Source organism: Schistocerca gregaria, unplaced genomic scaffold (assembly GCF_023897955.1).
Source record: "Schistocerca gregaria isolate iqSchGreg1 unplaced genomic scaffold, iqSchGreg1.2 ptg000405l, whole genome shotgun sequence".
NCBI lineage: Eukaryota > Metazoa > Arthropoda > Insecta > Orthoptera > Acrididae > Schistocerca > Schistocerca gregaria.
The window spans coordinates 3,262,398-3,334,486 of NW_026061842.1; positions in this window are offsets into that span (position 1 = coordinate 3,262,398).

The window sequence follows — 72,089 nt, forward strand, 5'->3', positions numbered from 1 at the left end:
TCCGTTTTCGTTATTTGTTATCGAATCGATTTAAAGCCAGATCGACACATTGGCCGCTTTTCTCTCTGAGACGGTTACATTTATCGTCTGCAAAGCTATGTCGCGTGCTGCGGTATGCGGAGACACTAAAAGCACCATAGTAGAACACAGAAGAAGTTTCTAAGTTGAAGCAATAGCCAGTAAGAAATAGTACAATTCAAGTTTTAGTTGTCGATTATTCACTTTTTAGCCGGCTTTGGTGGCTTGGACATGACCTAGGACCTTAAGACTTTGCATGAAAGGAGGACTAGCAGCCGCGTTGCACGGAAGAATGTGAAAAGTGAGCATATGTAGTAAAAACCTGAGAAGTCCGTCTGTTTTCGTCTTTTGTTATAGAAGCTACTTAAAGCCAGATCCTCACATTGGCCGTTTAACTCTCTGAGACGGTTACATTTATCGTCTGCAAGGCTATGTCGCGTGCTGCGGTATGCGGAGACACTAAAAGCACCATAGTAGAACACAGAAGAAGTTTCTAAGTTGAAGCAATAGCCAGTAAGAAATAGTACAATTCAAGTTTTAGTTGTCGATTATTCACTTTTTAGCCGGCTTTGGTGGCTTGGACATGACCTAGGACCTTAAGACTTTGCATGAAAGGAGGACTAGCAGCCGCGTTGCACGGAAGAATGTGAAATGTGAGCATATGTAGTAAAAACCTGAGAAGTCCGTCTGTTTTCGTCATTTGTTATAGAAGCTACTTAAAGCCAGATTTTCACATTGGCCGTTTTTCTCTCTGAGACGGTTACATTTATCGTCTGCAAGGCTACGTCGCGTGCTGCGGTATGCGGAGACACTAAAAGCACCATAGTAGAACACAGAAGAAGCTTCTAAGTTGACGCAATAGCCAGTAAGAAGTAGTACAATTCAAGTTTTAGATGTCGATTATTCACTTTTTAGCTTGCTTTGGTGGCTTGGACATGACCTAGGAACTTAAGATTTTGCATGAAAGGAGGACTGGCAACCGTGTTGCACGGGAGAATGTGAAAAGTGTTCATATGTAGTAAAAACCTGAGAAATCCGTCCGTTTTCGTCATTTGTTATCGAATCGATTTAAAGCCAGATCGTCACATTGGCCGATTTTCTCTCTGAGACGGTTATATTTATCGTCCGCAAAGCTATGTCGCGTGCTGCGGTATGCGGAGACACTAAAAGCACCATAGTAGAACACAGAAGAAGCTTCTAAGTTGAAGCAATAGCCAGTAAGAAGTAGTACAATTCAAGTTTTAGTTGTCGATTATTCATTTTTTAGCCGGCTTTGGTGGCTTGGACATGACCTAGGACCTTAAGATTTTGCATGAAAGGTGGACTGGCAGCCGTGTTGCACGGGAGAATGTGAAAAGTGTTCATATGAAGTAAAAACCTGAGAAATCCGTCTGTTTTCGTCATTTGTTATCGAATCGTCTTAAAGCCAGATCGTCACATTGACCGCTTTTCTCTCTGAGACGGTTACATTTATCGTCTGCAAAGCTATGTCGCGTGCTGCGGTATGCGGAGACACTAAAAGCACCATAGTAGAACACATAAGAAGCTTCTAAGTTGAAGCAATAGCCAGTAAGAAGTAGTACAATTCAAATTTTAACTGTCGATTATTCACTTTTTAGCAGGCTTTGGTGGCTTGGACATGACCTAGGACCTTACGATTTTGCATTAAAGGAGATATAGCAGTCTCGTTGCACGGGAGAATGTGAAAAGTGTTCATATGTAGTAAAAACCTGAGAAATCCGTCCGTTTTCGTCATTTGTTATAGAAGCGACTTAAAGCCAGATCGTCACATTCGCCGCTTTTCTCTCTGAGACGGTTACATTTATCGTCTGCAAAGCTATGTCGCGTGCTGCGGTATGCGGAGACACTAAAAGCACCATAGTAGAACACAGAAGAAGCTTCTAAGTTGAAGCAATAGCCAGTAAGAAGTAGTACAATTCAAGTTTTAGTTGTCGATTATAAACTTTTTAGCCGGCTTTGGTGGCTTGGACATGACCTAGGACCTTAAGATTTTGCATGAAAGGTGGATTGGCAGCCGTGTTCCACGGGAGAATGTGAAAAGTGTTGATATGTAGTAAAAACCTGAGAAATCCGTCTGTTTTCGTCATTTGTTAACATATCGATTTAGAGCCATATCGTCACATTGGCCGCTCTTCTCTCTGAAACGGTACATTTATCGTCTGCAAATCTATGTCGCGTGCTGCGGTATTCGGAGACACGAAAAGCACCATAGTAGATCACAGAAGAAGCTTCTAAGTTGAAGCAATAGGCAGTAAGAAGTAGTACAATTCAAGTTTTAGTTCTCAATTATTCACTTTTTAGCCGGGTTTGGTGGCTTGGACATGACCTACGACCTTAAGACTTTGCATGAAAGGAGGACTAGCAGCCGCGTTGCACGGGAGAGTGTGAAAAGTGAGCATATGTAGTAAAAACCTGAGAAGTCCGTCTGTTTTCGTCATTTGTTATAGAAGCGACTTAAAGCCAGATCGTCACATTGGCCGTTTAACTCTCTGAGACGGTTACATTTATCGTCTGCAAGGCTATGTCGCGTGCTGCGGTATGCGGAGACACTAAAAGCACCATAGTAGAACACAGAAGAAGTTTCTAAGTTGAAGCAATAGCCAGTAAGAAATAGTACAATTCAAGTTTTAGTTGTCGATTATTCACTTTTTAGCCGGCTTTGGTGGCTTGGACATGACCTAGGACCTTAAGATTTTGCATGAAAGGAGGACTAGCAGCCGCGTTGCACGGGAGAATGTGAAAAGTGTTCATATGTAGTAAAAACCTGAGAAATCCGTCCGTTTTCGTCATTTGTTATCGAATCGACTTGAAGCCAGATCGTCACATTGGCCGCTTTTCTCTCTGAGACGGCTACATTTATCGTCTGCAAAGCTATGTCGCGTGCTGCGGTATGCAGAGACACTAAAAGCACAATAGTAGAACACAGAAGAAGCTTCTAAGTTGACGCAATAGCCAGTAAGAAGTAGTACAATTCAAGTTTTAGTTGTCGATTATTCACTTTGGTGGCTTGGACATGACCTAGGAATTTAAGATTTTGCATGAAAGGAGGACTGGCAGCCGTGTTGCACGGGAGAATGTGAAAAGTGTTCATATGTAGTAAAAACCTGAGAAATCCGTCCGTTTTCGTTATTTGTTATCGAATCGATTTAAAGCCAGATCGACACATTGGCCGCTTTTCTCTCTGAGACGGTTATATTTATCGTCTGCAAAGCTATGTCGCGTGCTGCGGTATGCGGAGACACTAAAAGCACCATAGTAGAACACAGAAGAAGCTTCTAAGTTGAAGCAATAGCCAGTAAGAAGTAGTACAATTCAAGTTTTAGTTGTCGATTATAAACTTTTTAGCCGGCTTTGGTGGCTTGGACATGACCTAGGACCTTAAGATTTTGCATGAAAGGTGGATTGGCAGCCGTGTTGCACGGGAGAATGTGAAAAGTGTTGATATGTAGTAAAAACCTGAGAAATCCGTCCGTTTTCGTCATTTGTTATCGAATCGACTTAAAGCCTGATCGTCACATTGGCCACTTTTCTCTCTGAGACGGTTACATTTATCGTCTGCAAAGCTATGTCGCGTGCTGCGGTATGCGGAGGCACTAAAAGCACCATAGTAGAAAACAGAAGAAGCTTCTAAGTTGAAGCAATAGCCAGTAAGAAGTAGTACAATTCAAGTTTTAGTTGTCGATTATTCACTTTTTAGCCGGCTTTGGTGGCTTCCACATGAAATAGGACCTTAAGATTTTGCATGAAAGGAGGAATAGCAGCCGCGTTGCACGGGAGAATGTGAAAAGAGTTCATATGTAGTAAAAGCCTGAGAAATCCGTCTGTTTTCGTCATTTATCATATCGAATTTGTGCCAGATCGTCACTTTGGCCGCTCTTGTCTCTGAAACGGTTACATTTATCGCCTGCAAAGCTATGTCGCGTGCTGCGGTATGCGGAGGCACTAAAAGCACCATAGTAGAAAACAGAAGAAGCTTCTAAGTTAGAGCAATAGCCAGTAGGAAGTAATACAATTCAAGTTTCAGTTCTCGATTATTCACTTTTTAGCCGGCTTTGGTGGCTTTGACATGAACTAGGACCTTAAGACTTTGCATGAAAGGAGGACTAGCAGCCGCGTTGCACCGGAGAATGTGAAAAGTGTTCATATGTAGTAAAAACCTGAGAAATCCGTCCGTTTTTGTCATTTGTTATCGAATCGACTTAAAGCCAGATCGTCACATTGGCCGCTTTTCTCTCTGAGACGGTTACATTTATCGTTTGCAAAGATATGTCGCGTGCTGCGGTATGCGGAGACACTAAAAGCACCATAGTAGAACACAGAAGAAGCTTCTAAGTTGACGCAATAGCCAGTAAGAAGTAGTACAATTCAAGTTTTAGTTGTCGATTATTCACTTTTTTGACGTCTTTGGTGGCTTGGACATGACCTAGGACCTTTAGATTTTACACGAAAGGAGGACTAGCAGCCGTGTTGCACGGGAGAATGTGAAAAGTGTTCATATGTAGTAAAAACCTGAGAAATCCACCTGTTTTCGTCATTTATCATATCGAATTATAGCCAGATTGTCACATTGGCCGCTCTTGTCTCTGAAACGGTTACATTTATCGCCTGCAAAGCTATGTCGCGTGCTGCGGTATGCGGAGGCACTAAAAGCACCATAGTAGAAAACAGAAGAAGCTTCTAAGATGAAGCAATAGCCAGTAAGAAGTAGTACAATTCAAGTTTCAGTTGTCGATTATTCACTTTTTAGCCGGCTTTGGTGGCTTTGACATGAACTAGGACCTTAAGACTTTGCATGAAAGGAGGACTAGCAGCCGCGTTGCACGGGAGAATGTGAAAAGTGTTCATATGTAGTAAAAACCTGAGAAATCCGTCCGTTTTCGTCATTTGTTATCGAATCGACTTAGAGCCATATCGTCACATTGGCCGCTCTTCTCTCTGAAACGGTTACATTTATCGTCTGCAAATCTATGTCGCGTGCTGCGGTATTCGGAGACACTAAAAGCACCATAGTAGAACACAGAAGAAGTTTCTAAGTTGAAGCAATAGCCAGTAAGAAGTAGTACAATTCAAGTTTTAGTTGTCGATTATTCACTTCTTAGCCGGCTTTGGTGTCTTGGACATGACCTAGGACCTTAAGATTTGGCATGAAAGGAGGACTAGCAGCCGCGTTGCACGGGAGAATGTGAAAAGTGTTTATTTGTAGTAAAAACCTGAGAAATCCGTCTGTTTCCGTCATTAGTTATCGAATCGACTTAAAGCCAGATCGTGATATTGGCCGCTTTTCTCTCTGAGACGGTTACATTTATCGTCTGCACAGCTATGTCGCGTGCTGCGGTATGCGGAGACACTAAAAGCACCATAGTAGAACACAGAATAAGTTTCTAAGTTGAAGCAATAGCCAGTAAGAAGTAGTACAATTCAAGTTTTAGTTGTCGATTATTCACTTTTTAGCCGGCTTTGGTGGCTTGGACATGACCTACGACCTTAAGATTTTGCATGAAAGGAGGACTAGTAGCCGCGTTGCACGGGAGAATGTGAAAAGTGTTCATATGTAGTAAAAACCTGAGAAATCCGTCTGTTTTCGTCATTTGTTATCGAATCGACTTAAAGCCAGATCCTGACATTGGCCGCTTTTCTCTCTGAGACGGTTACATTTATCGTCTGCAAAGCTATGTCGCGTGCTGCGGTATGCGGAGACACTAAAAGCAGTATAGTAGAACACAGAAGAAGCTTCTAAGTTGAAGCAATAGCCAGTAAGACGTAGTGCAATTCAAGGTTTAGTTGTCGATTATTCACTTTTTAGCCGGCTTTGGTGGCTTGCACATGACCTAGGACCTTAAGATTTTGCATGAAAGGAGGACTAGCAGCCGCATTGAACGGGAGAATGTGAAAAGTGTTCGTGTGTAGTAAAAACCTGAGAAATCAGTCCGTTTTCGTCATTTGTTATCGAATCGACTTAAAGACAGATCGTCACATTGGCCGCTTTTCTCTCTGAGACGGTTACATTTATCGTCTGCAAAGCTATGTCTCGTGCTGTGGTATGCGGAGACACTAAAAGCACCATAGCAGAACACAGAAGAAGCATCTAAGTTGAAGCAATAGCCAGTAAGAAGTAGTACAATTCAAGTTTTTGTTGTCGATTATTCATTTTTTAGCCGGCTTTGGTGGCTTGGACATTACCTAGGACCATAAGATTTGGCATGAAAGGAGGACTAGCAGCCGCGTTGCACGGGAGAATGTGAAAAGTGTTCATATGTAGTAAAAACCTGAGAAATCCGTCCGTTTTCGTCATTTCTTAACGAACCGACTTAAAGCCAGATCGTCACATTTGCCGCTTTTCTCTCTGAGACGGTTACATTTATCGTCTGCAAAGCTATGTCGCTTGCTGCGGTATGCGGAGACACTAAAAGCACCATAGTAGAACACAGAAGAAGCTTCTAAGTTGAAGCAATGCCAGTAAGTAGTAGTACAATTCAAGTTTAAGTTGTCGATTATTCACTTTTTAGCCGGCTTTGGTGGCTTGGACATGACCCAGGACGTTAAGATTTTGCATGAAATGAGGACTAGCAGCCGCGTTGCACGGGAGAACGCGAAAAGGGTTCATATGTAGTAAAAACCTGAGAAATCCGTCCGTTTTCGTCATTTCTTAACGAACCGACTTAAAGCCATATCGTCACATTGGCCGCTTTTCTCTCTGAGACGGTTACCTTTATCGTCTGCAAAGCTATGACGCGTGCTGCGGTATGCGGAGACACTAAAAGCACCATAGTAGAACACATAAGAAGCTTCTAAGTTGAAGCAATAGTCAGTAAGAAGCAGTACAATTCAAGTTTTGGTTATTGATTATTGATTTTTAGCCGGCTTTGGTGGCTTGGAAATGACCTAGGACCTTAAGATTTTGCATGAAAGGAGGACTAGCAGCCGCGTTGCACGGGAGAATGTGAAAAGTGTTCATATGTAGTAAAAACCTGAGAAATCCGTACGTTTTCCTCATTTGTTATCGAATCGACTTAAAGCCAGATCCTGACATTGGCCGCTTTTCTCTCTGAGTCGGTTACATTTATAGTCTGCAAAGCTATGTCGCGTGCTGCGGTATTCGGAGACACTAAAAGCACCATAGTAGAACACATAAGAAGCTTCTAAGTTGAAGCAATAGTCAGTAAGAAGCAGTACAATTCAAGTTTTGGTTATCGGTTATTGATTTTTAGCCTGCTTTCTTGCATTGGACATGAGGTGGAACCTTAAGATTTTGCATGAAAGGAGGACTAGCAGCCGCGTTGCACGGCAGAATGTGAAAAGGGTTCATATATAGTAAAAACCTGAGAAATCCGTCCGTTTTCGTCATTTCTTAACGAACCGACTTAAAGCCATATCGTCACATTGGCCGCTTTTCTCTCTGAGACGGTTACCTTTATCGTCTGCAAAGCTATGACGCGTGCTGCGGTATGCGGAGACACTAAAAGCACCATAGTAGAACACAGAAGAAGCTTCTAAGTTGAAGCAATAGCCAGTAAGAAGTAGTACAATTCAAGTTTTAGTTGTCGATTATTCACTTTTTAGCCGGCTTTGGTGGCTTGGGCAGGACCTAGGACCTTACGATTTTGCATGAAAGGAGGACTAGCAGCCGCGTTGCACGGGGGAATGTGAAAAGGTTTCATATGTAGTGAAAACCTGAGAAACCCGTCCGTTTTCGTCATTTGTTATCGAATCGACTTAAAGCCAGATCGTCACATTGGCCGCTCTTCTCCCTGAGACGGTTACATTTATCGTCTGCAAAGCTATGTCGCGTGCTGCGGTATGCGGAGACACTAAAAGCACCATAGTAGAACACAGAAGAAGCTTCTAAGTTGAAGCAATAGCCAGTAAGAAGTTGTACAATTCAAGTTTTAGTTGTCGATTATTCACTTTTTAGCCGGCTTTGGTGGCTTGGACATGACCTAGGACCTTAAGATTTTGCATGAAATGAGGACTAGCAGCCGCGTTGCACGGGAGAACGCGAAAAGGGTTCATATGTAGTAAAAACCTGAGAAATCCGTCCGTTTTCGTCATTTCTTAACGAACCGACTTAAAGCCATATCGTCACATTGGCCGCTTTTCTCTCTGAGACGGTTACCTTTATCGTCTGCAAAGCTATGACGCGTGCTGCGGTATGCGGAGACACTAAAAGCACCATAGTAGAACACATAAGAAGCTTCTAAGTTGAAGCAATAGTCAGTAAGAAGCAGTACAATTCAAGTTTTGGTTATCGATTATTGATTTTTAGCCGGCTTTGGTGGCTTGGAAATGACCTAGGACCTTAAGATTTTGCATGAAAGGAGAACTAGCAGCCACGCTGCACGGGAGAATGTGAAAAGTGTTCATATGTAGTAAAAACCTGAGAAATCCGTCCGTTTTCGGCATTTGTTATCGAATCAACTTAAAGCCAGATCGTCACATTGGCCGCTTTTCTCTCTGAGACGGTTACATTTATCGTCTGCAAAGCTATGTCGCGTGCTGCGGTATGCGGAGACACTAAAAGCACCATAGTAGAACACATAAGAAGCTTCTAAGTTGAAGCAATAGTCAGTAAGAAGCAGTACAATTCAAGTTTTGGTTATCGGTTATTGAATTTTAGCCTGCTTTCTTGCACTGGACATGAGGTGGAACCTTAAGATTTTGCATGAAAGGAGGACTACCAGCCGCGTTGCACGGCAGAATGTGAAAAGGGTTCATATATAGTAAAAACCTGAGAAATCCGTCCGTTTTCGTCATTTGTTATCGAATCGACTTAAAGCCAGATCGTCACATTGGCTGCTTTTCTTTCTGAGACGGTTACATTTATCGTCTGCAAAGCTATGTCGCGTGCTGCTGTATGCGGAGGCACTAAAAGCACCATAGTAGAACACAGAAGAAGCTTCTAAGTTGAAGTATTAGCCAGTAAGAAGTAGTACAATTCAAGTTTTAGTTGTCGATTATTCACTTTTTAGCCGGCTTTGGTGGCTTGGACATGACCTAGGACCTTACGATTTTGCATGAAAGGAGGACTAGCAGCCGCGTTGCATGGGGGAATGTGAAAACGTTTCATATGTAGTGAAAACCTGAGAAATCCGTCCGTTTTCGTCATTTGTTATCGAATCGACTTAAAGCCAGATCGTCACATTGGCCGCTCTTCTCTCTGAGACGGTTACATTTATCGTCTGCAAAGCTAAGTCGCGTGCTGCGGTATGCGGAGACGCTAAAAGCACCATAGTAGAACACAGAAGAAGCTTCTAAGTTGAAGCAATAGCCAGTAAGAAGTAGTACAATTCAAGTTTTAGTTGTCGATTATTCACTTTTTAGCCGGCTTTGGTGGCTTGGACATGACCTAGGACCTTAAGATTTTGCATGAAAGGAGGACTAGCAGCCGCGTTGCACGGGAGAATGTGAAAAGTGTTCATATGTAGTAAAAACCTGAGAAATCCGTCCGTTCTCGTCATTTGGTATCGAATCAACTTAAAGCCAGATCGTCACATTGGCCGCTTTTCTCTCTGAGACGGTTACATTTATCGTCTGCAAAGCTATGTCGCTTGCTGCGGTATGCGGAGACACTAAAAGCACCATAGTAGAACTCAGAAGAAGCTTCTAAGTTGAAGTAATAGCCAGTAAGATGTAGTACAATTCAGGTTTTAGTTGTCGATTATTCACTTTTCTAGCCGGCTTTGGTGGCTTGGACATGTTCTAGGACCTTAAGATTTTGCATGAAAGGAGGACATGCAGCCGCGTTGCACGGGAGAATGTGAAAAGTGTTCATATGTAGTAAAAACCTGAGAAATCCGTCCGTTTTCGTCATTTGTTATCGAATCGACTTAAAGCCAGATCGTCACATTTGCCGCTTTTCTCTCTGAGACGGTTACATTTATCGTCTGCAAAGCTATGTCGCTTGCTGCGGTATGCGGAAACACTAAAAGCACCATAGTAGAACACATTAGAAGCTTCTAAGTTGAAGCAATAGTCAGTAAGAAGCAGTACAATTCAAGTTTTGGTTATCGATTATTGATTTTTAGCCGGCTTTGATGCCTTGGACATGAGGAGGAACCTTAAGTTTTTGCATGAAAGGAGGACTAGCAGCCCCGTTGCACGGCAGAATGTGAAAAGGGTTCATATATAGTAAAAACCTGAGAAATCCGTCCGTTTTCGTCATTTGTTATCGAATCGACTTAAAGCCAGATCGTCACATTGGCTGCTTTTCTTTCTGAGACGGTTACATTTATCGTCTGCAAAGCTATGTCGCGTGCTGCGGTATGCGGAGACACTAAAAGCACCATAGTAGAACACAGAAGAAGCTTCTAAGTTGAAGTATTAGCCAGTAAGGAGTAGTACAATTCAAGTTTTAGTTGTCAATTATTCACTTTTTAGCCGGCTTTGGTGGCTTGGACATGACCTAGGACCTTACGATTTTGCATGAATGGAGGACTAGCAGCCGCGTTGCACGGGAGAATGTGAAAATGTTTCATATGTAGTGAAAACCTGAGAAATCCGTCCGATTTCGTCATTTGTTATCGAATCGACTTAAAGCCAGATCGTCACATTGGCTGCTTTTCTCTCTGAGACGGTTACATTTATCGTCTGCAAAGCTATGTCACGTGCTGCGGTATGCGGAGACACTAAAAGCACCATAGTAGAACACAGAAGAAGCTTCTAAGTTGAAGTATTAGCCATTAAGAAGTAGTACAATTCAAGTTTTAGTTGTCGATTATTCACTTTTTAGCCGTCTTTGGTGGCTTGGACATGACCTAGGACCTTACAATTTTGCATGAAAGGAGGACTAGCAGCCGCGTTGCACGGGAGAATGTGAAAAGGTTTCATATGTAGTGAAAACCTGAAAAATCCGTCCGTTTTCGTCATTTGTTATCGAATCGACTTAAAGCCAGATCGCCACATTGGCCGCTCTTCTCTCTGAGACGGTTACATTTATCGTCTGCAAAGCTATGTCGCGTGCTGCGGTATGCGGAGACACTAAAAGCACCATAGTCGAACACAGAAGAAGATTCTAAGTTGAAGTAATAGCCAGTAAGAAGTAGTACAATTCGAGTTTTAGTTGTCGATTATTCACTTCTTAGCCGGCCTTGGTGGCTTGGACATGACCTAGGACCTTAAGATTTTTCATGAAAGGAGGACTAGCAGCCCCGTTGCACGGGGGAATGTGAAAAGTGTTCATATATAGTAAAAACCTGAGGAATCCGTCCGTTTTCGTCATTTGTTATCGAATTGACTTAATGCCAGATCGTCACATTGGCCGCTTTTCTCTCTGAGACGGTTACATTTATCGTCTGCAAAGCTATGTCGCGTGCTGCGGTATGCGGAGACACTAAAAGCACCATACTAGAACACAGAAGAAGCTTCTAAGTTGATGCAATAGCCAGTAAGAAGTAGTACAATTCAAGTTTTGGTTATCGATTATTGATTTTTAGCCGGCTTTGGTGGCTTGGACATGAGGTGGAACCTTAAGATTTTGCATGAAAGGAGGACTAGCAGCCCCGTTGCACGGGAGAATGTGAAAAGTGTTCATATGTAGTAAAAACCTGAGAAATCCGTCCGTTCTCGTCATTTGGTATCGAATCAACTTAAAGCCAGATCGTCACATTGGCCGCTTTTCTCTCTGAGACGGTTACATTTATCGTCTGCAAAGCTATGTCGCTTGCTGCGGTATGCGGAGACACTAAAAGCACCATAGTAGAACCCAGAAGAAGCTTCTAAGTTGAAGTAATAGCCAGTAAGATGTAGTACAATTCAAGTTTTAGTTGTCGATTATTCACTTTTCTAGCCGGCTTTGGTGGCTTGGACATGATCTAGGACCTTAAGATTTTGCATGAACGGAGGACTAGAAGCCGCGTTGCACGGGAGAATGTGAAAAGTGTTCATATGTAGTAAAAACCTGAGAAATCCTTCCGTTTTCGTCATTTGTTATCTAATCTACTTAAAGCCAGATCGTCACATTGGCCGCTTTTCTCTCTGAGACGGTTACATTTATCGGCTGCAAAGCTATGTCGCGTGCTGCGGTATGCGGAGACACTAAAAGCACCATAGTAGAACACAGAAGAAGCTTCTAAGTTGAAGTAATAGCCAGTACGAAGTAGTACAATTCAAGTTTTAGTCGTCGATTATTCACTTTTTAGCCGGCTGTGGTCGCTTGGACATGACCTAGGACCTTAAGATTTTTCATGAAAGGAGGACTAGCAGCCCCGTTGCACGGGAGAATGTGAAAAGTGTTCATATATAGTAAAAACCAGAGGAATCCGTCCGTTTTAGTCATTTGTTATCGAATCGACTTAATGCCAGATCGCCACATTGGCCGCTTTTCTCTCTGAGACGGTTACATTTATCGTCTGCAAAGCTATGTCGCGTGCTGCGGTATGCGGAGACACTAAAAGCACCATACTAGAACACAGAAGAAGCTTCTAAGTTGATGCAATAGCCAGTAAGAAGTAGTACAATTCAAGTTTTGGTTATCGATTATTGATTTTTAGCCGGCTTTGGTGGCTTGGACATGACCTAGGACCTTAAGATTTCGCATGAAAGGAGGACTAGCAGCCGCGTTGCACGGGAGAATGAGAAAAGTGTTCATATGTAGTAAAAACCTGAGAAATCCGTCCGTTTTTGTCATTTGTTATCGAATCGACTTAAAGCCAGATCGTCACATTGGCCGCTCTTCTTACTGAATCGGTTACATTTATCGTCTGCAAAGCTATGTCGCGTTCTGCGGTATGCGGAGACACTAAAAGCACAATAGTAGAACACAGAAGAAGCTTCTAAGTTGAAGAAATAGCCAGTAAGAACTAGTACAATTCAAGTTTTAGTTGTCGATTATACAGATTTTAGAAGGCTTTGGTGGCTTGGACATGACCTAGGACCTTAAGATTTTGCATGAAAGGAGGACTAGCAGCCGCGTTGCACGGGAGAATGTGAAAAGTGTTCATATGTAATAAAAACCTGAGAAATCTGTCCGTTTTCGTCATTTGTTATCGATTCGACTTAAAACCAGATCGTCACATTGGCCGCTTTTCTCTCTGAGACGGTTACATTTATCGTGTGCAAAGCTATGTCGCGTGCTGCGGTATGCGGAGACACTAAAAGCACCATAGTAGAACACATAAGAAGCTTCTAAGTTGAAGCAATAGTCAGTAAGAAGCAGTACAATTCAAGTTTTGGTTATCGATTATTGATTTTTAGCCGGCTTTGGTGCCCTGGACATGAGGAGGAACCTTAAGTTTTTGCATGAAAGGAGGACTAGCAGCCCCGTTGCACGGCAGAATGTGAAAAGGGTTCATATATAGTAAAAACCTGAGATATCCGTCCGTTTTCGTCATTTGTTATCGAATCGACTTAAAGCCAGATCGTCACATTGGCTGCTTTTCTTTCTGAGACGGTTACATTTATCGTCTGCAAAGCTATGTCGCGTGCTGCGGTATGCGGAGACACTAAAAGCACCATAGTAGAAGACAGAAGAAGCTTCTAAGTTGAAGTATTAGCCAGTAAGGAGTAGTACAATTCAAGTTTTAGTTGTCGATTATTCACTTTTTAGCCGGCTTTGGTGGCTTGGACATGACCTACGACCTTACGATTTTGCATGAATGGAGGACTAGCAGCCGCGTTGCACGGGAGAATGTGAAAAGGTTTCATATGTAGTGAAAACCTGAGAAATCCGTCCGATTTCGTCATTTGTTATCGAATCGACTTAAAGCCAGATCGTCACATTGGCTGCTTTTCTCTCTGAGACGGTTACATTTATCGTCTGCAAAGCTATGTCACGTGCCGCGGTATGCGGAGACACTAAAAGCACCATAGTAGAACACAGAAGAAGCTTCTAAGTTGAAGTATTAGCCATTAAGAAGTAGTACAATTCAAGTTTTAGTTGTCGATTATTCACTTTTTAGCCGTCTTTGGTGGCTTGGACATGACCTAGGACCTTACAATTTTGCATGAAAGGAGGACTAGCAGCCGCGTTGCACGGGAGAATGTGAAAAGGTTTCATATGTAGTGAAAACCTGAGAAATCCGTCCGTTTTCGTCATTTGTTATCGAATCGACTTAAAGACAGATCGCCACATTGGCCGCTCTTCTCTCTGAGACGGTTACATTTATCGTCTGCAAAGCTATGTCGCGTGCTGCGGTATGCGGAGACACTAAAAGCACCATAGTCGAACACAGAAGAAGATTCTAAGTTGAAGTAATAGCCAGTAAGAAGTAGTACAATTCAAGTTTTAGTTGTCGATTATTCACTTCTTAGCCGGCCTTGGTGGCTTGGACATGACCTAGGACCTTAAGATTTCGCATGAAAGGAGGACTAGCAGCCGCGTTGCACGGCAGAATGTGAAAAGTGTTCATATGTAGCAAAAAATGAGAAATCCGTCCGTATTCGTCATTTGTTATCTAATCTACTTAAAGCCAGATCGTCACATTAGCCGCTTTTCTCTCTGAGACGTTTACATTTATCGGCTGCAAAGCTATGTCGCGAGCTGCGGTATGCAGAGACACTAAAAGCACCATAGTAGAACACAGAAGAAGCTTCTAAGTTGAAGTAATAGCCAGTAAGAAGTAGTACAATTCAAGTTTTAGTCGTCGATTATTCACTTTTTAGCCGGCTGTGGTGGCTTGGACATGACCTAGGACCTTAAGATTTTTCATGAAAGGAGGACTAGCAGCCCCGTTGCACGGGAGAATGTGAAAAGTGTTCATATATAGTAAAAACCTGAGGAATCCGTCCGTTTTCGTCATTTGTTATCGAATTGACTTAATGCCAGATCGTCACATTGGCCGCTTTTCTCTCTGAGACGGTTACATTTATCGTCTGCAAAGCTATGTCGCGTGCTGCGGTATGGGGAGACACTAAAAGCACCATACTAGAACACAGAAGAAGCTTCTAAGTTGATGCAATAGCCAGTAAGAAGTAGTTCAATTCAAGTTTTGGTTATCGATTATTGATTTTTAGCCGGCTTTGGTGGCTTGGACATGAGGTGGAACCTTAAGATTTGGCATGAAAGGAGGACTAGCAGCCCCGTTGCACGGGAGAATGTGAAAAGTGTTCATATATAGTAATAACCTGAGAAATCCGTCCGTTTTCGTCCTTTGTTATCGAATCGACTTAATGCCAGATCGTCACATTGGCCGCTTTTCTCTCTGAGACGGTTACATTTATCGTCTGCAAAGCTATGTCGCGTGCTGCGGTATGCGGAGACACTAAAAGCACCATAGTAGAACACAGAAGAAGATGCTAAGTTGAAGTAAGAGCCAGTAAGAAGTAGTACAATTCAAGTTTTAGTTGTCGATTATTCACTTCTTAGCCGGCCTTGGTGGCTTAGACATGACCTAGGACCTTACGATTTTGCATGAACGGAGGACTAGAAGCCGCGTTGCACGGGAGAATGTGAAAAGTGTTCATATGTAGTAAAAACCTGAGAAATCCTTCCGTTTTCGTCATTTGTTATCTAATCTACTTAAAGCCAGATCGTCACATTGGCCGATTTTCTCTCTGAGACGGTTACATTTATCGGCTGCAAAGCTATGTCGCGTGCTGCGGTATGCGGAGACACTAAAAGCACCATAGTAGAACACAGAAGAAGCTTCTAAGTTGAAGTAATAGCCAGTACGAAGTAGTACAATTCCAGTTTTAGTCGTCGATTATTCACTTTTTAGCCGGCTGTGGTGGCTTGGACATGACCTAGGACCTTAAGATTTTTCATGAAAGGAGGACTAGCAGCCCCGTTGCACGGGAGAATGTGAAAAGTGTTCATATATAGTAAAAACCAGAGGAATCCGTCCGTTTTAGTCATTTGTTATCGAATCGACTTAATGCCAGTTCGCCACATTGGCCGCTTTTCTCTCTGAGACGGTTACATTTATCGTCTGCAAAGCTATGTCGCGTGCTGCGGTATGCGGAGACACTAAAAGCACCATACTAGAACACAGAAGAAGCTTCTAAGTTGATGCAATAGCCAGTAAGAAGTAGTACAATTCAAGTTTTGGTTATCGATTATTGATTTTTAGCCGGCTTTGGTGGCTTGGACATGACCTAGGACCTTAAGATTTCGCATGAAAGGAGGACTAGCAGCCGCGTTGCACGGGAGAATGAGAAAAGTGTTCATATGTAGTAAAAACCTGAGAAATCCGTCCGTTTTTGTCATTTGTTATCGAATCGACTTAAAGCCAGATCGTCACATTGGCCGCTCTTCTTACTGAATCGGTTACATTTATCGTCTGCAAAGCTATGTCGCGTTCTGCGGTATGCGGAGACACTAAAAGCACAATAGTAGAACACAGAAGAAGCTTCTAAGTTGAAGAAATAGCCAGTAAGAACTAGTACAATTCAAGTTTTAGTTGTCGATTATACAGATTTTAGAAGGCTTTGGTGGCTTGGACATGACCTAGGACCTTAAGATTTTGCATGAAAGGAGGACTAGCAGCCGCGTTGCACGGGAGAATGTGAATAGTGTTCATATGTAATAAAAACCTGAGAAATCTGTCCGTTTTCGTCATTTGTTATCGAATCGACTTAAAACCAGATCGTCACATTGGCCGCTTTTCTCTCTGAGACGGTTACATTTATCGTGTGCAAAGCTATGTCGCGTGCTGCGGTATGCGGAGACACTAAAAGCACCATAGTAGAACACAGAAGAAGCTTCAAAGTTGAAGCAATAGCCAGTAAGAAGCAGTACAATTCGAGTTTTGGTTATCGATTATTGATTTTTAGGCGGCTTTGGTGGCTTGGACATGAGGTGGAACCTTAAGATTTTGCATGAAAGGAGGACTAGCAGCCGCGTTGCACGGGAGAATGAGAAAAGTGTTCATATGTAGTAAAAACCTGAGAAATCCGTCCGTTTTCGTCATTTGTTATCGAATCGACTTAAAGCCAGATCGTCACATTTGCCGCTTTTCTCTCTGAGACGGTTACATTTATCATCTGCAAAGCTATGTCGCTTGCTGCGGTATGCGGAAACACTAAAAGCACCATAGTAGAACACATAAGAAGCTTCTAAGTTGAAGCAATAGTCAGTAAGAAGCAGTACAATTCAAGTTTTGGTTATCGATTATTGATTTTTAGCCGGCTTTGGTGCCTTGGACATGAGGAGGAACCTTAAGTTTTTGCATGAAAGGAGGACTAGCAGCCCCGTTGCACGGCAGAATGTGAAAAGGGTTCATATATAGTAAAAACCTGAGAAATCCGTCCGTTTTCGTCATTTGTTATCGAATCGACCTAAAGCCAGATCGTCACATTGGCTGCTTTTCTTTCTGAGACGGTTACATTTATCGTCTGCAAAGCTATGTCACGTGCTGCGGTATGCGGAGACACTAAAAGCACCATAGTAGAACACAGAAGAAGCTTCTAAGTTGAAGTATTAGCCAGTAAGGTGTAGTACAATTTAAGTTTTAGTTGTCGATTATTCACTTTTTAGCCGGCTTTGGTGGCTTGGACATGACCTAGGACCTTACGATTTTGCATGAATGGAGGACTAGCAGCCGCGTTGCACGGGAGAATGTGAAAAGGTTTCATATGCAGTGAAAACCTGAGAAATCCGATTTCGTCATTTGTTATCGAATCGACTTAAAGCCAGATCGTCACATTGGCTGCTTTTCTCTCTGAGACGGTTACATTTATCGTCTGCAAAGCTATGTCACGTGCTGCGGTATGCGGAGACACTAAAAGCACCATAGTAGAACACAGAAGAAGCTTCTAAGTTGAAGTATTAGCCATTAAGAAGTAGTACAATTCAAGTTTTAGTTGTCGATTATTCACTTTTTAGCCGTCTTTTGTGGCTTGGACATGACCTAGGACCTTACAATTTTGCATGAAAGGAGGACTAGCAGCCGCGTTGCACGGGAGAATGTGAAAAGGTTTCATATGTAGTGAAAACCTGAGAAATCCGTCCGTTTTCGTCATTTGTTATCGAATCGACTTAAAGCCAGATCGCCACATTGGCCGCTCTTCTCTCTGAGACGGTTACATTTATCGTCTGCAAAGCTATGTCGCGTGCTGCGGTATGCGGAGACACTAAAAGCACCATAGTCGAACACAGAAGAAGATTCTAAGTTGAAGTAATAGCCAGTAAGAAGTAGTACAATTCAAGTTTTAGTTGTCGATTATTCACTTCTTAGCCGGCCTTGGTGGCTTGGACATGACCTAGGACCTTAAGATTTCGCATCAAAGGAGGACTAGCAGCCGCGTTGCACGGCAGAATGTGAAAAGTGTTCATATGTAGCAAAAAAATGAGAAATCCGTCCGTATTCGTCATTTGTTATCTAATCTACTTAAAGCCAGATCGTCACATTAGCCGCTTTTCTCTCTGAGACGTTTACATTTATCGGCTGCAAAGCTATGTCGCGAGCTGCGGTATGCAGAGACACTAAAAGCACCATAGTAGATCACAGAAGAAGCTTCTAAGTTGAAGTAATAGCCAGTAAGAAGTAGTACAATTCAAGTTTTAGTCGTCGATTATTCACTTTTTAGCCGGCTGTGGTGGCTTGGACATGACCTAGGACCTTAAGATTTTTCATGAAAGGAGGACTAGCAGCCCCGTTGCACGGGAGAATGTGAAAAGTGTTCATATATAGTAAAAACCTGCGGAATCCGTCCGTTTTCGTCATTTGTTATCGAATTGACTTAATGCCAGATCGTCACATTGGCCGCTTTTCTCTCTGAGACGGTTACATTTATCGTCTGCAAAGCTATGTCGCGTGCTGCGGTATGCGGAGACACTAAAAGCACCATACTAGAACACAGAAGAAGCTTCTAAGTTGATGCAATAGCCAGTAAGAAGTAGTACAATTCAAGTTTTGGTTATCGATTATTGATTTTTAGCCGGCTTTGGTGGCTTGGACATGAGGTGGAACCTTAAGATTTGGCATGAAAGGAGGACTAGCAGCCCCGTTGCACGGGAGAATGTGAAAAGTGTTCATATATAGTAATAACCTGAGAAATCCGTCCGTTTTCGTCCTTTGTTATCGAATCGACTTAATGCCAGATCGTCACATTGGCCGCTTTTCTCTCTGAGACGGTTACATTTATCGTCTGCAAAGCTATGTCGCGTGCTGCGGTATGCGGAGACACTAAAAGCACCATAGTAGAACACAGAAGAAGATGCTAAGTTGAAGTAAGAGCCAGTAAGAAGTAGTACAATTCAAGTTTTAGTTGTCGATTATTCACTTCTTAGCCGGCCTTGGTGGCTTAGACATGACCTAGGACCTTACGATTTTGCATGAACGGAGGACTAGCAGCCGCGTTGCACGGGAGAATGTGAAAAGTGTTCATATGTAGTAAAAACCTGAGAAATCCTTCCGTTTTCGTCATTTGTTATCTAATCTACTTAAAGCCAGATCGTCACATTGGCCGCTTTTCTCTCTGAGACGGTTACATTTATCGGCTGCAAAGCTATGTCGCGTGCTGCGGTATGCGGAGACACTAAAAGCACCATAGTAGAACACAGAAGAAGCTTCTAAGTTGATGCAATAGCCAGTAAGAAGTAGTACAATTCAAGTTTTGGTTATCGATTATTGATTTTTAGCCGGCTTTGGTGGCTTGGACATGACCTAGGACCTTAAGATTTCGCATGAAAGGAGGACTAGCAGCCGCGTTGCACGGGAGAATGAGAAAAGTGTTCATATGTAGTAAAAACCTGAGAAATCCGTCCGTTTCTGTCATTTGTTATCGAATCGACTTAAAGCCAGATCGTCACATTTGCCGCTCTTCTTACTGAATCGGTTACATTTATCGTCTGCAAAGCTATGTCGCGTTCTGCGGAATGCGGAGACACTAAAAGCACAATAGTAGAACACAGAAGAAGCTTCTAAGTTGAAGAAATAGCCAGTAAGAACTAGTACAATTCAAGTTTTAGTTGTCGATTATACAGATTTTAGAAGGCTTTGGTGGCTTGGACATGACCTAGGACCTTAAGATTTTGCATGAAAGGAGGACCAGCAGCCGCGTTGCACGGGAGAATGTGAAAAGTGTTCATATGTAATAAAAACCTGAGAAATCTGTTCGTTTTCGTCATTTGTTATCGAATCGACTTAAAACCAGATCGTCACATTGGCCGCTTTTCTCTCTGAGACGGTTACATTTATCGTGTGCAAAGCTATGTCGCGTGCTGCGGTATGCGGAGACACTAAAAGCACCATAGTAGAACACAGAAGAAGCTTCAAAGTTGAAGCAATAGCCAGTAAGAAGCAGTACAATTCGAGTTATGGTTATCGATTATTGATTTTTAGGCGGCTTTGGTGTCTTGGACATGAGGTGGAACATTAAGATTTTCCATGAAAGGAGGACTAGCAGCCGCGTTGCACGGGAGAATGTGAAAAGTGTTCATATGTAGTAAATACCTGAGAAATCCGTCTGTTTTCGTCATTTGTTATCATATCGACTTAGAGCCAGATCGTCACATTAGCCGCTTTTCTCTCTGAGGCGGTTACATTTATCGTCTGCAAAGCTATGTCGCGTGCTGCGGTATGCGGAGACTCTAAAAGCACCACAGTGGAACACAGAAGAAGCTTCTAAGATGAAGCAATAGCCAGTAAGAAGCAGTACAGTTAAAGTTTTGGTTATCGATTATTGATTTTTAGCCGGCTTTGGTGCCTTGGATATGAGGTGAACCTTAAGATTTTGCATGAAAGGAGGACTAGCAGCCGCGTTGCACGGGAGAATGTGAAAAGTGTTCGTATGTAGTAAAAACCAGAGAAATCCGTCCGTTTTCGTCATTTGTTATCGAATCGACTTAAAGCCAGATCGTCACATTGGCCGCTCTTCTCTCTGAATCGGTTACAGGTATCGTCTGCAAAGCTATGTCGCGTGCTGCGGTATGCGGAGACACTAATAGCACCATAGTAGAACACAGAAGAAGCTTCTAAGTTGAAGTAATAGCCAGTAAGATGTAGTACAATTCAAGTTTTAGTTGTCGATTATTCACTTTTTAGCCGCCTTTGGTGACTTGGACATGACCTACCACCTTAAGATTTTGCATGAAAGGAGGACTAGCAGCCGCGTTGCACGGGAGAATGTGAAAAGTGTTCATATGTAGTAAAAACCTGAGAAATCCGTCCGTTTTCGTCATTTGTTATCGAATCGACTTAAAGCCAGATCGTCACATTGGCCGCTCTTCTCTCTGAATCGGTTACAGGTATCGTCTGCAAAGCTATGTCGCGTGCTGCGGTATGCGGTGACACTAAAAGCACCATAGTAGAACACAGAAGAAGCTTCTAAGTTGCAGCAATAGCCAGCAAGAAGTAGTACAATTCAAGTTTTAGTTGTCGATTATTCACTTTTTAGCCGGCTTTGGTGGCTTGGACATGACCTAGGACCTTAAGATTATGCATGAAAGGAGGACTAGCAGTCACGTTGCATGGGAGAATGTGAAAAGTAAAAACCTGAGAAATCCGTCCGTTTTCGTCATTTGTTATCGAATCGACTTAAAGCCAGATCGCTACATTGGCCGCTTTTCTCTCTGAGACGGTTACATTTATCGTCTGCAAAGCTATGTCGCGTGCTGCGGTATGCGGAGACACTAAAAGCACCATAGTAGAACACAGAAGAAGCTCGAAGTTGAAGTAATAGCCAACAAAATGTAGTACAATTCAAGTTATAGTTGTCGATTATTCACTTTTTAGCCGGCTTTGGTGGCTTGGACATGACCTAGGACCTTAAGGTTTTGCCTGAAAGGAGGACTTGCCGCCGTGTTGCACGGGAGAATATGATAAGTGTTCATATGTAAAAAAAAACTGAGAAATCCGTCCGTTTTCGTCATTTGTTATCGAATCGACTTAAAGCCAGATCGTCACATTGGCCGCTCTTCTTTCTGAAACGGTTACATTTATCGTCTGCAAAGCTATGACGCGTACTGCGGTATGCGGAAACACTAAAAGCACCATAGTTCAACACAGAAAAACTTCTAAGTTGAAGTAATAGCCAGTAAGAAGTAGTACAATTCAAGTTTTAGTTGTCGATTATTCACTTCTTAGCCGGCTTTGGTGGCTTGGACAAGACCTAGGACCTTAAGATTTTGCATGAAAGGAGGACTAGCAGCCGCGTTGCACGGGAGAATGTGAAAAGTGTTCATATGTAGTAAAAACCTGAGAAATCCGTCCGTTTTCGTCATTTGTTATCGAATCGACTTAAAGCCAGATCGTCACATTGGCCGCTCTTCTCTCTGAGTCGGTTACATTTATCGTCTGCAAAGCTATGTCGCGTGCTGCGGTATGCGGAGACACTGAAAGCGATATAGTAGAACACAGAAGAAGCTTCTAAGTTGAAGTAAAAGCCAGTAAGAAGCAGTACAATTCAAGTTTTAGTTGTCGATTATTCACTTTTTAGCCGGCTTTGGTGGCTTGGACATGACCTAGGACCTTAGGATTTTGCATGAAAGGAGGACTAGCAGCCGCGTTGCACGGGAGAATGAGAAAAGTGTTCATATGTAGTAAAAACCTGAGAAATCCGTCCGTTTTCGTCATTTGTTATCGAATCGACTTAAAGCCAGATCGTCACATTTGCCGCTTTTCTCTCTGAGACGGTTACATTTATCATCTGCAAAGCTATGTCGCTTGCTGCGGTATGCGGAAACACTAAAAGCACCATAGTAGAACACATAAGAAGCTTCTAAGTTGAAGCAATAGTCAGTAAGAAGCAGTACAATTCAAGTTTTGGTTATCGATTATTGATTTTTAGCCGTCTTTGGTGCCTTGGACATGAGGATGAACCTTAAGTTTTTGCATGAAAGGAGGACTAGCAGCCCCGTTGCACGGCAGAATGTGAAAAGGGTTCATATATAGTAAAAACCTGAGAAATCCGTCCGTTTTCGTCATTTGTTATCGAATCGACTTAAAGCCAGATCGTCACATTGGCTGCTTTTCTTTCTGAGACGGTTACATTTATCGTCTGCAAAGCTATGTCGCGTGCTGCGGTATGCGGAGACACTAAAAGCACCATAGTAGAACACAGAAGAAGCTTCTAAGTTGAAGTATTAGCCAGTAAGGAGTAGTACAATTCAAGTTTTAGTTGTCGATTATTCACTTTTTAGCCGGCTTTGGTGGCTTGGACATGACCTAGGACCTTACGATTTTGCATGAATGGAGGACTAGCAGCCGCGTTGCACGGGAGAATGTGAAAAGGTTTCATATGTAGTGAAAACCTGAGAAATCCGTCCGATTTCGTCATTTGTTATCGAATCGACTTAAAGCCAGATCGTCACATTGGCTGCTTTTCTCTCTGAGACGGTTACATTTATCGTCTGCAAAGCTATGTCACGTGCTGCGGTATGCGGAGACACTAAAAGCACCATAGTAGAACACAGAAGAAGCTTCTAAGTTGAAGTATTAGCCATTAAGAAGTAGTACAATTCAAGTTTTAGTTGTCGATTATTCACTTTTTAGCCGTCTTTGGTGGCTTGGACGTGACCTAGGACCTTACAATTTTGCATGAAAGGAGGACTAGCAGCCGCGTTGCACGGGAGAATGTGAAAAGGTTTCATATGTAGTGAAAACCTGAGAAATCCGTCCGTTTTCGTCATTTGTTATCGAATCGACTTAAAGCCAGATCGCCACATTGGCCGCTCTTCTCTCTGAGACGGTTACATTTATCGTCTGCAAAGCTATGTCGCGTGCTGCGGTATGCGGAGACACTAAAAGCACCATAGTCGAACACAGAAGAAGATTCTAAGTTGAAGTAATAGCCAGTAAGAAGTAGTACAATTCAAGTTTTAGTTGTCGATTATTCACTTCTTAGCCGGCCTTGGTGGCTTGGACATGACCTAGGACCTTAAGATTTCGCATGAAAGGAGGACTAGCAGCCGCGTTGCACGGCAGAATGTGAAAAGTGTTCATATGTAGCAAAAAAATGAGAAATCCGTCCGTATTCGTCATTTGTTATCTAATCTACTTAAAGCCAGATCGTCACATTAGCCGCTTTTCTCTCTGAGACGTTTACATTTATCGGCTGCAAAGCTATGTCGCGAGCTGCGGTATGCAGAGACACTAAAAGCACCATAGTAGAACACAGAAGAAGCTTCTAAGTTGAAGTAATAGCCAGTAAGAAGTAGTACAATTCAAGTTTTAGTCGTCGATTATTCACTTTTTAGCCGGCTGTGGTGGCTTGGACATGACCTAGGACCTTAAGATTTTTCATGAAAGGAGGACTAGCAGCCCCGTTGCACGGGAGAATGTGAAAAGTGTTCATATATAGTAAAAACCTGAGGAATCCGTCCGTTTTCGTCATTTGTTATCGAATTGACTTAATGCCAGATCGTCACATTGGCCGCTTTTCTCTCTGAGACGGTTACATTTATCGTCTGCAAAGCTATGTCGCGTGCTGCGGTATGGGGAGACACTAAAAGCACCATACTAGAACACAGAAGAAGCTTCTAAGTTGATGCAATAGCCAGTAAGAAGTAGTACAATTCAAGTTTTGGTTATCGATTATTGATTTTTAGCCGGCTTTGGTGGCTTGGACATGAGGTGGAACCTTAAGATTTGGCATGAAAGGAGGACTAGCAGCCCCGTTGCACGGGAGAATGTGAAAAGTGTTCATATATAGTAATAACCTGAGAAATCCGTCCGTTTTCGTCCTTTGTTATCGAATCGACTTAATGCCAGATCGTCACATTGGCCGCTTTTCTCTCTGAGACGGTTACATTTATCGTCTGCAAAGCTATGTCGCGTGCTGCGGTATGCGGAGACACTAAAAGCACCATAGTAGAACACAGAAGAAGATGCTAAGTTGAAGTAAGAGCCAGTAAGAAGTAGTACAATTCAAGTTTTAGTTGTCGATTATTCACTTCTTAGCCGGCCTTGGTGGCTTAGACATGACCTAGGACCTTAAGATTTTGCATGAACGGAGGACTAGCAGCCGCGTTGCACGGGAGAATGTGAAAAGTGTTCATATGTAGTAAAAACCTGAGAAATCCTTCCGTTTTCGTCATTTGTTATCTAATCTACTTAAAGCCAGATCGTCACATTGGCCGCTTTTCTCTCTGAGACGGTTACATTTATCGGCTGCAAAGCTATGTCGCGTGCTGCGGTATGCGGAGACACTAAAAGCACCATAGTAGAACACAGAAGAAGCTTCTAAGTTGAAGTAATAGCCAGTACGAAGTAGTACAATTCAAGTTTTAGTCGTCGATTATTCACTTTTTAGCCGGCTGTGGTGGCTTGGACATGACCTAGGACCTTAAGATTTTTCATGAAAGGAGGACTAGCAGCCCCGTTGCACGGGAGAATGTGAAAAGTGTTCATATATAGTAAAAACCTGAGGAATCCGTCCGTTTTAGTCATTTGTTATCGAATCGACTTAATGCCAGATCGCCACATTGGCCGCTTTTCTCTCTGAGACGGTTACATTTATCGTCTGCAAAGCTATGTCGCGTGCTGCGGTATGCGGAGACACTAAAAGAACCATACTAGAACACAGAAGAAGCTTCTAAGTTGATGCAATAGCCAGTAAGAAGTAGTACAATTCAAGTTTTGGTTATCGATTATTGATTTTTAGGCGGCTTTGGTGTCTTGGACATGAGGTGGAACATTAAGATTTTCCATGAAAGGAGGACTAGCAGCCGCGTTGCACGGGAGAATGTGAAAAGTGTTCATATGTAGTAAATACCTGAGAAATCCGTCTGTTTTCGTCATTTGTTATCATATCGACTTAGAGCCAGATCGTCACATTAGCCGCTTTTCTCTCTGAGGCGGTTACATTTATCGTCTGCAAAGCTATGTCGCGTGCTGCGGTATGCGGAGACTCTAAAAGCACCACAGTGGAACACAGAAGAAGCTTCTAAGATGAAGCAATAGCCAGTAAGAAGCAGTACAGTTAAAGTTTTGGTTATCGATTATTGATTTTTAGCCGGCTTTGGTGCCTTGGATATGAGGTGAACCTTAAGATTTTGCATGAAAGGAGGACTAGCAGCCGCGTTGCACGGGAGAATGTGAAAAGTGTTCGTATGTAGTAAAAACCAGAGAAAACCGTCCATTTTCGTCATTTGTTATCGAATCGAATTAAAGCCAGATCGTCACATTAGCCGCTTTTCTCTCTGAGGCGGTTACATTTATCGTCTGCAAAGCTATGTCGCGTGCTGCGGTATGCGGAGACACTAATAGCACCATAGTAGAACACTGGAGAAGCTTCTAAGTTGAAGTAATAGCCAGTAAGATGTAGTACAATTCAAGTTTTAGTTGTCGATTATTCACTTTTTAGCCGCCTTTGGTGACTTGGACATGACCTACCACCTTAAGATTTTGCATGAAAGGAGGACTAGCAGCCGCGTTGCACGGGAGAATGTGAAAAGTGTTCATATGTAGTAAAAACCTGAGAAATACGTCCGTTTTCGTCATTTGTTATCGAATCGACTTAAAGCCAGATCGTCACATTGGCCGCTCTTCTCTCTGAATCGGTTACAGGTATCGTCTGCAAAGCTATGTCGCGTGCTGCGGTATGCGGTGACACTAAAAGCACCATAGTAGAACACAGAAGAAGCTTCTAAGTTGCAGCAATAGCCAGCAAGAAGTAGTACAATTCAAGTTTTAGTTGTCGATTATTCACTTTTTAGCCGGCTTTGGTGGCTTGGACATGACCTAGGACCTTAAGATTATGCATGAAAGGAGGACTAGCAGTCACGTTGCATGGGAGAATGTGAAAAGTAAAAACCTGAGAAATCCGTCCGTTTTCGTCATTTGTTATCGAATCGACTTAAAGCCAGATCGCTACATTGGCCGCTTTTCTCTCTGAGACGGTTACATTTATCGTCTGCAAAGCTATGTCGCGTGCTGCGGTATGCGGAGACACTAAAAGCACCATAGTAGAACACAGAAGAAGCTTCGAAGTTGAAGTAATAGCCAGTAAAATGTAGTACAATTCAAGTTATAGTTGTCGATTATTCACTTTTTAGCCGGCTTTGGTGGCTTGGACATGACCTAGGACCTTAAGGTTTTGCCTGAAAGGAGGACTTGCCGCCGTGTTGCACGGGAGAATATGAAAAGTGTTCATATGTAAAAAAAAACTGAGAAATCCGTCCGTTTTCGTCATTTGTTATCGAATCGACTTAAAGCCAGATCGTCACATTGGCCGCTCTTCTTTCTGAAACGGTTACATTTATCGTCTGCAAAGCTATGTCGCGTACTGCGGTATGCGGAAACACTAAAAGCACCATAGTTCAACACAGAAAAACTTCTAAGTTGAAGTAATAGCCAGTAAGAAGTAGTACAATTCAAGTTTTAGTTGTCGATTATTCACTTCTTAGCCGGCTTTGGTGGCTTGGACAAGACCTAGGACCTTAAGATTTTGCATGAAAGGAGGACTAGCAGCCTCGTTGCACGAGAGAATGTGAAAAGTGTTCATATATAGTAAACACCTGAGAAATCCGTCCGTTTTCGTCATTTGTTATCAAATCGACTTAGAGCCAGATCGTCACTTTGGCCGCTTTTCTCTCTGAGACGGTTACATTTATCGTCTGCAAAGCTATGTCGCGTGCTGCGGTACGCGGAAACTCTAAAAGCACCATAGTAGAACACATAAGAAGCTTCTAAGTTGAAGCAATATTCAGTAAGAAGCAGTACAATTCAAGTTTTGGTTATCGATTATTGATTTTTAGCCGGCTTTGGTGGCTTGGACAAGACCTAGGACCTTAAGATTTTGCATGAAAGGAGGACTAGCAGCCGCGTTGCACGGGAGAATGTGAAAAGTGTTCATATGTAGTAAAAACCTGAGAAATCCGTCCCTTTTCGTCATTTGTTATCGAATCGACTTAAAGCCAGATCGTCACATTGGCCGCTCTTCTCTCTGAGTCGGTTACATTTATCGTCTGCAAAGCTATGTCGCGTGCTGCGGTATGCGGAGACACTGAAAGCGATATAGTAGAACACAGAAGAAGCTTCTAAGTTGAAGTAAAAGCCAGTAAGAAGCAGTACAATTCAAGTTTTAGTTGTCGATTATTCACTTTTTAGCCGGCTTTGGTGGCTTGGACATGACCTAGGACCTTAGGATTTTGCATGAAAGGAGGACTAGCAGCCGCGTTGCACGGGAAAATGTGAAAAGTGTTCATATATAGTAAACACCTGAGACATCCGTCCGTTTTCGTCATTTTTTATCGAATCGACTTAAAGCCAGATCGTCACATTGGCCGCATTTCTCTCTGAGACGCCTACATTTATAGTCTGCAAAGCTATGTCGCGTGCTGCGGTATGCGGAAACACTAAAAGCACCATAGTAGAACACATAAGAAGCTTCTAAGTTGAAGCAATAGTCAGTAAGAAGCAGTACAATTCAAGTTTTCGTTATCGATTATTGACTTTTAGCCGGCTTTGGTGTCTTGGACATGACCAAGGACCTTAAGATTTTGCATGAAAGGAGGACTAGCAGCCTCGTTGCACGGGAGAATGTGAAAAGGGTTCATATATAGTACAAACCTGAGAAATCCGTCCGTTTTCGTCATTTGTTATCGAATCGACTTAAATCCAGATCGTCACATTGGCCGCTTTTCTCTCTGAGACGGTTACATTTATCGTCTGCAAAGCTATGTCGCGTGCTGCGGTATGCGGAGACACTAAAAGCACCATAGTAGAACACATAAGAAGCTTCTAAGTTGAAGTAATAGCCAGTAATAAGTAGTACAATTCAAGTTTTAGTCGTCGATTATTCACTTTTTAGCCGGCTGTGGTGGCTTGGACATGACCTAGGACCTTAAGATTTTTCATGAAAGGAGGACTAGCAGCCGCGTTGCACGGGAGAATGAGAAAAGTGTTCATATGTAGTAAAAACCTGAGAAATCCGTCCGTTTTTGTCATTTGTTATCGAATCGACTTAAAGCCAGATCGTCACATTGGCCGCTCTTCTTACTGAATCGGTTACATTTATCGTCTGCAAAGCTATGTCGCGATCTGCGGTATGCGGAGACACTAAAAGCACAATAGTAGAACACAGAAGAAGCTTCTAAGTTGAAGAAATAGCCAGTAAGAACTAGTACAATTCAAGTTTTAGTTGTCGATTATACAGATTTTAGAAGGCTTTGGTGGCTTGGACATGACCTAGGACCTTAAGATTTTGCATGAAAGGAGGACTAGCAGCCGCGTTGCACGGGAGAATGTGAAAAGTGTTCATATGTAATAAAAACCTGAGAAATCTGTCCGTTTTCGTCATTTGTTATCGAATCGACTTAAAACCAGATCTCACCTTGGCCGCTTTTCTCTCTGAGACGGTTACATTTATCGTGTGCAAAGCTATGTCGCGTGCTGCGGTATGCGGAGACACTAAAAGCACCATAGTAGAACACAGAAGAAGCTTCAAAGTTGAAGCAATAGCCAGTAAGAAGCAGTACAATTCGAGTTTTGGTTATCGATTATTGACTTTTAGGCGGCTTTGGTGTCTTGGACATGAGGTGGAACATTAAGATTTTCCATGAAAGGAGGACTAGCAGCCGCGTTGCACGGGAGAATGTGAAAAGTGTTCATATGTAGTAAATACCTGAGAAATCCGTCTGTTTTCGTCATTTGTTATCATATCGACTTAGAGCCAGATCGTCACATTAGCCGCTTTTCTCTCTGAGGCGGTTACATTTATCGTCTGCAAAGCTATATCGCGTGCTGCGGTATGCGGAGACTCTAAAAGCACCACAGTGGAACACAGAAGAAGCTTCTAAGATGAAGCAATAGCCAGTAAGAAGCAGTACAGTTAAAGTTTTGGTTATCGATTATTGATTTTTAGCCGGCTTTGGTGCCTTGGATATGAGGTGAACCTTAAGATTTTGCATGAAAGGAGGACTAGCAGCCGCGTTGCACGGGAGAATGTGAAAAGTGTTCGTATGTAGTAAAAACCAGAGAAATCCGTCCGTTTTCGTCATTTGTTATCGAATCGACTTAAAGCCAGATCGTCACATTAGCCGCTTTTCTCTCTGAGGCGGTTACATTTATCGTCTGCAAAGCTATGTCGCGTGCTGCGGTATGCGGAGACACTAATAGCACCATAGTAGAACACAGAAGAAGCTTCTAAGTTGAAGTAATAGCCAGTAAGATGTAGTACAATTCAAGTTTTAGTTGTCGATTATTCACTTTTTAGCCGCCTTTGGTGACTTGGACATGACCTACCACCTTAAGATTTTGCATAAAAGGAGGACTAGCAGCCGCGTTGCACGGGAGAATGTGAAAAGTGTTCATACGTAGTAAAAACCTGAGAAATCCGTCCGTTTTCGTAATTTGTTATCGAATCGACTTATAGCCAGATCGTCACATTGGCTGCTTTTCTCTCTGAATCGGTTACAGGTATCGTCTGCAAAGCTATGTCGCGTGCTGCGGTATGCGGTGACACTAAAAGCACCATAGTAGAACACAGAAGAAGCTTCTAAGTTGCAGCAATAGCCAGCAAGAAGTAGTACAATTCAAGTTTTAGTTGTCGATTATTCACTTTTTAGCCGGCTTTGGTGGCTTGGACATGACCTAGGACCTTAAGATTATGCATGAAAGGAGGACTAGCAGTCACGTTGCATGGGAGAATGTGAAAAGTAAAAACCTGAGAAATCCGTCCGTTTTCGTCATTTGTTATCGAATCGACTTAAAGCCAGATCGCTACATTGGCCTCTTTTCTCTCTGAGACGGTTACATTTATCGTCTGCAAAGCTATGTCGCGTGCTGCGGTATGCGGAGACACTAAAAGCACCATAGTAGAACACAGAAGAAGCTTCGAAGTTGAAGTAATAGCCAGTAAAATGTAGTACAATTCAAGTTATAGTTGTCGATTATTCACTTTTTAGCCGGCTTTGGTGGCTTGGACATGACCTAGGACCTTAAGGTTTTGCCTGAAAGGAGGACTTGCCGCCGTGTTGCACGGGAGAATATGAAAAGTGTTCATATGTAAAAAAAAAACTGAGAAATCCGTCCGTTTTCGTCATTTGTTATCGAATCGACTTAAAGCCAGATCGTCACATTGGCCGCTCTTCTTTCTGAAACGGTTACATTTATCGTCTGCAAAGCTATGTCGCGTGTTGCGGTATGCGGAAACACTGAAAGCGCCATAGTAGAACACAGAAGAAGCTTCTAAGTTGAAGTAATAGCCAGTAAGAAGTAGTACATATCAAGTTTTAGTTGTCGATTATTCACTTCTTAGCCGGCTTTGGTGGCTTGGACAAGACCTAGGACCTTAAGATTTTGCATGAAAGGAGGACTAGCAGCCCCGTTGCACGGGAGAATGTGAAAAGTAAAAACCTGAGAAATCAGTCCGTTTTCGTCATTTGTTATCGAATAGACTTATTGCCAGATCGTCACATTGGCCGCTTTTCTCTCTGAGACGGTTACATTTATCGTCTGCAAAGCTATGTCGCGTACTGCGGTATGCGGAAACACTAAAAGCACCATAGTCAACACAGAAAAACTTCTAAGTTGAAGTAATAGCCAGTAAGAAGTAGTACAATTCAAGTTTTAGTTGTCGATTATTCACTTCTTAGCCGGCTTTGGTGGCTTGGACAAGACCTAGGACCTTAAGATTTTGCATGAAAGGAGGACTAGCAGCCTCGTTGCACGAGAGAATGTGAAAAGTGTTCATATATAGTAAACACCTGAGAAATCCGTCCGTTTTCGTCATTTGTTATCAAATCGACTTAAAGCCAGATCGTCACTTTGGCCGCTTTTCTCTCTGAGACGGTTACATTTATCGTCTGCAAAGCTATGTCGCGTGCTGCGGTATGCGGAAACTCTAAAAGCACCATAGTAGAACACATAAGAAGCTTCTAAGTTGAAGCAATAGTCAGTAAGAAGCAGTACAATTCAAGTTTTGGTTATCGATTATTGATTTTTAGCCGGCTTTGGTGGCTTGGACATGACCTAGGACCTTAAGATTTTGCATGAAAGGAGGACTAGCAGCCGCGTTGCACGGGAGAATGTGAAAAGTGTTCATATGTAGTAAAAACCTGAGAAATCCGTCCGTTTTCGTCATTTGTTATCGAATCGACTTAAAGCCAGATCGTCACATTGGCCGCTCTTCTCTCTGAGTCGGTTACATTTATCGTCTGCAAAGCTATGTCGCGTGCTGCGGTATGCGGAGACACTGAAAGCACCATAGTAGAACACAGAAGAAGCTTCTAAGTTGAAGTAAAAGCCAGTAAGAAGCAGTACAATTCAAGTTTTAGTTGTCGATTATTCACTTTTTAGCCGGCTTTGGTGGCTTGGACATGACCTAGGACCTTAGGATTTTGCATGAAAGGAGGACTAGCAGCCGCGTTGCACGGGAAAATGTGAAAAGTGTTCATATATAGTAAACACCTGAGACATCCGTCCGTTCTCGTCATTTTTTATCGAATCGACTTAAAGCCAGATCGTCACATTGGCCGCATTTCTCTCTGAGACGCCTACATTTATAGTCTGCAAAGCTATGTCGCGTGCTGCGGTATGCGGAAACACTAAAAGCACCATAGTAGAACACATAAGAAGCTTCTAAGTTGAAGCAATAGTCAGTAAGAAGCAGTACAATTCATGTTTTCGTTATCGATTATTGACTTTTAGCCGGCTTTGGTGTCTTGGACATGACCAAGGACCTTAAGATTTTGCATGAAAGGAGGACTAGCAGCCTCGTTGCACGGGAGAATGTGAAAAGGGTTCATATATAGTACAAACCTGAGAAATCCGTCCGTTTTCGTCATTTGTTATCGAATCGACTTAAATCCAGATCGTCACATTGGCCGCTTTTCTCTCTGAGACGGTTACATTTATCGTCTGCAAAGCTATGTCGCGTGCTGCGGTATGCGGAGACACTAAAAGCACCATAGTAGAACACATAAGAAGCTTCTAAGTTGAAGCAATAGTCAGTAAGAAGCAGTACAATTCAAGTTTTGGTTATCGATTATTGATTTTTAGCCGGCTTTGGTGGCTTGGACATGACCTAGGACCTTAAGATTTTGCATGAAAGGAGGAGTTGCAGTTGTGTTACACGGGAGAATGTGAAAAGTGTTCATATGTAGTAAAAACCTGAGAAATCCGTCCGTTTTCGTCATTTGTTATCGAATCGACGTAAAGCCAGATCGTCACATTGGCCGCTCTTCTCTCTGAGTCGGTTACATTTATCGTCTGCAAAGCTATGTCGCGTGCTGCGGTATGCGGAGACACTAAAAGCACCATAGTAGAACACAGAAGAACCTTCTAAGTTGAAGCAATGGCCAGTAAGAAGTAGTACATTTCAAGTTTTAGTTGTCGATTATTCACTTTTTAGTCGGCTTTGGTGGCTTGGACATAACCTAGGACCTTACGATTTTGAATGAAAAGAGGACTAGCAGCCGCGTTGCGCGGGAGAATGTGAAAAGTGTTCATATGTAGTAAAGACCAGAGAAATCCGTCCGTTATCGTCATTTGTTATCGAATCGACTTAAAGCCAGATCGCTACATTGGCCGCTTTTCTCTCTGAGACGGTTACATTTATCGTCTGCAAAGCTATGTCGCGTGCTGCGGAATGCGGAGACACTAAAAGCACCATAGTAGAACACAGAAGAAGCTTCTAAGTTGAAGTAATAGCCAGTAAAATGTAGTACAATTCAAGTTTTAGTTGTCGATTATTCACTTTTTAGCCGGCTTTGGTGGCTTGGACATGACCTAGGACCTTAAGTTTTTGCCTGAAAGGAGGACTTGCAGCCGTGTTGCACGGGAGAATGTGAAAAGTGTTCATATGTAAAAAAAACTGAGAAATCTGTACGTTTTCGTCATTTGTTATCGAATCGACTTAAAGCCAGATCGCCACATTGGCCGCTTTTCTCTCTGAGACGGTTACATTTATCGTCTGCAAAGCTATGTCGCGTGCTGCGGTATGCGGAAACTCCAAAGGCACCATAGTAGAACACATAAGAAGCTTCTACGTTGAAGCAATAGTCAGTAAGAAGCAGTACAATTCAATTTTTGGTTATCGATTATTGATCTTTAGCCGGCTTTGGTGGCTTGGACATGACCGAAGACCTTATGATTTAGCATGAAAGGAGGACTAGCAGCCGCGTTGCACGGGAGAATGTGAAAAGGGTTCATATGTAGTAAAAAACTGAGAAATCCGTCCGTTTTCGTCATTTGTTGTCGTATCGACTTAAAGCCAGATCGTCACATTCGCCGCTTTTCTCTCTGAGACGGTTACATTTATCGTCTGCAAAGCTATGTCGCGTGCTGCGGTATTCAGAGACACTAGAAGCACCAAAGCAGAACACAGAAAAAGCTTCTAAGTTGAAGTAATAGCCAGTAAGAAGTAGTACAATTCAAGTTTTAGTTGTCGATTATTCACTGTTTAGCCGGCTTTGGTGGCTGTGACATGACCTAGGACCTTAAGATTTTGCATGAAAGGAGGACTAGCAGCCGTATTGCACGGGAGAATATGAAAACGGTTCATATGTAGTAAAAACCTGAGAAATCCGTCCCTTTTCGTCATTTGTTATAGAATCGACTTAAAGCCAGATCGTCACATTGGCCGCTCTTCTTTCTGAAACGGTTACATTTATCGTCTGCAAAGCTATGTCGCGTACTGCGGTATGCGGAAACACTAAAAGCACCATAGTTGAACACAGAAAAAGCTTCTAAGTTGAAGTAATAGCCAGTAAGAAGTAGTACAATTCAAGTTTTAGTTGTCGATTATTCACTTTTTAGCCGGCTTTGGTGGCTTGGACATGACCTAGGACCTTAAGATTTTGCATGAAAGGAGGACTAGCAGCCGCGTTGCACGTGAGAATGTGAAAAGTGTTCATATATAGTAAAGACCTGAGAAATCCGTCCGTTTTCGTCATTTGTTATCGAATCGACTTAAAGCCAGATCGTCACATTGGCCGCTTTTCTCTCTGAGACGGTTACATTTATCGTCTGCAAAGCTATGTCGCGTGCTGCGGTATGCGGAAACTCTAAAAGCACCATAGTAGAACACATAAGTAGCTTCTAAGTTGAAGCAATAGTCAGTAAGGAGCAATACAATTCAAGTTTTGGTTATCGATTATTGATTTTTAGCCGCCTTTGGTGGCTTGGACATGACCTAGGACCTTAAGATTTTGCATGAAAGGAGGACTAGCAGCCGCGTTGCACGGGAGAATGTGAAAAGGGTTCATATGTAGTAAAAATCTGAGAAATCCGTCCGTTATCGTCATTTGTTATCGAATCGACTTAAAGCCAGATCGTCACATTGGCCGCTCTTCTCTCTGAGTCGGTTACATTTATCGTCTGCAAAGCTATGTCGCGTGCTGCGGTATGCAGAGACACTAGAAGCACCATAGTAGAACACAGAAGACGCTTCTAAGTTGAAGTAATAGCCAGTAAAAAGTAGTACAATTCAAGTTTTAGTTGTCGATTATTCACTGTTTAGCCGGCTTTGGTGGCTTGGACTTGACCTAGGACCTTACGATTTTGCATGAAAGGAGGACTTGCAGCCATGTTACACGGGAGAATGTGAAAAGTGTTCATATGTAGAAAAACCTGAGAAATCCGTCCGTTTTCGTCATTTGTTATCGAATCGACTTAGAGCCAGATCGCCACATTTTCCGCTTTTCTCTCTGAGACGGTTACATTTATCGTGTGCAAAGCATGTCACGTGCTGCGGTATGCGGAGACACTAAAAGCACCATAGTAGAACACATAAGAAACTTCTAAGTTGAAGCAATAGTCAGTAATAAGCAGTACAATTCAAGTTTTAGTGGCCGATTATTCACTTTTTAGCCGGCTTTGGTGGCTTGGACATGACCTAGGACCTTGGGATTTTGCATGAAAGGAGGACTAGCAGCCGCGTTGTGCGGGAGAATGTGAAAAGTGTTCATATGTAAAAAAAAACCTGAGAAATCCGTCCGTTTTCGTAATTTGATATCGAATCGACTTAAAGCCAGATCACAACATTGTCCGCTTTTCTCTCTGAGACGGTTACATTTATCGTCTGCAAAGCTATGTCGCGTGCTGCTGTATGCGGAGACACTAAAAGCACCATAGTAGAACACATAAGAAGCTTCTAAGTTGAAGCAATAGTCAGTAATAAGCAGTACAATTCAAGTTTTGGTTATCGATTATTGATTTTTAGCCGGCTTTGGTGGCTTGGACATGACGTAGGACCTTAAGATTTTGCCTGAAAGGAGGACTTGCAGCCGTGTTGCACGGGAGAATGTGAAAAGTGTTCATATGTAAGAAAAACCTGAGAAATCCGTCCGTTTTCGTCATTTGTTATCGAATCGACTTAAAGCCAGATCACCACATTGTCCGCTTTTCTCTCTGAGACGGTTACATTTATCGTCCGCAAAGCTATGTCGCGTGCTGCTGTATGCGGAGACACTAAAAGCACCATAGTAGAACACATAAGAAGCTTCTAAGTTGAAGCAATAGTCTGTAATAAGCAGTACAATTCCAGTTTTGGTTATCGATTATTGATTTTTAGCCGGCTTTGGTGGCTTGGACATGATTTAGGACCTTAAGATTTTGCCTGAAAGGAGGACTTGCAGCCGTGTTGCACGGGAGAATGTGAAAAGTGTTCATATGTAAAAAAAACCTGAGAAATCCGTCCGTTTTCGTCATTTGTTATCGAATCGACTTAAAGCCAGATCACCACATTGTCCGCTTTTCTCTCTGAGACGGTTACATTTATCGTCCGCAAAGCTATGTCGCGTGCTGCTGTATGCGGAGACACTAAAAGCACCATAGTAGAACACATAAGAAGCTTCTAAGTTGAAGCAATAGTCAGTAAGAAGCAGTACAATTCAAGTTTTGGTTATCGGTTATTGATTTTTAGCCCGCTTTTGGTGGCTTGGACATGACCTAGGACCTTAAGATTTTGAATGAAAGGAGGACTAGCAGCCGCGTTGCGCGGGAGAATGTGAAAAGGGTTCATATGTAGTAAAAACCTGAGAAATCCGTCCGTTACCGTCATTTGTTATCGAATCGACTTAAAGCAAGATCGTCACATTGGCCGCTTTTCTCTCTGAGACGGTTACATTTATCGTCTGCAAAGCTATGTCGCGTGCTGCGGTATGCGGAGACACTAAAAGCACCATAGTAGAACACAGAAGAAGCTTCTAAGTTGAAGCAATATTCAGTAAGAAGCAGTACAATTCAAGTTTTGGTTATCGATTATTGATTTTTAGCCGCCTTTGGTGGCTTGGACATGACCTAGGACCTTAAGATTTTGCATGAAAGGAGGACTAGCAGCCGCGTTGCACGGGAGAATGTGAAAAAGGTTCATATGTAGTAAAAACCTGAGAAATCCGTCCGTCTTCGTCATTTGTTATCGAATCGACTTAAAGCCAGATCGTCACATTGGCCGCTTCCCTCTCTGAGACGGTTACATTTATCGTCTGCAAAGCTATGTCGCGTTCTGCGGTATGCGGAGACACTAAAAGCACCATAGTAGAACACAGAAGAAGCTTCTAAGTTGAAGCAATAGCCAATAAGAAGTAGTACATTTCAAGTTTTAGTTGTCGATTATTCACTTTTTAGCCGGCTTTGGTTTCTTGGACATGACCTAGGACCTTAAGATTTTGAATGAACGGAGGACTAGCAGCCGTGTTGCGCGGGAGAATGTGAAAAGGGTTCATATGTAGTAAAAACCTGAGAAATCCGTCCGTTATCGTCATTTGTTATCGAATCGACATAAAGCCAGATCGTCACATTGGCCGCTTCCCTCTCTGAGACGGTTACTTTTATCGTCTGCTAAGCTATGTCGCGTGCTGCGGTATGCAGAGACACTAGAAGCACGAAGCACCATAGTAGAACACAGAAGACGCTTCTAAGTTGAAGCAATGGCCAGTAAGAAGTAGTACATTTCAAGTTTTAGTTGTCGATTATTCACTTTTTAGCCGGCTTTGGTGGCTTGGACATAACCTAGGACCTTACGATTTTGAATGAAAGGAGGACTAGCAGCCGCGTTGCGCGGGAGAATGTGAAAAGGGTTCATATGTAGTAAAGACCTGAGAAATCCGTCCGTTATCGTCATTTGTTATCGAATCGACTTAAAGCCAGATCGCTACATTGGCCGCTTTTCTCTCTGAGACGGTTACATTTATCGTCTGCAAAGCTATGTCGCGTGCTGCGGAATGCGGAGACACTAAACGCACCATAGTAGAACACAGAAGAAGCTTCTAAGTTGAAGTAATAGCCAGTAAAATGTAGTACAATTCAAGTTTTAGTTGTCGATTATTCACTTTTTAGCCGGCTTTGGTGGCTTGGACATGACCTAGGACCTTAAGTTTTTGCCTGAAAGGAGGACTTGCCGCCGTGTTGCACGGGAGAATGTGAAAAGTGTTCATATGTAAAAAAAAACTGAGAAATCCGTCCGTTTTCGTCATTTGTTATCGAATCGACTTAAAGCCAGATCGTCACATTCGCCGCTTTTCTCTCTGAGACGGTTACATTTATCGTCTGCAAAGCTATGTCGCGTGCTGCGGTATTCAGAGACACTAGAAGCACCAAAGTAGAACACAGAAGAAGCTTCTAAGTTGAAGTAATAGCCAGTAAGAAGTAGTACAATTCAAGTTTTAGTTGTCGATTATTCACTGTTTAGCCGGCTTTGGTGGCTGTGACATGACCTAGGACCTTAAGATTTTGCATGAAAGGAGGACTAGCAGCCGTATTGCACGGGAGAATATGAAAACGGTTCATATGAGGTAAAAACCTGAGAAATCCGTCCCTTTTCGTCATTTGTTATCGAATCGACTTAAAGCCAGATCGTCACATTGGCCGCTCTTCTTTCTGAAACGGTTACATTTATCGTCTGCAAAGCTATGTCGCGTACTGCGGTATGCGGAAACACTAAAAGCACCATAGTTGAACACAGAACAAGCTTCTAAGTTGAAGTAATAGCCAGTAGTAAGTATTACAATTCAAGTTTTAGTTGTCGATTATTCACTTTTTAGCCGGCTTTGGTGGCTTTGAAATGACCTAGGACCTTAAGATTTTGCATGAAAGGAGGACTAGCAGCCGCGTTGCACGAGAGAATGTGAAAAGTGTTCATATATAGTAAACACCTGAGAAATCCGTCCGTCTTCGTCATTTGTTATCGAATCGACTTAAAGCCAGATCGTCACATTGGCCGCTTTTCTCTCTGAGACGGTTACATTTATCGTCTGCAAAGCTATGTCGCGTGCTGCGGTATGCGGACACACTAAAAGCACCATAGTAGAACACAGAAGAAGCTTCTAAGTTGAAGTAATAGCCAGTAAAATGTAGTACAATTCAAGTTTTAGTTGTCGATTATTCACTTTTTAGCCGGCTTTGGTGGCTTTGAAATGACCTAGGACCTTAAGATTTTGCATGAAAGGAGGACTAGCAGCCGCGTTGCACGAGAGAATGTGAAAAGTGTTCATATATAGTAAAGACCTGAGAAATCCGTCCGTTTTCGTCATTTGTTATCGAATCGACTTAAAGCCAGATCGTCACATTGGCCGCTTTTCTCTCTGAGACGGTTACATTTATCGTCTGCAAAGCTATGTCGCGTGCTGCGGTATGCGGAAACTCTAAAAGCACCATAGTAGAACACATAAGTAGCTTCTAAGTTGAAGCAATAGTCAGTAAGAAGCAGTACAATTCAAGTTTTGGTTATCGATTATTGATTTTTAGCCGCCTTTGGTGGCTTGAACATGACCTAGGACCTTAAGATTTTGCATGAAAGGAGGACTAGCAGCCGCGTTGCACGGGAGAATGTGAAAAGGGTTCATATGTAGTAAAAACCTGAGAAATCCGTCCGTTTTCGTCATTTGTTATCGAATCGACTTAAAGCCAGATCGTCACATTGGCCGCTTTTCTCTCTGAGACGGTTACATTTATCGTCTGCAAAGCTATGTCGCGTGCTGCGGTATGCAGAGACACTAGAAGCACCATAGTAGAACACAGAAGACGCTTCTAAGTTGAAGTAATAGCCAGTAAGAAGTAGTACAATTCAAGTTTTAGTTGTCGAATATTCACTGTTTAGCCGGCTTTGGTGGCTTGGACATGACCTAGGACCTTACGATTTTGCATGAAAGGAGGACTTGCAGCCGTGTTACACGGGAGAATGTGAAAAGTGTTCATATGTAGTAAAAACCTAAGAAATCCGTCCGTTTTCGTCATTTGTTATCGAATCGACTTAAAGCCAGATCGTCACATTGGCCGCTTTTCTCTCTGAGACGGTTACATTTATAGTCTGCAAAGCTATGTCGCGTGCTGCGGTATGCGGAAACACTAAAAGCACCATAGTTGAACACAGAAGAAGCTTCTAAGTTGAAGTAATAGCCAGTAAGAAGTAGTACATATCAAGTTTTAGTTGTCGATTATTCACTTTTTAGCCGGCTTAGGTGGCTTGGACATGACCTAGGACCTTAAGACTTTGCATGAAAGGAGGACTAGCAGCCGTATTGCACGCGAGAATATGAAAACGGTTCATATGTAGTAAAAAACTGAGAAATCCGTCCGTTTTCGTCATTTGTTATCGAATAGACTTAAAGCCAGATCGTCACATTGCCCGCTTTTCTCTCTGAGAAGGTTACATTTATTGTCTGCGAAGCTATGTCGCGTGCTGCGGTATGCGGAGACACTAAAAGCGCCATAGTAGAACACAGAAGAAGCTTCTAAGTTGAAGTAATAGCCAGTAAGAAGCAGTACAATTCAAGTTTTAGTTGTCGATTATTCACTTTTTAGCTGGCTTTGGTGGCTTGGACATGACCCAGGACCTTACGATTTTGCATGAAAGGAGGACTAGCAGCCGCGTTGCACGGGAGAATGTGAAAAGTGTTCATATATAGTAAACACCTGAGAAATCCGTCCGTTTTCGTCATTTGTTATCGAATCGACTTAAAGCCAAATCGTTACATTGGCCGCTTTTCTCTCTGAGACGGTTATATTTATCGTCTGCAAAGCTATGTCGCGTGTTCCGGTATGCGGAAACACTAAAAGCACCATAGTAGAACACAGAAGAAGCTTCTAAGTTGAAGTAATAGCCAGTAAGAAGTAGTACATATCAAGTTTTAGTTGTCGATTATTCACTTTTTAGCCGGCTTTGGTGGCTTGGACATGACCTAGGACCTTAGGATTTTGCATGAAAGGAGGACTAGCAGCCGCGTTGCACGGGAAAATGTGAAAAGTGCTCATATATAGTAAACACCTGAGAAATCCGTCCGTTTTCGTCATTTGTTATCGAATCGACTTAAAGCCAGATCGTCACATTGGCCGCATTTCTCTCTGAGACGGTTACATTTATCGTCTGCAAAGCTATGTCGCGTGCTGCGATATGCGGAAACACTAAAAGCACCATAGTAGAACACATAAGAAGCTTCTAAGTTGAAGCAATAGTCAGTAAGAAGCAGTACAATTCAAGTTTTCGTTATCGATTATTGACTTTTAGCCGGCTTTGGTGGCTTGGACATGACCATGGACCTTAAGATTTTGCATAAAAGGAGGACTAGCAGCCGCGTTGCGCGGGAGAATGTGAAAAGGGTTCTTATGTAGTAAAAACCTGAGAAATCCGTCCGTTATCGTCATTTGTTATCGAATCGACTTAAAGCCAGATCGTCACATTGGCCGCTTTTCTCTCTGAGACGGTTACATTTATCGTCTGCAAAGCTATGTCGCGTGCTGCGGTATGCAGAGACACTAGAAGCACCATAGTAGAACACAGAAGAAGTTTCTAAGTTGAAGTAATAGCCAGTAAGAAGTAGTACAATTCAAGTTTTAGTTGTCGATTATTCACTGTTTAGCCGGCTTTGGTGGCTTTGACATGACCTAGGACCTCACGATTTTGCATGAAAGGAGGAATTGCAGCCGTGTTACACGGGAGAATGTGAAAAGTGTTCATATGTAGTAAAAACCTGAGAAATCCGTCCGTTTTCGTCATTTGTTGTCGAATCGACTTAAAGCCAGATCGTCACATTGGCCGTTTTTCTCTCTGAGACGGTTACATTTATCGTCTGCAAAGCTATGTCGCGTGCTGCGATATGCGGAGACACTAAAAGCACCATAGTAGAACACATAAGAAGCTTCTAAGTTGAAGCAATAGTCAGTAAGAAGCAGTACAATTCAAGTTTTCGTTATCGATTATTGATTTTTAGCCGGCTTTGGTGGCTTGGACATGACCTAGGACCTTAAGAGTTTGCATGAAAGGAGGACTAGCAGCCGTATTGCACGCGAGAATATGAAAACGGTTCATATGTAGTAAAAACCTGAGAAATCCGTCCGTTTTCGTCATTTGTTATCGAATAGACTTAAAGCCAGATCGTCACATTGCCCGCTTTTCTCTCTGAGACGGTTACATTTATCGTCTGCAAAGCTATGTCGCGTGTTGCGGTATGCGGAAACACTGAAAGCACCATAGTAGAACACAGAAGAAGCTTCTAAGTTGAAGTAATAGCCAGTAAGAAGTAGTACATATCAAGTTTTAGTTGTCGATTATTCACTTTTTAGCCGGCTTTGGTGGCTTGGACATGACCTAGGACCTTAAGATTTTGCCTGAAAGGAGGACTTGCAGCGATGTTGCACGGGAGAATGTGAAAAGTGTTCATATGTAAAAAAAAACCTGAGAAATCCGTCCGTTTTCGTCATTTGTTATCGCATCGACTTAAAGCCAGATCACCACATTGTCCGCTTTTCTCTCTGAGACGGTTACATTTATCGTCTGCAAAGCTATGTCGCGTGCTGCGGTATGCGGAAACACTAAAAGCACCATAGTAGAACACATAAGAAGCTTCTAAGTTGAAGCAATAGTCAGTAAGAAGCAGTACAATTCAAGTTTTCGTTATCGATTATTGATTTTTAGCCGGCTTTGGTGGCTTGGACATGACCTAGGACCTTAAGACTTTGCATGAAAGGAGGACTAGCAGCCGTATTGCACGCGAGAATATGAAAACGGTTCATATGTAGTAAAAACCTGAGAAATCCGTCCGTTTTCGTCATTTGTTATCGAATAGACTTAAAGCCAGATCGTCACATTGCCCGCTTTTCCCTCTGAGAAAGTTACATTTATTGTCTGCAAAGCTATGTCGCGTGCTGCGGTATGCGGAGACACTAAAAGCGCCGTAGTAGAACACAGAAGAAGCTTCTAAGTTGAAGTAATAGCCAGTAAGAAGCAGTACAATTCAAGTTTTAGTTGTCGATTATTCACTTTTTAGCCGGCTTTGGTGGCTTGGACATGACCTAGGACCTTAGGATTTTGCATGAAAGGAGGACTAGCAGCCGCGTTGCACGGGAGAATGTGAAAAGTGTTCATATGTAAAAAAACCTGAGAAATCCGTCCGTTTTCGTCATTTGTTATAGAATCGACTTAAAGCCAGATCGCCACATTGGCCGCTTTTCTCTCTGAGACGGTTACATTTATCGTCTGCAAAGCTATGTCGCGTGCTGCGATATGCGGAGACACTAAAAGCACCATAGTAGAACACATAAGAAGCTTCTAAGTTGAAGCAATAGTCAGTAAGAAGCAGTACAATTCAAGTTTTCGTTATCGATTATTGATTTTTAGCCGGCTTTGGTGGCTTGGACATGACCTAGGACCTTAAGAGTTTGCATGAAAGGAGGACTAGCAGCCGTATTGCACGCGAGAATATGAAAACGGTTCATATGTAGTAAAAACCTGAGAAATCCGTCCGTTTTCGTCATTTGTTATCGAATAGACTTAAAGCCAGATCGTCACATTGCCCGCTTTTCTCTCTGAGACGGTTACATTTATCGTCTGCAAAGCTATGTCGCGTGTTGCGGTATGCGGAAACAGTGAAAGCACCATAGTAGAACACAGAAGAAGCTTCTAAGTTGAAGTAATAGCCAGTAAGAAGTAGTACATATCAAGTTTTAGTTGTCGATTATTCACTTTTTAGCCGGCTTTGGTGGCTTGGACATGACCTAGGACCTTAAGATTTTGCCTGAAAGGAGGACTTGCAGCGATGTTGCACGGGAGAATGTGAAAAGAGTTCATATGTAAAAAAAAACCTGAGAAATCCGTCCGTTTTCGTCATTTGTTATCGCATCGACTTAAAGCCAGATCACCACATTGTCCGCTTTTCTCTCTGAGACGGTTACATTTATCGTCTGCAAAGCTATGTCGCGTGCTGCGGTATGCGGAGACACTAAAAGCACCATAGTAGAACACATAAGAAGCTTCTAAGTTGAAGCAATAGTCAGTATGAAACAGTACAATTCAAGTTTTGGTTATCGATTATTGATTTTTTGCCGGCTTTGGTGGCTTGGACATGACCTAGGACCTTAAGATTTTGCATGAAAGTAGGACTAGCAGCCGTATTGCACGGGAGAATATCAAAACGGTTCATATGTAGTAAAAACCTGAGAAATCCGTCCGTTTTCGTCATTTGTTATCGAATCGACTTAAAGCCAGATCGTCACATTGGCCGCTCTTTTTTCTGAAACGGTTACATTTATCGTCTGCAAAGCTATGTCGCGTATTGCGGTATGCGGAAACACTAAAAGCACCATAATTGAACACAGAAGAAGCTTCTAAGTTGAAGTAACAGCCAGTAAGAAGTAGTACAATTCAAGTTTTAGTTGTCGATTATTCACTTTTTAGCCGGCTTTGGTGGCTTGGACATGACCTAGGACCTTAAGATTTTGAATGAAAGGAGGACTAGCAGCCACGTTGCGCGGGAGAATGTGAAAAGGGTTCATATGTAGTAAAAACCTGAGAAATCCGTCCGTTATCGTCATTTGTTATCGAATCGACTTAAAGCCAGATCGTCACATTGGCCGCTTTTCTCTCTGAGACGGTTACATTTATAGTCTGCAAAGCTATGTCGCGTGCTTCGGTATGCGGAAACACTAAAAGCACCATAGTTGAACACAGAGGAAGCTTATAAGTTGAAGTAATAGCCAGTAAGAAGTAGCACATATCAAGTTTTAGTTGTCGATTATTCCCTTTTTAGCCGGCTTTGGTGGCTTGGACATGACCTAGGACCTTAAGGTTTTGCCTGAAAGGAGGACTTGCAGCCGTTTTGCACGGGGAATGTGAAAAGTGTTCATATGTAAAAAAAATCTGAGAAATCCGTCCGTTTTCGTCATTTGTTATAGAATCGACTTAAAGCCAGATCGCCACATTGGCCGCTTTTCTCTCTGAGACGGTTACATTTATCGTCTGCAAAGCTATGTAGCGTGCTGCGGTATGCGGAGACACTAAAAGCACCATAGTAGAACACATAAGAAGCTTCCAAGTTGAAGCAATAGTCAGTAAGAAGCAGTACAATTCAAGTTTTGGTTATCGATTATTGATTTTTAGCCGGCTTTGGTGGCTTGGACATGACCTAGGACCTTAAGATTTTGCATGAAAGGAGGACTAGCAGCCGTATTGCACGGGAGAATATGAAAACGGTTCATATGTAGTAAAAACCTGAGAAATCCGTCCGTTTTCGTCATTTGTTATCGAATAGAGTTAAAGCCAGATCGTCACATTGCCCGCTTTTCTCTCTGAGAAGGTTACATTTATTGTCAGCAAAGCTATGTCGCGTGCTGCGGTATGCGGAGACACTAAAAGCGATATAGTAGAACACAGAAGAAGCTTCTAAGTTGAAGTAATAGCCAGTAAGAAGCAGTACAATTCAAGTTTTAGTTGTCGATTATTCACTTTTTAGCCGGCTTTGGTGGCTTGGACATGACCTAGGACCTTAGGATTTTGCATGAAAGGAGGACTAGCAGCCGCGTTGCACGGGAAAATGTGAAAAGTGTTGATATATAGTAAACACCTGAGAAATCCGTCCGTTTTCGTCATTTGTTATCGAATCGACTTAAAGCCAGATCGTAACATTGGCCGCATTTCTCTCTGAGACGGTTACATTTATCGTCTGCAAAGCTATGTCGCGTGCTGCGATATGCGGAAACACTAAAAGCACCATAGTAGAACACATAAGAAGCTTCTAAGTTGAAGCAATAGTCAGTAAGAAGCAGTACAATTCAAGTTTTCGTTATCGATTATTGACTTTTAGCCGGCTTTGGTGGCTTGGACATGACCATGGACCTTAAGATTTTGCATGAAAGGAGGACTAGCGGCCGCGTTGCACGGGAGAATGTGAAAAGGGTTCATATATAGTACAAACCTGAAAAATCCGTCCGTTTTCGTCATTTGTTATCGAATCGACTTAAAGCCAGATCGTCACATTGGCCGCTTTTCTCTCTGACACGGTTACATTTATAGTCTGCAAAGCTATGTCGCGTGCTGCGGTATGCAGAGACACTAGAAGCACCATAGTAGAACACAGAAGAAGCTTCTAAGTTGAGGTGATAGTCAGTAAGAAGTAGTACAATTCAAGTTTTAGTTGTCGATTATTCATTGTTTAGCCGGCTTTGGTGGCTTGGACATGACCTAGGACCTTACAATTTTGCATGAAAGGAGGACTTGCAGCCGTGTTACACGGGAGAATGTGAAAAGTGTTCATATGTAGTAAAAACCTGAGAAATCCGTCCGTTTTCGTCATTTGTTATCGAATCGACTTAAAGCCAGATCGTCACATTGGCCGCTTTTCTCTCTGAGACGGTTACATTTATAGTCTGCGAAGCTATGTCGCGTGCTTCGGTATGCGGAAACACTAAAAGCACCATAGTAGAACACATAAGAAGCTTCTAAGTTGAAGCAATAGTCAGTAAGAAGCAGTACAATTCAAGTTTTCGTTATCGATTATTGACTTTTAGCCGGCTTTGGTGGCTTGGACATGACCAAGGACCTTAAGATTTTGCATGAAAGGAGGACTAGCAGCCGCGTTGCACGGGAGAATGTGAAAAGGGTTCATATATAGTACAAACCTGAGAAATCCGTCCGTTTTCGTCATTTGTTATCGAATCGACTTAAAGCCAGATCGTCACATTGCCCGCTTTTCTCTCTGAGACGGTTACATTTATTGTCTGCAAAGCTATGTCACGTGTTGCGGTATGCGGAAACACTAAAAGCACCATAGTAGAACACAGAAGAAGCTTCTAAGTTGAAGTAATAGCCAGTAAGAAGTAGTACATATCAAGTTTTAGTTGTCGATTATTCACTTTTTAGCCGGCTTTGGTGGCTTAGACATGACCTAGGACCTTAAGATTTTGCCTGAAAGGAGAACTTGCAGCCGTGTTGCACGGGAGAATGTGAAAAGTGTTCATATGTAAAAAAAAACCTGAGAAATCCGTCCGTTTTCGTCATTTGTTACCGAATCGACTTAAAGCCAGATCACCACATTGTCCGCTTTTCTCTCTGAGACGGTTACATTTATCGTCTGCTAAGCTATGTCGCGTGCTGCGGTATGCGGAGACACTAAAAGCACTATAGTAGAACACATAAGAAGCTTCTAAGTTGAAGCAATAGTAAGAAGCAGTATAATTCAAGTTTTGGTTATCGATTATTGATTTCTAGCCGGCTTTGGTGGCTTGGACATGACCTAGGACCTTAAGATTTTGAATGAAAGGAGGACTAGCAGCCGCGTTGCGCGGGAGAATGTGAAAAGGGTTCATATGTAGTAAAAACCTGAGATATCCGTTTGTTATCGTCATTTGTTATCGAATCGACTTAAAGCCAGATCGTCTATTTGGCCGCTTTTCTCTCTGAGACGGTTACATTTATCGTCTGCAAAGCTATGTCGCGTGCTGCGGTATGCGGAAACATTAAAAGCACCATAGTAGAACACATAAAAGCCTCTAAGCTGAAGCAATAGTCAGTAAGAAGCAGTACAATTCAAGTTTTCGTTATCGATTATTGACTTTTAGCCGGCCTTTGCATCTTGGACATGACCTAGGACCTTAAGATTTTGCATGAAAGGAGGACTTGCAGCCGTGTTGCACGGGAGAATGTGAAAAGTGTTCATATGTAGTACAAACCTGAGAAATCCGTCCGTTTTCGTCAATTGTTATCGAATCGACTTAAAGCCAGATCGTCACATTGGCCGCTTTTCTCTCTGAGACGGTTACATTTATCGTCTGCAAAGCTATGTCTCGTGCTGCTGTATGCGGAAACACTAAAAGCACCAAAGTTGAACACAGAAGAAGCTTCTAAGTTGAAGTAATAGCCAGTAAGAACTAGTAAATATCAAGTTTTGGTTGTCGATTATTCACTTTTTAGCCGGCTTTGGTGGCTTGGACATGACCTAGGACCTTAAGATTTTGCCTGAAAGGAGGACTTGCAGCCGTGTTGTACGGGAGAATGTGAAAAGTGTTCATATGTAAAAAAAAATGATAAATCCGTCCGTTTTCGTCATTTGTTATCGAATCGACTTAAAGCCAGATCGCCAAATTGGCCGCTTTTCTCTCTGAGACGGTTACTTTTATCGTCTGCAAAGCTATGTCGCGTGCTGCGGTATGCGGAGACACTAAAAGCACCATAGTAGAACACATAAGAAGCTTCTAAGTTTAAGCAATAGTCAGTAAGAAGCAGTACAATTGAAGTTTTGGTTATCGATTATTGATTATTAGCCGGCTTTGGTGGCTTGGACATTACCTAGGACCTTACGATTTTGCATGAAAGGAGGACTTGCAGCCGTGTTACACGGGAGAATGTGAAAAGGGTTCATATATAGTAAACACCTGAGAAATCCGTCCGTTTTCGTCATTTGTTATCGAATCGACTTAAAGCCAGATCGTCACATTGGCCGCTCTTCTTACTGAAACGGTTACATTTATCGTCTGCAAAGCTATGTCGAGTGCTGCGGTATGCGGAAACACTAAAAGCACCATAGTTGAACACAGAAGAAGCTTCTAAGTTGAAGTAATAGCCAGTAAGAAGTAGTACAATTCAAGTTTTAGTTGTCGATTATTCACTTTTTAGCCAGCTTTGGTGGCTTGGACATGACCTAGGACCTTAAGATTTTGCATGAAAGGAGGACAAGCAGCCGCGTTGCCCGGGAGAATGAGAAAAGTGTTCATATATAGTAAACACCTGAGAAATCCGTCCGTTTTTGTCATTTGTTGTCGAATCGACTTAAAGCCAGATCGTCACATTGGCCGCTTTTCTCTCTGAGACGGTTACATTTATAGTCTGCAAAACTATGTCGCGTGCTGCGGTATGCGGAAACACTAAAAGCACCATAGTAGAACACATAAGAAGCTTCTAAGTTGAAGCAATAGTCAGTAAGAAGCAGTACAATTCAAGTTTTTGTTATCGATTATTGACTTTTAGCCGGCTTTGGTGGCTTGGACATGACCAAGGACCTTAAGATTTTGCATGAAAGGAGGACTAGCAGCCGCGTTGCACGGGAGAATGTGAAAAGGGTTCATATGTAGTACAAACCTGAAAAATCCGTCCGTTTTCGTCGATTGTTATCGAATCGACTCAAAGCCAGATCGTCTATTTGGCCGCTTTTCTCTCTGAGACGGTTACATTTATCGTCTGCAAAGCTATGTCGCGTGCTGCGGTATGCGGAAACTCTAAAAGCACCATAGTAGAACACATAAGAAGCTTCTAAGTTGAAGCAATAGTCAGTAAGAAGCAGTACAATTCAAGTTTTGGTTATCGATTATTGATTTTTAGCCGGCTTTGGTGGCTTGGACATGACCTAGGACCTTACGATTTTGCATGAAAGGAGGACTTGCAGCCGTGTTACACGGGAGAATGTGAAAAGTGTTCATATGTAGTAAAAACCTGAGAAATCCGTCCGTTTTCGTCATTTGTTATCGAATCGACTTAAAGCCAGATCGTCACATTGGCCGCTTTTCTCTCTGAGACGGTTACATTTATAGTCTGCAAAGCTATGTCGCGTGCTGCGGTATGCGGAGACACTAAAAGCACCATAGTTTAACACAGAAGAAGCTTATAAGTTGAAGTAATAGCCAGTAAAAAGTAGTACATATCAAGTTTTAGTTGTCGATTATTCACTTTTTAGCCGGCTTTGGTGGCTTGGACATGACCTAGGACCTTAAGATTTTGCCTGAAAGGAGGACTTGCAGCCGTGTTGCACGGGAGAATGTGAAAAGTGTTCATATGTAAAAAAAACCTGTGAAATCCGTCCGTTTTCGTCATTTGTTATAGAATCGACGTAAAGCCAGATCGCCACATTGGCCGCTTTTCTCTCTGAGACGTTACATTTATCGTCTGCAAAGCTATGTCGCGTGCTGCGGTATGCGGAGACACTAAAAGCGATATAGTAGAACACAGAAGAAGCTTCTAAGTTGAAGTAATAGCCAGTAAGATGCAGTACAATTCAAGTTTTAGTTGTCGATTATTCACTTTTTAGCCGGCTTTGGTGGCTTGGACATGACCTAGGACCTTAGGATTTTGCATGAAAGGAGGACTATCAGCCGCGTTGCACGGGAAAATGTGAAAAGTGTTCATATATAGTAAACACCTGAGAAATCCGTCCGTTTTCGTCATTTGTTATCGAATCGACTTAAAGCCAGATCGTCACATTGGCCGCTTTTCTCTCTGAGACGGTTACATTTATAGTCTGCAAAGCAATGTCGCGTGCTGCGGTATACGGAAACACTAAAAGCACCATAGTAGAACACATAAGAAGCTTCTAAGTTGAAGCAATAGTCAGTAAGAGGCAGTACAATTCAAGTTTTCGTTATCGATTATTGACTTTTAGCCTCCTTTGGCGGCTTGGACATGACCTAGGACCTTAAGATTTTGCATGAAAGGAGGACTAGCAGCCGCGTTGCACGGGAGAATGTGAAAAGGGTTCATATGTAGTACAAACCTGAGAAATCCGTCCGTTTTCGTCATTTGTTATCGAATCGACTTAAAGCCAGATCGTCACATTGGCCGCTTTTCTCTCTGAGACGGTTACATTTATCGTCTGCAAAGCTATGTCGCGTGTTGCGGTCTGCGGAAACACTAAAAGCACCATAGTAGAACACAGAAGAAGCTTCTAAGTTGAAGTAATAGCCAGTAAGAAGTAGTACATATCAAGTTTTAGTTGTCGATTATTCAATTTTTAGCCGGCTTTGGTGGCTTGGACATGACCTAGGACCTTAAGATTTTGCCTGAAAGGAAAACTAGCAGCCGTGTTGCACGGGATAATGTGAGAAGTGTTCATATGTAAAAAAAAAACCTGAGAAATCCGTCCGTTTTCGTCATTTGTTATCGAATCGACTTAAAGCCAGATCACCACATTGTCCGCTTTTCTCTCTGAGACGGTTACATTTATCGTCTGCAAAGCTATGTCGCGTGCTGCGGTATGCGGAGACACTAAAAGCACCATAGTAGAACACATAAGAAGCTTCTAAGTTGAAGTAATAACCAGTAAGAAGTAGTACATATCAAGTTATAGTTGTCGATTACTCACTTTTTAGCCGGCTTTGGTGGCTTGGACATGACCTAGGACCTTAAGATTTTGCCTGAAAGGAGAACTTGCAGCCGTGTTGCACGGGATAATGTGAAAAGTGTTCATATGTAAAAAAAAAACCTGAGAAATCCGTCCGTTTTCGTCATTTGTTATCGAATCGACTTAAAGCCAGATCACCACATTGTACGCTTTTCTCTCTGAGACGGTTACATTTATCGTCTGGAAAGCTATGTCGCATGCTGCGGTATGCGCAGACACTAAAAGCACCATAGTAGAACACATAAGAAGCTTCTAAGTTGAAGCAATGCCAGTAAGTAGTAGTACAATTCAAGTTTTGGTTATCGATTATTGATTTTTAGCCGGCTTTGGTGGCTTGGACATGACCTAGGACCTTAAGATTTTGCATGAAAGGAGGACTAGCAGCCCCGTTGCACGGAAGAATGTGAAAAGTGTTCATATATAGTAAACACCTGAGAAATCCGTCCGGTTTCGTCATTTGTTATCGAATCGACTTAAAGCCAGATCGTCACTTTGGCCGCTTTTCTCTCTGAGACGGTTGCATTTATCGTCTGCAAAACTATGTCGCGTGCTGCGGTATGCAGAAACTCTACAAGCACCATAGTAGAACACATAAGAGGCTTCTAAGTTGAAGCAATAGTCAGTAAGAAGCAGTACAATTCAGGTTTTGGTTATCGATTATTGATTTTTAGCCGGCTTTGGTGGCTTGGACATGACCTAGGACCTTAAGATTTTGAAAGAAAGGAGGACTACCAGCCGCGTTGCGCGGGAGAATGTGAAAAGGGTTCATATGTAGTAAAAACCTGAGAAATCCGTCCGTTTTCGTCATTTGTTATCGAATCGACTTTAAGCCAGATCGTCACATTGGCCGCTCTTCTCTCTGAGTTGGTTACATTTATCGTCTGCAAAGCTATGTCGCGTGCTGCGGTATGCGGAGACACTAAGAGCACCATAGTAGAACACCGAAGAAGCTTCTATGTTGATGCAATAGCCAATAAGAAGTAGTACATTTCAAGTTTTAGTTGTCGATTATTCACTTTTTAGCCGGCTTTGGTGGCTTGGACATGACCTAGGACCTTAAGATTTTGAAAGAAAGGAGGACTACCAGCCGCGTTGCGTGGGAGAATGTGAAATGGGTTCATATGTAGTAAAAACCTGATAAATCCGTCCGTTATCGTCATTTGTTATCGAATCGACTTAAAGCCAGATCGTCACATTGGCCGCTTTTCTCTCTGAGACGGTTACATTTATCGTCTGCAAAGCTATGTCGCGTGCTGCTGTATGCAGAGACACTAGAAGCACCATAGTAGAACACAGAAGAAGCTTCTAAGTTGATGTAATAGCCAGTAAGAAGTAGTACAATTCAAGTTTTAGTTGTCGATTATTCACTGTTTAGCCGGCTTTGGTTGCTTGGACATGACCTAGGACCTTACGATTTTGCATGAAAGGAGGACTTGCAGCCGTGTTACACGGGAGAATGTGAAAAGTGTTCATATGTAGTAAAAACCTGAGAAATCCGTCCGTTTTCGTCATTTGTTATCGAATCGACTTAAAGCCAGATCGTCACATTGGCCGCTTTTCTCTCTGATACGGTTACATTTATAGTCTGCAAAGGTATGTCGCGTGCTGCGGTATGCGGAAACATTAAAAGCAACATAGTAGAACACATAAAAGCTTCTAAGTTGAAGCAATAGTCAGTAAGAAGCAGTACAATTCAAGTTTTCGTTATCGATTATTGACTTTTAGCCGGCTTTGGTATCTTGGACATGACCTAGGACCTTAAGATTTTGCATGAAAGGAGGGCATGCAGCCGTGTTGCACGGGAGAATGTGAAAAGTGTTCATATGTAGTACAAACCTGAGAAATCCGTCCGTTTTCGTCAATTGTTATCGAATCGACTTAAAGCCAGAACGTGACTTTGGCCGCTTTTCTCTCTGAGACGGTTACATTTATAGTCTGCAAAGCTATGTCGCGTGCTGCGGTATGCGGAAACACTAAAAGCAATATAGTAGAACACATAAGAAGATTCTAAGTTGAAGCAATAGTCAGTAAGAAGCAGTACAATTCAAGTTTTCGTTATCGATTATTGACTTTTAGCCGGCTTTGGTGGCTTGGACATGACCTAGGACCTTAAGATTTTGCATGAAAGGAGGACTAGCAGCCGCGTTGCACGGGAGAATGTGAAAATGGTTCATATGTAGTACAAACCTAAAAAATCCGTCCGTTTTCGTCATTTGTTATCGAATCGACTTAAAGCCAGATCGTCACATTGGCAGCTTTTCTCACTGAGACGGTTACATTAATCGTCTGCAAAGCTATGTCGCGTGTTGCGGTATGCGGAAACACTAAAAGCACCATAGTAGGACACAGAAGAAGCTTCTAAGTTGAAGTGATAGCCAGTAAGAAGTAGTACAATGCAAGTGTTAGTTATCGATTATTCACTTTGTAGCCCGCTTTGGTGGCTTGGACATGACCTAAGACCTTAAGATTTTGCCTGAAAGGAGGACTTGCAGCCGTGTTGCACGGGAGGACGTGAAAAGTGTTCATATGTAAAAAAAAACCTGAGAAATCCGTCCGTTTTCGTTATTTGTTATCGAATCGACTTAAAGCCAGATCGTCACATTGGCCGCTTTTCTCTCTGAGACGGTTACATTTATCGTCTGCAAAGCTATGTCGCGTGCTGCGGTATGCGGAAACACTAAAAGCACCATAGTAGAACACATAAGAAGCTTTTAAGTTGAAGCAATAGTCAGTAAGAAGCAGTACAATTCAAGTTTTGGTTATCGATTATTGACTTTTAGGCGGTTTTGGTGGCTTGGACATGACCTAGGATCTTAAGATTTTGCATGAAAGGAGGACTAGCAGCCGCGTTGCACGGGAGAATGTGAAAAGGGTTCATATGTAGTAAAAACCTGAGAAATCCGTCTGTTTTCGTATTTTGTAATCGAATCGACTTAAAGCCAGATCGTCACATTGGCCGCTTTTCTCTCTGAGACGGTTACATTTATCGTCTGCAAAGCTACGTCGCGTGCTGCGGTATGCGGAGACACTAAGAGCACCATAGTAGAACACTTAAGAAGCTTCTAAGTTGAAGTAATAGCGAATAAGAAGTAGTACAATTGAAGTTTTAGTTGTCGATTATTCACTTTTTAGCCGGCTTTTTTTGGCTTGGACATGACCTAGGACCTCAAGATTTTGCATGAAAGGAGGACTAGCAGCCGCGTTGCACGGGAGAATGTGAAGAGAGTTCATATGTAGTACAAACCTGAGAAATCCGTCCGTTTTCGTCATTTGTTATCGAATCGAATTAAAGTTAGATCGTCACATTGGCCGCTTTCCTCTCTGAGACGGTTACATTTATCGTCTGCAAAGCTATGTCACGTGCTGCGGTTTGCGGAAACACTGAAAGCACCATAGTGGAACACAGAAGAAACTCCTAAGTTGAAGCAATAGTCAGTAAGAAGCAATACAATTCAAGTTTTGGTTATCGATTATTGATTTTTAGCCGGCTTTGGTGCCTTGGACATGAGGTGGAACCTTAAGATTTTGCATGAAAGGAGGACTGGCACCCGCGTTGCACGGGACAATATGAAAAGGGTTCATATGTAGTGAAAACCTGAGAAATCCGTCCGTTTTCGTCATTTGTTATCGAATCGACTTTAAGCCAGATCGTAACATTGGCCGCTCTTTTCTCTGAAACGGTTACATTTATCGTGTGCAAAGCTATGTCGCGTGCTGCGGTATGCGGAGACACTAAAAGCACCATAGTAGCACACAGAAGAAGGTTCTAAGTTGAAGCAATAGCCAGTAAGAAGCAGTACAATTCAAGTTTTGGTTATCGATTATTGATTTTTAGCCGGCCTTGGTGCTTTGGACATGAGGTGGAACCTTAAGATTTTGCATGAAAGGAGGACTAGCAGCCCCGTTGCACGGGAGAAAGTGAAAAGTAAAAACCTGAGAAATCAGTCCGTTTTCGTCATTTGTTATCGACTCGACTTAAAGCCAGATCGTCACATTGGCTGCTTTTCTCTCTGAGACGGTTACATTTATCGTTTGCAAAGCTACGTCGCGTGCTGCGGTATGCGGAGACACTAAAAGCACCATAGTAGAACACAGAAGAAGCTTCTAAGTTGAAGTAATGGCCAGTAAGAAGTAGTACAATTCAAGTTTCAGTTGTCGATTATTCACTTTTTAGCCGCCTTTGGTGGCTTGGACATGACCTAGGACCTTAAGATTTTGCATGAAAGGAGGAATAGCAGCCGCGTTGCACGGGAGAATAAGAAAAGGGTTCATATGTAGTAAAAACCTGAGAAATCCGTCCGTTTTCGTCATTTGTTGTCGAATCGACTTAAAGCCAGATCGTCACAATGGCCGCTTTTCTCTCTGAGGCGGTTACATTTATCGTCTGCAAAGCTATGTCACGTGCTGCGGTATGCGGAAACACTAAAAGTACTATAGTAGAACACAGAAGAAGCTTCTAAGTTGAAGTAATAGGCAGTAAGATGTAGTACAATTCAAGTTTTAGTTGTCGATTATTCACTTTTTAGCCGGCTTTGGTGGCTTGGACATGACCTAGGACCTTAAGATTTTGCATGAAAGGAGGACTAGCAGTCGCGTTGCACGGGAGAATGTGAAAAGTGTTCATATATAGTAAACACCTGAGAAATCCGTCCGTTTCGTCATTTGTTATCGAATCGACTTAAAGCCAGATCGTCACATTGGCCGCTTTTCTCTCTGAGACGGTTACATTTATCGTCTGCAAAGCTATGTCGCGTGCTGCGGTATGCGGAGACACTAAAAGCACCATAGTAGAACACAGAAGAAGCTTCTAAGTTAAAGTAATAGCGAGTAAGAAGTAGTACAATTGAAGTTTTAGATGTCGATTATTCACTTTTTAGCCGGTTTTGGTGGCTTGGACATGACCTAGGACCTCAAGACTTTGCATGAAAGGAGGACTAGCAGCCGCGTTGCACGGGAGAATGTGAAAAGAGTTCATATGTAGTAAAAACCTGAGAAATCCGTCCGTTTTCGTCATTTGTTATCGAATCGACTTAAAGCCAGATCGTCACATTGGCCGATTTTCTCTCTGAGACGGTTACATTTATCGTCTGCAATGCTATGTCGCGTGCTGCGGTATGCGGAAACACTAAAAGCACCATAGTAGAACACAGAAGAAACTTCTAAGTTGATGCAATAGTCAGTAAGAAGCAGTACAATTCAAGTTTTGGTTATCGATAATTGATTTTTTGCCCGCTTTGGTGCCTTGGACATGAGGTGGAACCTTAAGATTTTACATGAAAGGAGGACTAGCAGCCGCGTTGCCCGGGAGAATGTGAAAAGGGTTCATATGTAGTGAAAACCTCAGAAATCCATCCGTTTTCGTCATTTGTTATCGAATCGACTTAAAGCTAGATCGTCACATTGGCCGCTCTTCTCTCTGAATCGGTTACATTTATCGTGTGCAAAGCTATGTCCGCGTTGCACGGGAGAATGTGAGAAGGGTTCATATGTAGTGAAAACCTCAGATATCGGTCCGTTTTCGTCATTTGTTATCGAATCGCCTTAAAGCCAGATCGTCACATTGGCCGCACTTCTCTCTGAAACGGTTACATTTATCGTGTGCAAAGCTATGTCGCGTACTGCGGTATGCGGAGACACTGAAAGCACCACAGTAGAACACAGAAGAAGCTTCTAAGTTGAAGCAATAGCCAGTAAGAAGCAGTACAATTCAAGTTTTGGTATCGATTATCGATTTGTAGGCGGCTTTGGTGCCTTGGACATCAGGTGGAATATTAAGATTTTGCATGAAAGGAGGACTTGCAGCCGCGTTGCACGGGAGAATGTGAAAAGTGTTCATATGTAGTAAAAACCTGAGAAATCCGTCCGTTTTCGTAATTTGTTATCGATTCGACTTAAAGCCAGATCGTCCCATTGGCCGCTTTTCTCTCTGAGACGGTTACATTTTTCGTCTGCAAAGCTATGTCGCGTGCTGCGGTATGCGGAGACACTAAAAGCACCATAGTAGAACACAGAAGAATCTTCTAAGTTGAAGCAATAGCCAGCAAGAAACAGTACAATTCAAGTTTTGGTTATCGATTATTGATTTTTAGCCGGCCTTGGTGCCTTGGACATGAGGTGGAACCATAAGAATTTGCATGAAAGGAAGACTAGCAGCCGCGTTGCACGGGAGAATGTAAAAAGGGTTCATTTGCAGTAAAAACCTGAGAAATCCGTCCATTTCGTCATTTGTTATCGAATCGACTTATAGCCAGATCGAAACATTGGCCGCCCTTCTGTCTGAAACGGTTACATTTATCGTTTGCAAAGCTATGACGCGTGCTGCGGTATGCGTAGACACTAAAAGCACCATAGTAAAACACAGAAGAATCTTCTAAGTTGAAGCAATAGCCAGTAAGAAGCAGTACAATTCAAGTTTTGGTTATCGATTATTGATTTTTAGCCGGCTTTGGTGGCTTGGACATGACCTAGGACCTTAAGATTTTGCATGAAAGGAGGACTAGCAGCCGCGTTGCACGGGGGAATGTGAAAAGTGTTCATTTATAGTAAAAACCTGAGAAATCCGTCCGTTTTCTTCATTTGTTATCGTATCGACTTAAAGCCAGATCGTCACATCGCCCACTTTTCTCTCTGAGACGGTTACATTTATCGTCTGCAAAGCTATGTCGCGTGCTGCGGTATGCGGAGACACTAAGAGCACCATAGTAGAACACATAAGAAGCTTCTAAGTTGAAGCAATAGTCAGTAAGAAGCAGTACAATTCAAGTTTTGGTTATCGATTACTGATTTTTAGCCGGCTTTGGTGGCTTGGACATGACCTAGGACCTTAAGATTTTGCATGAAAGGAGGACTAGCAGCCGCGTTGCACGGGAGAATGTGAAAAGTGTTCATATATATTAAAAACCTGAGAAATCCGTCCGTTTTCGTCATTTGTTGTCTCAATCGACTTAAAGGCAGATCGTCACAATGGCCGCTTTTCTCTCTGAGACGGTTACATTTATCGTCTGCAAAGCTATGTCACGTGCTGCGGTATGCGGAAACACTAAAAGTACTATAGTAGAACACAGAAGAAGCTTCTAAGTTGAAGTAATAGCCAGTAAGATGTAGTACAATTCAAGTTTTAGTTGTCGATTATTCACTTTTTAGCCGGCTTTAGTGGCTTGGACATGACCTAGGACCTTAAGATTTTGCATGAAAGGAGGACTAGCAGCCGCGTTGCACGGGAGAATGTGAAAAGTGTTCATATATATTAAACACCTGAGAAATCCGTCCGTTTTCGTCATTTGTTATCGAATCGACTTAAAGCCAGATCGTCACATTGGCCGCTTTTCTCTCTGAGACGGTTACATTTATCGTCTGCAAAGCTATGTCGCGTGCTACGGTATGCGGAAACACTAAAAGCACCATAGTAGAACACATAAGAAGCTTCTAAGTTGAAGCAATAGTCAGTAAGTAGCAGTACAATTCAAGTTTTGGTTATCGATTATTGACTTTTAGCCGGCTTTGGTGGCTTGGACATGACCTAGGACCTTAAGATTTTGCATGAATGGAGGACTTGCAGCCGTGTTGCACGGACGAATGTGAAAAGTGTTCATATGTAGTACAAACCTGAGAAATCCGTCCGTTTTCATCATTTGTTATCGAATTGACTTAAAGCCAGATCGTCACAGTGGCCGCTTTCTCTCTGAGACGGTTACATTTATCGTCTGCAAAGGTATGTAGCGTGCTGCGGTATGCGGAAACCCGAAAAGCACCATAGTAGAACACATAAGAAGCTTCTAAGTAGATGCAATAGTCAGTAAGAAGCAGTACAATTCAAGTTTTGGTTATCGATTGTTGACTTTTAGCCGGCTTTGGTGGCTTGGACATGACCTAGAACCTTAAGATTTTGCATGAAAGGAGGACTAGCAGCCGCGTTGCACGGGAGATTGTGAAAAAGGTTCATATGTAGTAAGAACCTGAGAAATCCGTCCGTTTTCGTCATTTGTTATCGAATCGACTTAAAGCCAGATCGTCACATTGGCCGCTTTTCTCTCTGAGACGGTTACATTTTTCGTCTGCAAAGCTATGTCGCGTGCTGCCGTATGCGGAGACACTAAAAGCACCATAGTAGAACACAGAAGAAGCTTCTAAGTTGAAGTAATAGCGAGTAAGAAGTAGTACAATTGAAGTTTTAGTTGTCGATTATTCACCTTTTTGCCGGCTTTGGTGGCTTGGACATGACCTAGGACCTCAAGTTTTTGCATGAAAGGAGGACTAGCAGCCGCGTTGCACGGGAGAATGTGAAAAGAGTTCATATGTAGTAAAAACCTGAGAAATCCGCCCGTTTTCGTCATTTGTTATCGAATCGACTTAAAGCCACATCGTCACATTGGCCGATTTTCTCTCTGAGACGGTTACATTTATCGTCTGCAATGCTATGTCGCGTGCTGCGGTATGAGGAAACACTAAAAGCACCATAGTAGATCACAGAATAAACTTCTAACTTGATGCAATAGTCAGTAAGAAGCAGTACAATTCAAGTTTTGGTTATCGATAATTGATTTTTAGCCGGCTTTGGTGCCTTGGACATGAGGTGGAACCTTAAGATTTTGCATGAAAGGAGGACTAGCAGCCGCGTTGCACGGGAAAATGTGAAAAGGGTTCATATGTAGTGAAAACCTGAGAAATCCGTCCGTTTTCGTCATTTGTTATCGAATCGACTTAAAGCCAGATCGTCACATTGGCCGCTCTTCTCTCTGAAACGGTTACATTTATCGCGTGCTGCGGTATGCGGAGACACTGAAAGCACCATAGTAGAACACAGAAGAAGCTTCTAAGTTGAAGTAATAGCCAGTAAGAAGCAGTACAATTCAAGTTTTGGTAATCGATTATTGATTTGTACGCGGCTTTGGTGCCTTGGACATGAGGTGGAACATTAAGATTTTGCATGAAAGGAGGACTTGCAGCCGCGTTGCACGGGAGAATGTGAAAAGTGTTCATATGCAGTAAAAACCTGAGAAATCCGTCCGTTTTCGTAATTTGTTATCGAATCGACTTAAAGCCAGATCGTCACATTGGCCGCTTTTCTCTCTGAGACGGTTAGATTTTTCGTCTGCAAAGCTATGTCGCGTGCTGCGGTATGCGGAGACACTAAAAGCACCACAGTAGAACACAGAAGAATCTTCTAAGTTGAAGCAACAGCCAGCAAGAAGCAGTACAATTCAAGTTTTGGTTATCGATTATTGTTTTTTAGCCGGCCTTGGTGCCTTGGACATGAGGTTGAACCTTAAGAATTTGCATGAAAGGAAGACTAGCAGCCGCGTTGCACGGGAGAATGTAAAAAGGGTTCATATGTAGTAAAAACCTGAGAAATCCGTCCATTTCGTCATTTGTTATCGAATCGACTTATAGCCAGATCGGAAGATTGGCCGCACTTCTGTCTGAAACGGTTACATTTATAGTTTGCAAAGCTATGACGCGTACTGCGGTATGCGTAGACACTAAAAGCACCATAGTAGAACACAGAAGAATCTACTAAGTTGAAGCAATAGCCAGTAAGAAGCAGTACAATTCAAGTTTTGGTTATCGATTATTGATTTTTAGCCGGCTTTGGTGGCTTTGACATGACCTAGGACCTTAAGATTTTTGCATGAAAGGAGGACTAGCAGCCGCGTTGCACGGGAGAATGTGAAAAGTGTTCATATATAGTAAAAACCTGAGAAATCCGTCCGTTTTCTTCATTTGTTATCGATTCGACTTAAAGCCAGATCGTCACACTGGCCGCTTTTCTCTCTGAGACGGTTACATTTATCGTCTGCAAAGCTATGTCGCGTGCTGCGGTATGCGGAGACACTAAAAGCACCATAGTAGAACACAGAAGAATCTTCTAAGTTGAAGCAATAGCCCGTAAGAAGCAGTAAAATTCAAGTTTTGGTTATCGATTATTGATTTTTGGCCGGCTTTGGTGCCTTGGACATGAGGTGGAATCTTAAGATTTTGCATGAAAGGAGGACTAGCAGCAGCGTTGCACGGGAGAATGTGAAAAGGGTTCATATGTAGTAAAAACCTGAGAAATCCGTCCGTTTTCGTCATTTGTTATCGAATCTACTTAAAGCCAGATCGTCACATTGGCCGCTTTCCTCTCTGAGACGGTTACATTTTGCGTCTGCAAAGATATGTCGCGTGATGCGGTATGCGGAGACAGTAAAAGCACCATAGTAGAACCCAGAAGAAGCTTCTAAGTTGAAGCAATAGCCAGTAAGAAGCAGTACAATTCAAGTTTTGGTTATCGATTATTGATTTATAGGCGGCTTTGGTGCCTTGGACATGAGGTGGAACATTATGATTTTGCATGAAAGGAGGACTAGCAGCCGCGTTGCACGGGAGAATGTGAAAAGTGTTCATATGTAGTAAAAACCTGAGAAATCCGTCCGTTTTCGTCATTTGTTATCGAAGCGACTTAAAGCCAGATCGTCACATTGGCCGCTTTTCTCTCTGAGACGGTTACATTTTTCGTCTGCAAAGCTATGTCGCGTGCTGCGGTATGCGGACACACTAATATCACCATAGCAGAACATAGAAGAAGCTTCTACGTTGAAGCAATAGCCAGTAAGAAGCAGTACAATTCAAGTTTTGGTTATCGATTATTGATTTTTAGCCGGCCTTGGTGCTTTGGACATGAGGTGGAACCTTAAAATGTTGCATGAAAGGAGGACTAGCAGCCCCGTTGCACGGGATAATGTGAAAAGTAAAAACCAGAGACTTCAGTCCGTTTTCGTCGTTTGTTATCGAATCGACTTAAAGCCAGATCGTCACATTGGATGCTTTTCTCTCTGAGATGGTTACATTTATCGTCTGCAAAGCTACGTCGCGTGCTGTGGCAATCGGAGACACTAAAAGCACCGTAGTAGAACACAGAAGAAGCTTCTAAGTTGAATTAATAGCCAGTAAGAAGTAGTACAATTCAAGTTTCAGTTGTCGACTATTCACTTTTTAGCCGGCTTTGGTGGCTTGGACATGATCTAGGACCTTAATATTTTGCATGAAAAGATGACTAGCAGCCGCGTTGCACGGGAGAATGTGAAAAGTGTTCATATGTATTTAAAACCTGAGAAATCCGTCAGTTTTTGTCATTTGTTATCGAATCGACTTAAAGCCGGATCGTCACATTGGCCGCTCTTCTCTCTGAAACGGTTACATTTATCGTGTGCAAAGCTATGTCGCGAGCTGCGGTATGCGGAGACACTAAAAGCACCATAGTAGAACACAGAAGAAGCTTCGAAGTTGAAGCAATAGCCAGTAAGAAGCAGTACAATTCAAGTTTTGGTTATCGATTATTGATTTATAGGCGGCTTTGGTGCCTTGGACATGAGGTGGAACATTATGATTTTGCATGAAAGGAGGACTAGCAGCCGCGTTGCACGGGAGAATGTGAAAAGTGTTCATATGTAGTAAAAACCTGAGAAATCCGTCCGTTTTCGTCATTTGTTATCGAAGCGACTTAAAGCCAGATCGTCAAATTGGCCGCTTTTCTCACTGAGACGGTTACATTTATCATCTGCAAAGCTATGTCGCGTGCTGCGGTATGCGGAGACACTAAAAGCACCATAGTAGAACACAGAAGAAGCTTCTAAGTTGAAGCAATAGCCCGTAAGAAGCAGTAAAATTCAAGTTTTGGTTATCGATTATTGATTTTTGGCCGGCTTTGGTGCCTTGGACATGAGGTGGAACATTAAGATTTTGCATGAAAGGAGGACTAGCAGCCGCGTTGCACGGGAGAAAGTGAAAAGGGTTCATATGTAGTAAAAACCTGAGAAATCCGTCCGTTTTCGTCATTTGTTATCGAATCGACTTAAAGCCAGATCGTCACATTGGCCGCTTTTCTCTCTGAGACGGTTACATTTTTCGTCTGCAAAGCTATGCCGCGTGCTGCGGTATGCGGAGACACTAAAAGCACCATAGTAGAACCCAGAAGAAGCTTCTAAGTTGAAGCAATAGCCAGTAAGAAGTAGTACAATTCAAGTTTTAGTTGTCGATTATTCACTTTCAGCCGGCTTTGGTGGCTTGGACATGATCTAGTACCTTAAGATTTTGCATGAAAAGAGGACTAGCATCCGCGTTGCACGGGAGAATGTGAAAAGTGTTCTTATGTAGTAAAAACCTGTGAAATCCGTCCGTTTTCGTCATTTGTTATCGAATCGACTTAAAGCCAGATCGTCACATTGGCCGCTTTTCTCTCTGAGACGGTTACATTTATCGTCTGCAAAGCTATGTCGCGTGCTGCGGTATGCGGAGACACTAAAAGCACCATAGTAGAACACAGAAGAATCTTCTAAGTTGAAGCAATAGCCAGCAAGAAACAGTACAATTCAAGTTTTGGTTATCGATTATTGATTTTTAGCCGGCCTTGGTGCCTTGGACATGAGGTGGAACCATAAGAATTTGCATGAAAGGAAGACTAGCAACCGCGTTGCACGGGAGAATGTAAAAAGGGTTCATTTGCAGTAAAAACCTGAGAAATCCGTCCATTTCGTCATTTGTTATCGAATCGACTTATAGCCAGATCGAAACATTGGCCGCCCTTCTGTCTGAAACGGTTACATTTATCGTTTGCAAAGCTATGACGCGTGCTGCGGTACGCGTAGACACTAAAAGCACCATAGTAAAACACAGAAGAATCTTCTAAGTTGAAGCAATAGCCAGTAAGAAGCAGTACAATTCAAGTTTTGGTTATCGATTATTGATTTTTAGCCGGCTTTGGTGGCTTGGACATGACCTAGGACCTTAAGATTTTGCATGAAAGGAGGACTAGCAGCCGCGTTGCACGGGAGAATGTGAAAAGTGTTCATATATAGTAAAAACCTGAGAAATCCGTCCGTTTTCTTCATTTGTTATCGTATCGACTTAAAGCCAGATCGTCACATCGGCCACTTTTCTCTCTGAGACGGTTACATTTATCGTCTGCAAAGCTATGTCGCGTGCTGCGGTATGCGGAGACACTAAGAGCACCATAGTAGAACACATAAGAAGCTTCTAAGTTGAAGCAATAGTCAGTAAGAAGCAGTACAATTCAAGTTTTGGTTATCGATTACTGATTTTTAGCCGGCTTTGGTGGCTTGGACATGACCTAGGACCTTAAGATTTTGCATGAAAGGAGGACTAGCAGCCGCGTTGCACGGGAGAATGTGAAAAGTGTTCATATATATTAAAAACCTGAGAAATCCGTCCGTTTTCGTCATTTGTTGTCTCAATCGACTTAAAGCCAGATCGTCACAATGGCCGCATTTCTCTCTGAGACGGTTACATTTATCGTCTGCAAAGCTATGTCACGTGCTGCGGTATGCGGAAACACTAAAAGTACTATAGTAGAACACAGAAGAAGCTTCTAAGTTGAAGTAATAGCCAGTAAGATGTAGTACAATTCAAGTTTTAGTTGTCGATTATTCACTTTTTAGCCGGCTTTGGTGGCTTGGACATGACCTAGGACCTTAAGATTTTGCATGAAAGGAGGACTAGCAGCCGCGTTGCACGGGAGAATGTGAAAAGTGTTCATATATATTAAACACCTGAGAAATCCGTCCGTTTTCGTCATTTGTTATCGAATCGACTTAAAGCCAGATCGTCACATTGGCCGCTTTTCTCTCTGAGACGGTTACATTTATCGTCTGCAAAGCTATGTCGCGTGCTACGGTATGCGGAAACACTAAAAGCACCATAGTAGAACACATAAGAAGCTCCTAAGTTGAAGCAATAGTCAGTAAGTAGCAGTACAATTCAAGTTTTGGTTATCGATTATTGACTTTTAGCCGGCTTTGGTGGCTTGGACATGACCTAGGACCTTAAGATTTTGCATGAATGGAGGACTTGCAGCCGTGTTGCACGGACGAATGTGAAAAGTGTTCATATGTAGTACAAACCTGAGAAATCCGTCCGTTTTCATCATTTGTTATCGAATTGACTTAAAGCCAGATCGTCACAGTGGCCGCTTTCTCTCTGTGACGGTTACATTTATCGTCTGCAAAGGTATGTAGCGTGCTGCGGTATGCGGAAACCCGAAAAGCACCATAGTAGAACACATAAGAAGCTTCTAAGTAGATGCAATAGTCAGTAAGAAGCAGTACAATTCAAGTTTTGGTTATCGATTGTTGACTTTTAGCCGGCTTTGGTGGCTTGGACATGACCTAGAACCTTAAGATTTTGCATGAAAGGAGGACTAGCAGCCGCGTTGCACGGGAGATTGTGAAAAAGGTTCATATGTAGTAAGAACCTGAGAAATCCGTCCGTTTTCGTCATTTGTTATCGAATCGACTTAAAGCCAGATCGTCACATTGGCCGCTTTTCTCTCTGAGACGGTTACATTTTTCGTCTGCAAAGCTATGTCGCGTGCTGCCGTATGCGGAGACACTAAAAGCACCATAGTAGAACACAGAAGAAGCTTCTAAGTTGAAGTAATAGCGAGTAAGAAGTAGTACAATTGAAGTTTTAGTTGTCGATTATTCACCTTTTTGCCGGCTTTGGTGGCTTGGACATGACCTAGGACCTCAAGGTTTTGCATGAAAGGAGGACTAGCAGCCGCGTTGCACGGGAGAATGTGGAAAGAGTTCATATGTAGTAAAAACCTGAGAAATCCGCCCGTTTTCGTCATTTGTTATCGAATCGACTTAAAGCCACATCGTCACATTGGCCGATTTTCTCTCTGAGACGGTTACATTTATCGTCTGCAATGCTATGTCGCGTGCTGCGGTATGAGGAAACACTAAAAGCACCATAGTAGAACACAGAATAAACTTCTAACTTGATGCAATAGTCAGTAAGAAGCAGTACAATTCAAGTTTTGGTTATCGATAATTGATTTTTAGCCGGCTTTGGTGCCTTGGACATGAGGTGGAACCTTAAGATTTTGCATGAAAGGAGGACTAGCAGCCGCGTTGCACGGGAAAATGTGAAAAGGGTTCATATGTAGTGAAAACCTGAGAAATCCGTCCGTTTTCGTCATTTGTTATCGAATCGACTTAAAGCCAGATCGTCACATTGGCCGCTCTTCTCTCTGAAACGGTTACATTTATCGCGTGCTGCGGTATGCGGAGACACTGAAAGCACCATAGTAGAACACAGAAGAAGCTTCTAAGTTGAAGCAATAGCCAGTAAGAAGCAGTACAATTCAAGTTTTGGTAATCGATTATTGATTTGTACGCGGCTTTGGTGCCTTGGACATGAGGTGGAACATTAAGATTTTGCATGAAAGGAGGACTTGCAGCCGCGTTGCACGGGAGAATGTGAAAAGTGTTCATATGCAGTAAAAACCTGAGAAATCCGTCCGTTTTCGTAATTTGTTATCGAATCGACTTAAAGCCAGATCGTCACATTGGCCGCTTTTCTCTCTGAGACGGTTACATTTTTCGTCTGCAAAGCTATGTCGCGTGCTGCGGTATGCGGAGACACTAAAAGCACCACAGTAGAACACAGAAGAATCTTCTAAGTTGAAGCAACAGCCAGCAAGAAGCAGTACAATTCAAGTTTTGGTTATCGATTATTGATTTTTAGCCGGCTTTGGTGGCTTGGACATGACCTAGGACCTTAAGATTTTTGCATGAAAGGAGGACTAGCAGCCGCGTTGCACGGGAGAATGTGAAAAGTGTTCATATATAGTAAAAACCTGAGAAATCCGTCCGTTTTCTTCATTTGTTATCGATTCGACTTAAAGCCAGATCGTCACACTGGCCGCTTTTCTCTCTGAGACGGTTACATTTATCGTCTGCAAAGCTATGTCGCGTGCTGCGGTATGCGGAGACACTAAAAGCACCATAGTAGAACACAGAAGAATCTTCTAAGTTGAAGCAATAGCCCGTAAGAAGCAGTAAAATTCAAGTTTTGGTTATCGATTATTGATTTTTGGCCGGCTTTGGTGCCTTGGACATGAGGTGGAATCTTAAGATTTTGCATGAAAGGAGGACTAGCAGCCGCGTTGCACGGGAGAATGTGAAAAGGGTTCATATGTAGTAAAAACCTGAGAAATCCGTCCGTTTTCGTCATTTGTTATCGAATCTACTTAAAGCCAGATCGTCACATTGGCCGCTTTCCTCTCTGAGACGGTTACATTTTGCGTCTGCAAAGATATGTCGCGTGATGCGGTATGCGGAGACAGTAAAAGCACCATAGTAGAACCCAGAAGAAGCTTCTAAGTTGAAGCAATAGCCAGTAAGAAGTAGTACAATTCTAGTTTTAGTTGTCGATTATCCACTTTTAGCCGGCTTTGGTGGCTTGGACATGATCTAATACCTTAAGATTTTGCATGAAAAGAGGACTAGCATCCGCGTTGCACGGGAGAATGTGAAAAGTGTTCATATGTAGTAAAAACCTGTGAAATCCGTCCGTTTTCGTCATTTGTTATCGAATCGACTTAAAGCCAGATCGTCACATTGGCCGCTTTTCTCTCTGAGACGTTTACATTTATCGTCTGCAAAGCTATGTCGCGCGCTGCGGTATGCGGAAACACTGAAAGCACCATAGTAGAACACAGAAGAATATTCTAAGTTGAAGCAATAGTCAGTAAGAAGCAATACAATTCAAGTTTTGGTTATCGATTATTGATTTTTAGCCGGCTTTGGTGCCTTGGACATGAGGTGGAACCTTAAGATTTTGCATGAAAGGAGGACTGGCAGCCGCGTTGCACGGGACAATATGAAAAGGGTTCATATGTAGTGAAAACCTGAGAAATCCGTCCGTTTTCGTCATTTGTTATCGAATCGACTTAAAGCCAGATCGTCACATTGACCGCTTTTCTCTCTGAGACGGTTACATTTATCGTCTGCAAAGCTATGTCGCGTGCTGCGGTATGCGGAGACACTAAAAGCACCATAGTAGAACACAGAAGAAGCTTCTAAGTTGAAGCAATAGCCAGTAAGAAGCAGTACAATTCAAGTTTTGGTAATCGATTATTGATTTGTACGCGGCTTTGGTGCCTTGGACATGAGGTGGAACATTAAGATTTTGCATGAAAGGAGGACTTGCAGCCGCGTTGCACGGGAGAATGTGAAAAGTGTTCATATGCAGTAAAAACCTGAGAAATCCGTCCGTTTTCGTAATTTGTTATCGAATCGACTTAAAGCCAGATCGTCACATTGGCCGCTTTTCTCTCTGAGACGGTTACATTTTTCGTCTGCAAAGCTATGTCGCGTGCTGCGGTATGCGGAGACACTAAAAGCACCACAGTAGAACACAGAAGAATCTTCTAAGTTGAAGCAACAGCCAGCAAGAAGCAGTACAATTCAAGTTTTGGTTATCGATTATTGATTTTTAGCCGGCTTTGGTGGCTTGGACATGACCTAGGACCTTAAGATTTTTGCATGAAAGGAGGACTAGCAGCCGCGTTGCACGGGAGAATGTGAAAAGTGTTCATATATAGTAAAAACCTGAGAAATCCGTCCGTTTTCTTCATTTGTTATCGATTCGACTTAAAGCCAGATCGTCACACTGGCCGCTTTTCTCTCTGAGACGGTTACATTTATCGTCTGCAAAGCTATGTCGCGTGCTGCGGTATGCGGAGACACTAAAAGCACCATAGTAGAACAGAGAAGAATCTTCTAAGTTGAAGCAATAGCCCGTAAGAAGCAGTAAAATTCAAGTTTTGGTTATCGATTATTGATTTTTGGCCGGCTTTGGTGCCTTGGACATGAGGTGGAATCTTAAGATTTTGCATGAAAGGAGGACTAGCAGCCGCGTTGCACGGGAGAATGTGAAAAGGGTTCATATGTAGTAAAAACCTGAGAAATCCGTCCGTTTTCGTCATTTGTTATCGAATCTACTTAAAGCCAGATCGTCACATTGGCCGCTTTCCTCTCTGAGACGGTTACATTTTGCGTCTGCAAAGATATGTCGCGTGATGCGGTATGCGGAGACAGTAAAAGCACCATAGTAGAACCCAGAAGAAGCTTCTAAGTTGAAGCAATAGCCAGTAAGAAGTAGTACAATTCTAGTTTTAGTTGTCGATTATCCACTTTTAGCCGGCTTTGGTGGCTTGGACATGATCTAATACCTTAAGATTTTGCATGAAAAGAGGACTAGCATCCGCGTTGCACGGGAGAATGTGAAAAGTGTTCATATGTAGTAAAAACCTGTGAAATCCGTCCGTTTTCGTCATTTGTTATCGAATCGACTTAAAGCCAGATCGTCACATTGGCCGCTTTTCTCTCTGAGACGTTTACATTTATCGTCTGCAAAGCTATGTCGCGCGCTGCGGTATGCGGAAACACTGAAAGCACCATAGTAGAACACAGAAGAATATTCTAAGTTGAAGCAATAGTCAGTAAGAAGCAATACAATTCAAGTTTTGGTTATCGATTATTGATTTTTAGCCGGCTTTGGTGCCTTGGACATGAGGTGGAACCTTAAGATTTTGCATGAAAGGAGGACTGGCAGCCGCGTTGCACGGGACAATATGAAAAGGGTTCATATGTAGTGAAAACCTGAGAAATCCGTCCGTTTTCGTCATTTGTTATCGAATCGACTTAAAGCCAGATCGTCACATTGACCGCTTTTCTCTCTGAGACGGTTACATTTATCGTCTGCAAAGCTATGTCGCGTGCTGCGGTATGCGGAGACACTAAAAGCACCATAGTAGAACACAGAAGAAGCTTCTAAGTTGAAGCAATAGCCAGTAAGAAGCAGTACAATTCAAGTTTTGGTAATCGATTATTGATTTGTACGCGGCTTTGGTGCCTTGGACATGAGGTGGAACATTAAGATTTTGCATGAAAGGAGGACTTGCAGCCGCGTTGCACGGGAGAATGTGAAAAGTGTTCATATGCAGTAAAAACCTGAGAAATCCGTCCGTTTTCGTAATTTGTTATCGAATCGACTTAAAGCCAGATCGTCACATTGGCCGCTTTTCTCTCTGAGACGGTTACATTTTTCGTCTGCAAAGCTATGTCGCGTGCTGCGGTATGCGGAGACACTAAAAGCACCACAGTAGAACACAGAAGAATCTTCTAAGTTGAAGCAACAGCCAGCAAGAAGCAGTACAATTCAAGTTTTGGTTATCGATTATTGATTTTTAGCCGGCTTTGGTGGCTTGGACATGACCTAGGACCTTAAGATTTTTGCATGAAAGGAGGACTAGCAGCCGCGTTGCACGGGAGAATGTGAAAAGTGTTCATATATAGTAAAAACCTGAGAAATCCGTCCGTTTTCTTCATTTGTTATCGATTCGACTTAAAGCCAGATCGTCACACTGGCCGCTTTTCTCTCTGAGACGGTTACATTTATCGTCTGCAAAGCTATGTCGCGTGCTGCGGTATGCGGAGACACTAAAAGCACCATAGTAGAACACAGAAGAATCTTCTAAGTTGAAGCAATAGCCCGTAAGAAGCAGTAAAATTCAAGTTTTGGTTATCGATTATTGATTTTTGGCCGGCTTTGGTGCCTTGGACATGAGGTGGAATCTTAAGATTTTGCATGAAAGGAGGACTAGCAGCCGCGTTGCACGGGAGAATGTGAAAAGGGTTCATATGTAGTAAAAACCTGAGAAATCCGTCCGTTTTCGTCATTTGTTATCGAATCTACTTAAAGCCAGATCGTCACATTGGCCGCTTTCCTCTCTGAGACGGTTACATTTTGCGTCTGCAAAGATATGTCGCGTGATGCGGTACGCGTAGACACTAAAAGCACCATAGTAAAACACAGAAGAATCTTCTAAGTTGAAGCAATAGCCAGTAAGAAGCAGTACAATTCAAGTTTTGGTTATCGATTATTGATTTTTAGCCGGCTTTGGTGGCTTGGACATGACCTAGGACCTTAAGATTTTGCATGAAAGGAGGACTAGCAGCCGCGTTGCACGGGAGAATGTGAAAAGTGTTCATATATAGTAAAAACCTGAGAAATCCGTCCGTTTTCTTCATTTGTTATCGTATCGACTTAAAGCCAGATCGTCACATCGGCCACTTTTCTCTCTGAGACGGTTACATTTATCGTCTGCAAAGCTATGTCGCGTGCTGCGGTATGCGGAGACACTAAGAGCACCATAGTAGAACACATAAGAAGCTTCTAAGTTGAAGCAATAGTCAGTAAGAAGCAGTACAATTCAAGTTTTGGTTATCGATTACTGATTTTTAGCCGGCTTTGGTGGCTTGGACATGACCTAGGACCTTAAGATTTTGCATGAAAGGAGGACTAGCAGCCGCGTTGCACGGGAGAATGTGAAAAGTGTTCATATATATTAAAAACCTGAGAAATCCGTCCGTTTTCGTCATTTGTTGTCTCAATCGACTTAAAGCCAGATCGTCACAATGGCCGCATTTCTCTCTGAGACGGTTACATTTATCGTCTGCAAAGCTATGTCACGTGCTGCGGTATGCGGAAACACTAAAAGTACTATAGTAGAACACAGAAGAAGCTTCTAAGTTGAAGTAATAGCCAGTAAGATGTAGTACAATTCAAGTTTTAGTTGTCGATTATTCACTTTTTAGCCGGCTTTGGTGGCTTGGACATGACCTAGGACCTTAAGATTTTGCATGAAAGGAGGACTAGCAGCCGCGTTGCACGGGAGAATGTGAAAAGTGTTCATATATATTAAACACCTGAGAAATCCGTCCGTTTTCGTCATTTGTTATCGAATCGACTTAAAGCCAGATCGTCACATTGGCCGCTTTTCTCTCTGAGACGGTTACATTTATCGTCTGCAAAGCTATGTCGCGTGCTACGGTATGCGGAAACACTAAAAGCACCATAGTAGAACACATAAGAAGCTCCTAAGTTGAAGCAATAGTCAGTAAGTAGCAGTACAATTCAAGTTTTGGTTATCGATTATTGACTTTTAGCCGGCTTTGGTGGCTTGGACATGACCTAGGACCTTAAGATTTTGCATGAATGGAGGACTTGCAGCCGTGTTGCACGGACGAATGTGAAAAGTGTTCATATGTAGTACAAACCTGAGAAATCCGTC